We start from the raw sequence: 60948 nt of genomic DNA, 5'->3' as shown, positions 1-60948 counted from the left end.
TTCTTGAGGAGTGAATTTTATACCTATCTATAAGGTTAGTGTGCCTTGAAATACGGAGGATTTGTTGGGGAGTTATTACAGTAAGTCATTGTTGAACTCGGAGTAGAATTAAAGAATGATATTGTAGTAAATTATGTCAGAACACTGATATAAACCTTGGTGTTGACCTTCATTCCTTGCTTGAAGATGAAGGGAGGGATAACGTGACCCTCGTCGCTAACAACAACAAAAACCATAACTTTCTTTGGCTCCTTAGCCTTCATGATTCTGAAGACGTTATAAGGACTTTTTGTCAACAATCTATTGTTCCTCAAGTTATGCTTCTGGGGTTACTGAAGCTTTTCTTATCTGAGAAGAACCAAACAAAATCTTTCACGAGAGTCTTCGGTTTTAGCTTGATCAAAGCCTTGGTTACGGGTGACACTTTTCCTCCTGTTTGATGGGGTTAAATGTTTTCCCTTGTAACGTTCATAGTTGTGGTACAGTATGTTTTCATAAATGACACGATGGACAATTGAACGGAGTGCTACGTCGATGATGTCAGTGGTTGCATTCATCGATTGGTCGAGATTTATCTCATTTTATTGTTTATTTTCCTCAACAAAGAAATACTTCTTACGATTTTGGCCGCTTTCGGGTCACAAAGTTTCCGGTAAGTCATGTTCCGTGGGGTCTCACGATCCTTTTTGACACGCTTTTTGAATTTTAAACGGTACTATACTAAAACTAAATTAGAATCCGGTACTTGCAGCTGCACCACATCGTAAAAAAAATGCCTCGTCAATTACGCAAACTCTCCAATTTCTCATAATTTTCTTTTATAAAAAAGTTATATAATTTCTGAGGTAAACCTGCTACTTCCTCCCACCCACCCTCGCCAAAAATAAATATGCATACCTCCTGTGTAAGTGAATATCTACTGCATTTTTGTTTTATATTTTTATTTCCAAAAGTATTGAAAAGTACCAAAATATCGATACCTATATTGGTACTGGAACCGATACAAAAATATTGGCATGATGACAGCACTAGAACTTTTTTATATTATATTTATTTCATGACACGTCATAAGCTTTATTGTATCAAGAAACCTTTGTTACGAAAAGAAACTTAAAAAACAGGACAAAATCAGATGTCAGTTAGCCAATTCTTTCCCATTATGGGATTATAATTTAATAATTTTTCACAGCTTAACATGAGCTAATTTTAATTCAATCAATCAACGTTGTTCAGAACACTGATATAGGTAAAAGAAGGAGAAACATCGACAGCTGACAACAAATACTAAGAAATTTTTTGTGTTAGTGAAATAACACCATGATGAATGGCAATACAAAATTAGCTGTAGTTACAATGCTTAAACAATTCAACAATTTTTGAATTCCGTAATTAGGTTAACTTAACAAACACTAGTTACAAACAAGCTAGAATATTCAAAGATTGCAACTCTTTGCAAGGATTTTTGAATAAACAATGACTACATAATATTATTATTTCTTTTAGGTCATTACCCTATTTTCCTTCAAATACCGGTTGGTATTAGCCAGCTTCAAAAAGAGAAACAAAGACGAAAAAAACTTGGTTACCTTGCCACATTTGATAATAATAATATGTTCAAACTTTGTAAAGAAGGAAGAAATATCCGGAAATAAGCAAGAGAGAAACACGAATTTTTTGCGTAAGTTTGATAATATTTTTAACAATCACTTCGTCCAAAAACACTGCTTATCCTTGCAAATCAATGTAAAATTGGTTTCACAAGATTTGAGGTATCATATAGGTGTATGAAGCCATGTTATCCAACTTTTTTTTAAAAGAGTAACTTCTTAGGGACGCTCAGCTTTAAACGTATTATAATAAAGGAATGTTCCGAGCGCCCAATATATCCATAATATAAATTTAATTGTCTGCATTTTGAATTTAGTCATTTAATATCATACAACAATCTCTATAGGAATTTGAGAGAAACCATCGAATACGTAGATATTATTCATATTTTGTGAAGCGAAAGATAAACATTCGAATGATAAACAATCAAAACCGTATTTGGGACGCCAATGATTAGGATTTTAATCGATTAAAGTGAGTTTTGTTTCACGCAAGTAAAAATGCATCATAATATGTAGTTCAATTATTAATATTTAAAACATTAAACTAACTTTTGGTTGTATAATGTTTATATTAATAAATAAATATATCTGAAACTACGTTCAATTTTTTATAGTAGCCTTGTTTTCTATATTCCTACGTCAGGGGACATGACTCATTGATGTTGATTTACCATAGATAGCTTTTGATAAGTAAACACTTATTTTGTTCACATTTTCCTTCTTCTTTTTTGTTCAATTCTAATTTGAAATTGCTTTATTTATAAGATACTAGGATGTACCCGTATTATATTTATAAATACCGAGACAAACACTAATCATCTTCCTAATTCCCTTTTTTAATTCGTACGTTCTCCCTTTTTTTTTTTTTTTTTTTTTTTTTTTTGATTTTTAATTTTTTGGAACATTTTCGAAACTACAACCCAACCTTAAAAAAACTTTTTGAGACACGGGGAATCGATCTTGTTTTATGAAAAACCGTTTGTGAAACCTTGGTTATGCGTTTTATTGGTGGACGGACAAACATGTAGTGTTATATTATTTTATAGTAGACTAGGATCTACCCGTACTATATATTTTATTACGAATTATTTTATTATGCACATACTAAGAATACTAAGAGAAACTCGCTAATTCTCATCTTTCCCTCTATTACGAATTATTTTATTATACACATACTCATAAACTAAGAAAAACTTGCTACTCCGCAGACAAACATACAATTAATTATGAGTCGTAGTGGAGAGACATAATTGGGATAATTTGAGTGGAACTATTTCCATTGATTACTCAATTGGTCAAATTAAAGTGATGGTGTGGTTCTCCCGTTCAGTTATGGTTTTGATAACAATTTTTGAAGGTCTTGTCTAGGTCTCGAATCTTCAAATTATTGGTTTAATCTTGGACTTGCTGTCATAATGAAAACCAAATCACCAAGATTAAAATATAATTTTATTTTTCTTCGTCTTGTTTTGTATCCTTATTAGTCTTGGACAAATTGGTAATACCAACAAGACCATTGCTTGCTCAACTCACTAAATTCTTTAGAGTCTCCCCATGGAAAAGGTCTTTTATTATTGAAGGATTGTTAATTATCTCTAATTTTGTTTATAATTAATCTTTTCATTTATGGCATATTATTGGCAATAAAACAGTACTATTTTATGACCAGAGACAAAGGATATTTCCGTTGCATTTTTCACATAATATGATTAAAGGGGTTCAAGCTTTTTACATGGCGTACCACGTGAAAATGTATCAAGATCTTAAAGTACCACCATTATATAAATTTGAAACCTTTTTCAATAAATTAAAAAATCTCACTTGGCCCCTCCTCCACCTACAACCTTGAGGGAGTTGGCGTATCACAGTTTGAGAACCTGTGCAAGTGTACTCAATCCGAACCTTCTCAGTGTTGTAGCTGGATTCAAGGCTCCAGGAGGAGAAAATATAGTTAAATAATATTAATGTCCCTGGCAGCTGATTTTTGGGCCTGTTCATGCTTATCTAAATGAAACTTTAATTGGTCATAACCCAAGCTAACCTGTGCTGAAGCCCATAGTCCTGCAAGTTTAGGAGGGACTTGTGAACCGAAAATTTGTATTTTTTCACAATTGATCCCCTGGTAGGACATAAATATCTTTTCAGCCCCGGGGTCTATAACTAGGCTAATATTTCCCTGATCATAACAGTTGAGTAGCTCTCACTTAAAGGTACCACTATGAAGTATTGTATGTACCATTAGTTATCATATCTAAATAGAGGTATTCAAACATAATTTTCAGTCGCATTTTATATCCGTTAAAACAGGTTTTAGAATGCAGAAACATAGTACATATCTATAAAATTGGCCATGAAATAATAATAACAAGTAAATAATAAAGACCATTAGAAAATACATTTTGCATGAATTTATGTATGAAGAAGCAATATTTTCTCTTCTTAATCATCTTTGTGTATATTGAAAAAGCTTCATTCTGTAAAAAAAAGTAAATATTGCAAAAAAAAAAAACAAGATTTTTTTTTATTATCATGACAAAATGATAACAAAATATAACCAATCCGGGCCTATGTTTCAAAATAATTTCCTTTATCAAAAGAGAGATAAAAGGAAAACTTGGCGACTCCTTCTGCTGGTTGTACAACTTGCAATTTTTAAATGTATTATTATTTCATATTCGTTTCACTCTTCTTCCATGGTTGTAGTAGTACCATGGTTGGTTTATGCATACCATTTTTTATGCCTGATCATAGATACACTGTTTTCCTATACGTAAAAAAGAAGAAAAGAGGGAGGGGCATTTTTCCTTTACAATGTACTACTACATAAGTACTGCCATTTATATCAATATGAATTGACGTCATAGATTTAACCAACCATGTGTACAGTACATAGTATAACTAGTATATGTACATAAGTATAAAATCCCTTTTTTTATGTGTACACATTTTCTTTCCCAAATTATTTATTTATTTAAATATATTATGTACCTACAACCGATATTTAAAGAAATTTTAATGACTTAGGTATATATTATTAATTTAGTATTGTTTATGGATAGATATGTAATATCAAGGATAGACAAGAATCTAATTCATTGGCTGTTTTTACCCTGGTTCCATTTCAAGGGTTCAATACACTTATGCGTATGTATATATATCCAAGACACTTTTTACAAAAAGGTTGTTGACTCGTAGGTGAATAAAAGATGTGGAATATATTACTGTTATGATTGTTTATGTGTATTTCTAGGATGCCTAAATAAATTAGTTAAGTATAATTATTTTCTGTATAATAATTAAGGAAAAAGTTATTTTATTTTATACATAAATATATGTTGTTTTTATTACTTAAACCCCATGCCCAATATTATTTAACCTTAACTTTCAAACCTTTTTTTCTCCATTTTTTAACCTTGAAGTGATTTTGAATAAGCTTATTATTTTCATGTTTTTCCACATTCAAGGTTAATTGTATGATTGAAATTGTGGTAGTAAAGAAGTTCCTTGAATTTTTATTTTTTCATGATATCAGTCTCAAAATAAATACTTAATATTACTTAAAGACTAACTTCGTCTTTGTCAGTTATTTCCTCGGTTCTATGTACGTATAAGCCTATATTATCTAGATTGTCATAGACTTTGAATTTCCTCCTTACTTCTTTTTCCACAAATGAAGTATTTCAATAATATGTTTTGTAGTAATGTCCTTGAACTTGATTTGAATCTGGTGAACAACATTGATTTATAAACTATTATTTTTAATTTATTAGACCATATGCTGAAAAATGCAAAAAAAAGCAAAGAGAGAAACTTGATGATTATATATTTTTTTATTAGGGTAGTATCGATTTTCCTAAACGTTCTAAACTTACAAGTGATCCATACAGGGCATCATTTTCACTAATATTATTGTAAATTCCTCACACCAATACTTTTATTGTATCCTTTCAATAAAAAAATTAACTGAAAAAAGGACCCAAATGTGGGTATAGTTAGCCAATTCTTCCCACCTTTGGATTAACCAATAACTATTGAGAACTGTTCACATTCAAATTCAGGTTGAGAACTGTTCATATTCAAATTCAACCAATCAATGTTCAAACTCTGATAATAGGAAAATAAGCAGAAAATTCGAGAGTTGGCATCCAAATACAGTACAAATTTTTGTTTTAGTGGGTTAACACCGTTACCTATATCTGTTTACCCATTGAATTCGTTTATTAAAAAAATATATTTCAAGCAGGCGAATAGTTTGTATTTACCCTTCATTTAGGCCTAATTAAAGTTTTATTATTGATGATGATGCAATTTGCTTATATCTATCAGCGACGTCATTTAGCAAAGATTGTTTTATGGCAATGATTGTTTTTGCGTCCGATTTGGAAGCTTCCTACATATTCAGAACGTCATAAATTTCGGTACCGACACATCCCTAATTATTAAATCAGATACATAAATAATACTATTACACGTATAGTATTAAGACTGTATTTCATGACCTCGTTTATTATGACATCATATTTTTTTATATGGTGTCATAAACTGTTGATACATCATTAGTTATAAGTCGTATTACTATAATTAGGAACTCTTCAGTGAGCCTTGAGCAAGATTATAATAAAAAGATATAAATAACGAATCATATAATTATTTTTTGAGATTATAAAAATGTTTCAAAACTCAAAAGCTCAAAAAATATATGTAAATAAATAAAACCACAAGTACTATGTAGTTTCTACATGGTAACAGATTGATTTGATGATGATGAAATTGTTTTTGTGACTGCACCGGATTTTCAACATCGTATTAGTTCATAGTTAGCTATTCCATATACATTTGACGATGTTATAAACTTTAACACAAAGACCAGTTATTTGAATATAGTATATATATCGTCATATCTATTAATATAATCAATGGATCATTTCATTTTGTGGGTTTTTTACATACAAATAATAAAAAAATCCGTTAGAGACCGTTTCGAAAAATATGATAGCCACTGAATGGATTTCTACCCTGCTTAATGTATAATAGGGTGGGGTTTTTTTTCTTCGAATTTTGATTACGGCCAGGGATGCAAGAAAAAATGTAAATTGGCATGTGGACAGAAAATGACCTATGCAAAATTTCATTTTTCTAAGATGTCATATGTCACCTTACTATCATTGAAATGTATACTGTATTTGTTGTTTGAAGTCGATGTTTCTGCGAAAAATCCCCCCCCCCTCCCCATAATCAGTGTTTTGAACGTGGATTGGTTGAATAGAAATAACTCATGGTATTCTCTGAACAATTCCTAACAAGTACATCATAATGATTCCATAGTTGTCAAAAATAGGCTAACTACCAACTGATTTAAGACCTTTCCAACGTTTCTTTTCGTAGGAAAGGTTACGAGATACAATACCGTGCTGTAGATTTCACATCTGAGTCGAAGTTTAAAAAAACACAATTTTTATTCATTTAGTTAATAAAGATATATATAAATACACTATTCTCCTTTTTTGCTCCATAGGGAGGGATCTTTAGAAAGTAATTTTATTAACATTCTTTGTAGGTTAAAAAAGTGTCTATCATAATAATTTTATACGAAAAAAAGAATAAAGCTTTATTTATTGACTTAATATGTGATATGTGACCTAAAGATGTCATCGTAGCAGAGGCGGGGACTTGGACGACTCGACTTGACCAAACAATCAAAAACTTGTGACTTTACTTGGACTTGAAAGTTATTTTAATTTTTTCACTGCATATAAAGCCTCTTTAAAGTATCTTTTATTTTCTGAGGACTTGAACTGGACTCCAGTGCAAATATTCTAGGACTTTGACTTGCGATCAAAGATCTACGACTCGACTTGTACTTGCAAACTTTTCCCCAGCTCTGCATCGTAGAATAATTAAATTTTGCAGGATAGGGCTATTTTCCCACAACATAAAAAATACTTTTCCGCACTAGCCGGAATCGAAATTCGAAAAAAGTTGAAAAAATACATTCGCCCCAATGTATATATCATTACTTTTTGAGCCTTTTTAACATATGAATAATGTATATTGCTCTACTTTAATATCTAGGGATGATAATAAAGAGAAGAAGTATATTTTGTTCTGAATGGGTACCCAATATTTATTTTTACAGTTGATTCCTTCCTCCTATTAATAATAGATAATGTTATTTTTAGCATGGATATTAATACATTTTATATTGCTTTAATTGAAACAATAAAGCTGTATTTGGATTTAAAAAAATAATAATAAGTAATTTTTTTTAATACAAAGTGCAGGCTTGTGAGGCACACTCGCGATCCGCGGACCACCACTACAAATGAAAAAATAAGAATAAAAAAAAGAAAAACAACCACGGTCTCTTAGCCGTACTATTTAGTTGTATTTTAGAAGGCAACGGAGGCTAAGGGGGAGACTCGCGAACATAAAATAAATACTAGAAAAAAATTAAAAAAATATCTCTTTTGCTTCTTTTTGCGCCTGGGTGAAAGTTCTCGGGCATCATCATCGTAACTAACTATTAAATCCTGAAAAAGGTTGTGATTTCAAATGTGCATCAAGTTGTGTGTATTATAATTATAGTTTAAGACGCTCATGTGAAAAACAAAACCAACGAAAGATCTCTCCTTAATAAGAGTATCCGTCACAGAACCTCCTTTTAAAATTCACCCAGTTGCATAACTAATTACATCTGACATTATCAAGGTATTTAATTCTTGTGGCTGTAAAGGCTGATTTCTTTTTTTTCTTCTTCTTTTTCTTTCTTTCTCCCTTTTTCCTTTTTCCTTTTTATTGAATGGACACTAAAAAGCGACATCTATGTGGAAACATCATCTTTAAATTAAGTGTATTAATAATATAATAATTAATAATAATCACCAAATCATTAATTATGGAATGGTAGTTATTATTATTCAAATATACACTTGTTGACTTAAAGGGAAAGGTAAATTTTCATAATATATCAATGAGTTTATTTCGTCTTGTTGAAAACATTCATGGACTTTTAATTGACTATTTCTTATAATAATATATGCTTCACAGATCAAGTAAAATTAATATAACAGTAAATTCCACGATATATTAGGCCACCCTTGTATATAATATATTCCATGTACATATATTTTCCCGATTGACAACAACAAGTGTTTAGAATTCCAAATCTTTTTAAACCGGTTTTTTGTCTCTAACAGATAAAATTATTTTATTCTTAATGTTTTATACGAAAAAATTGATGTGCGTATAATTGGAAATAATATGATATGAATCCTACTTTTTGATATTATTTTACTTTTTTACAAATCTGTGTACACTAAACCTTTCTCGAGATTTTGTATACAAGTCATATGATAATAATTAACATCATATGTATGTACAAATATATGTTATGCCCTTCAGAAAAATGTACTAGTACATTTTTTAGATATGATTGAGTTAAAAAAAATTTACGAAATAATATTTTGGTATGTACATACACAAATAGATAGATTCAAGGTCAAGCAAAGAAACTCAGTTTTTACTTTCTTTTGGCGTTATTGATAAATTTAATGTATGTTTAGTACAAGGTTGTGGAGTGGGGAGTAACGGGTGTTCAAAGTGTGATTAAGTTCAAACTTTAAATAGTGAGCAATTTCCCTACTAATCCCATAGCACCGATGATGATTGTCATAAAGTATCCTCAAGTGTCAATATATTTTGTTTCTTTCCTTTGATTCTCTTTTACCATCATGTGATAAATTATAATTGATTAATTAAACCTTTTCTCTTTATAGAATGTACACAGTTACCGGCTCATTTTACGAGTTTGCCAAGGATGGAATACTTTCCCTCATTTGGTCTAATTTATTCAAGCCTGGACTTAAAAATTTGTCACAACGATCACGATTTGCACCCATGATCATAGATCCAGCTGCTCCCATTCAACGTCAACCTATGATGAGACAAAGAAATCGCTCTGAATCTCCACCCAGGCGACGAGCAGCTCTTCGAAGACATCGTGGATAATTTTTTTAATTAATTAATTGTACCTTGTACTCTTCATCGTCATCATTATCAACTTCTTTTTACTACTATCATCATCATTATCATGTTTACCAAAATGCATATATTTGATACACTATACATCATTTTTGTTTTGTTTTAATATTTATATACTGCTTTTTTTTTTGAGAAAAAAATCATTTATTCAATTATTAGAGATTTTGATTATTATAACTATTTTTATATTATTATCTATGTGCGTGTATGTACCATGGGAAAAATTAAGAAATCATTTTTTATAAAAACCCTCGTCTTTCTTTCATAACTTCCCAACAGTTCTCATTAATTATAATTATTATTATTATTATCATTATTTTTGTATTAATATGAGTGTGATATTGGAATTATAAATATTAGTATTTATATATTTAAATTTAAAAAAAAAATACGGAAATATACTGAAAAATAGCAAGTTACGAATCTTATCTCTATATACTCTTATTATTGTATTTATATCAGTGTTATAAAGTCCAATCTGCTCAAATTTCACAAATGCAGTTATCACTACTAAATTCAAGTTCAGCTTATTCTGAATAGTATGTAAAAAAATATCCTTTTACCAAATGTCCTAACTGTCAAATCAACAAGTTATTTAAAAATATTTTGCCTCTCCTGAGTCATTTTCAAATGTCAAGATAGGATATTTTTATTCCCAAGATGAATTATGAAGTATTACTTAAAATAAGTTTTTGGGAGCTTTAAAATGTGAAAACTTGGAACTTTAATTAATCCCCCCCCCCCCTATCCATTAATATTTATTTATAAACCGTTACGTTGAATCGATTTTTTTTATAGTGATTGACTTTGGGTTTATATCCTGGGTCCAGACTTAAAGTGCAATAGTATTGATTATTGTTTTGAGAAGGTTCGATACTAAAGTTTTCATTAGATATTCTTGACTATGTATGTTATATAAATTATAAAGTATTATTGAATATTTCCTTAGATTTATAATTTGCCCAATATGGAAAATATTGGGCAAATTACTATTGAAAATATTATCACTCTATAATTAAGTTAAAAAAATCTCCATTTGACTAAAAATGACTTGATACACTTTAGCTTCGAGCTCTATATAACATTCCCTAAATGAGTTTATAAATATCTTTTTTAGATGATCATTTGACATCTAAAAGACTGAATAAATTATTAATATAGGTTTGACAACTATTTTAGTCACTCGACATTTTCTTGAAAGATGATAAAGACCTCCAATTCGCTAAATATGTAACCAATTGGATACACAAAATAAATTTAATAGATCTAATTACTGCATAATACACACATACCACTTCAGATTATTGAAGATTTAAATATTTCCTTTTGACAAAAAGTAACTTTGCTCCGAACTATAATTCCCTCGATTGTTGTGTATTTGAAAATACATGCATTAGTAATTAAACTGCGGACTCGTCGCCGAAATTGTCGAGATACCAGGAACACGGAGACAACTGTGGAAGAACAACAAGAGATAAAATAATTACATGTTTACTTACAAACAGTTAGGTAAGAACTATAAGTATATATTTTTGAAGATACTGATACGCAACATAATAACCAACTACTTTCAATAGATTTACTTGCATCTACAACATCGATGAGTTTGTAATTTTTTTTTCTTCTGATGATTCACTCCCAGATTGAATAAATTCTTAATTGACTTGGTAAATATTTATGCTACATAAGTTAAGTAGTTACTATTCAAGATACTCCAGTTACTCGATATACTCTTCAAGAATTTGAAAGGCCTTCTCTCCACTAAATATGTTGCCTTTTTGAATAATTAAACTGGATAAAAATTATGAATTTAATAGTTCAAATTAAATTCCATGATACTCAAGTACCACTTCCGATTATTTTTCTCTTAATAAAGGCTGTTGCAAATAGCTAGTTTTTCTCATAAAATCCCTTTTTAACTGAAGGAGATGTACGTGGATAAAATAATTGTATTGTCTCGTAGTTTATTAAGTTCAAAGTCGTAATTTCATCTTTAATATGACATTATATTCTTAACATTGTTACTCACATAATTGGTACATATTTTCGACTTAAATTTGATATGATCTATCATAATTCATTATTACAAAATTATACCACATCAGTCTGTCTAAATAACATGAAGTTTGCATAGAGACAAAGGAATGTTGAAAGAAAGGGAGAAGAAAAAGACTAAGAGAGGCTGTTGTTGAAACGTGGTGTACTTGACGCCTGTGCTGTTTCAGTCTTGTAGTTTAGAATACTCTCAAATCTTGTCTTTCTCACGAAAATGACGGGGACCGTAAGCTCCGACACAATGGAGTTACAAGAACATCATCGATGCGAAAACTGTCTCAATTTAGCTCTGAGAAAATGTTCTTCTTGTAGAGTTGTTTATTATTGTTCCAAGGAATGTCAAAAAAAAGATTGGAGAGCTGGGGGACATCGGGAAGTTTGCCGTCCTTTAGATAATAAGAAAGACAGTTCAACGAAGATAGTTCGACCCATTCCTTCAAAACCTCCATCCGTTAAGGTTCATACTAGTCCAGTTCATGGAAAAGGGATCATTGCTACTTCTAAAATAGCTCCTGGCACTCCCATTTGTTTCTTCGAAGGAGAACCTACTAGTAATGTTATTATTCGAAAAATATATCTTAATTGGGGTCATCAAGAGTTGGTTATATTTATGCAAATTATTATGAGATTAGAGTGATAATTATTTTTGCTTTCTTGTAATTGTCTTTACTTTTTTTAGAGGGGAACTTTCAAGTGTTAGTTAAATAGTATCTATATCATAAACCTAATATTTCTATAATAACATTACTTGTAAAACGTTTAGAGCAAAAAATACAAGTGTCTATGAGGAAGTGTTCAAAGACTGGCCTTTTTTCAATAGTGAATGCAACAAAAACATTTGAATCAGTCCTAGAAATATCTAAAGACATTAATCACCTATTGTACCTGAAGGATTTTTCATTTTTAATCGGAGATCAAACGTCTACCAGCGGATATGGCATTGGACAGTTTGTGAACGATTCAAGTTGTCCAAAATTCGCTAATTTGAATTTCAAAGACTCGATATTTTCATTAGAAGAATATCAAAAATGTAGTTACGGAAATGCTAACGTGGAGTTGTCCCCAAGTGATAGCTGGTATGTATCCACAAGGAATATTCCAGAAGGAAGTGAGATTTTTACTCATTATGGTTCTGGATTTTGGTTACAAAAAATGATGTTCGAGTCATCATCTTCTCTCCAACGATTTTTGTGTTACTCTCTTCAAGATCAAGGCACTCTTCCCTTTGATTTGCGAAAATTTGTAAGCTACGATGATGAAACTTGCCGTTGCTTTCTGGAAACAATAGTGAAATACGATATTTCTGAAGAAATGAATCCTAAAGATATAATTTTTGAACTTAGTGACAAGATTAATATGATTCCGTCTTCTTAAACAAAACGAATATTACTTATAAAGTATATTTTTACACACATAGTCACTATATGATACTGCTTAATCATATACAAACACCTTTTTTTTCTTCTTATGAAGGCCTTGGAATTCAATACTGCCATTTTTAGTGCTTGACAATTTTCAATGTTTTTGAAATATGTTAAATCGACATATTTAATAGAAGTAATCATATATACAATATTCTTAATTGTATTAATAATTATGTTATAATCAGTACTGTATCGAATGAGCGAAGATTGACTTAGTTTAGTACTTTTTGGCTTTCCTAATACAAGGTAAATAATTCTATTCCAATGAAAACAAAAAAAATGTTGTTTTTATGCTATCCTTGTAGTTACATCAAAATGTGTGTATACAGTTTCTCAATTAGCTGCAAGCATTTGTTAAATAAACATACAATGTAATTTAAAAAATAAAAAATGTTTTAATGTGTTCAATATTTTGAACTTTTCCTTATTATTTTATAGTTTATGGCAGTTTCTTGTTAATGGAGGATATCGATGTATATAAACACTTCTTAAAAATGGTGAAATTGTAGGTCTGAAAAGAGATCTTCATGCTCAGTTGATTGAACTTTAAAATTACTTTTGCCTATAACTCCTTTTCCACTAGACTGCCCAGTTTTCGGACAGAAACACCTTTTCTGCTGAGGACAATCGAAAAACTTTCTTTGGCAAAGTTTAAGACCTCTCTGCCATTTTTGCTGAGGTACAATCCATTTTAATGAGAAAAATTGAATTTTTCAGTCAAAATTTGCCATTTTTAGGCCTCTTGCCGTCCCAAATATAATGTTATGAGTAAAACAATTTGTATTTGGTTGATTAGTAAAAAATATTGATATGCTCAATGATTTGCAGTTTCCCTGTCTTATATATCAAATGGGATATAATTGTGGATTATTAAAGACAACTTAAATGGTCGTAATGTGGAAGGTCCTGAGTATGGGGAATAATAATTTCTTGCTTAAACTATCTTATTGACTATCAAAATGTTGCATATTGGAAGAAATCAATGAACATATATTTTAGATATGTAAATACATTTATACATATATTGTTAAAAGTGGGACAATACCTGATCATGCTTAATGATAATACAAATTATCTTATTTTGTGAGCATGTATGTATTTCCCAATTTAATATATAACTTTATTAAATAAGATAAAAATTTGTCTTAGGTTACTGCTTGATATAATGAAAGATCATGTGACATTTTGTTTCCACTCCACATAACCTTCCCTCAAACAATTACTTTATTTCATACAAACAATTGCATATGTTGTGTGTCCCTAACAAACTTACTGATTTATATTTCAGGAATCAATACTAAATCTATATATTATATGTGCACAATTAAAAGGAAAATAAATGATTTACTCATAACCTACTTACCTGCTTTCTAACTAATATTGATGTGGCTTATGTTTTTAACATTAAATAAATTGCTACAGGTAAAGGGATAAATATATTGTAACGCGATGGAATTGGATCTAATTAAGGAGCGGAGTGAAAAAGATTTACTAACGTACAGTAAGAATTCTATTTCAATTATAGAAAAAGAGAAAAAAAGTCCGACTGAGATAGCTCCGATCGAATCGAAACCCAAAAAAAGGAAAAAGAAAAAAAAAGAATCAATTTCTTCAGATTTAAGAATCCAGAATAAATTAGGAGAATCATCCAAAAAGAATAAAAATACGAATGGAGAAGGAAGTGAAGAGCATGAAATGAAGATACTTTCCGATAAAGATAAAAGAGACACTAACCCAGAACAAAATACGAAGGTTTTGGGGGTTGTAATACATCATACTGAATGTTTAAAGATGGATTTTTTGATTCTCCATCCGGTTGTGAAAGTTTATGTTGTGGATCTTTCAACAGGAAAATTAATTAAAAAATCTGATACAAAAAGAAAAGTGACATCCTATTACGAAGGTGAGCACGTTCAATCCATTGTTCCTTGTATGACTCAACCATTTGAGTTCAGAAAAAGAAATTCCTTGGTTCCGCGTTGGGAAGAAGTGATTTTATTCAATGAGAGTTACAACCATTTAAAAAGTTATGGTCCAAATATAGTATTATTTTTCATGATTCAGGACTTTGTCAGTATGACGACTGCAAATAACAAATCCAGTGGGTGGCACCATATAGCCTGGGCATTTTTAAAACTATTTCCTTCAAATGATCGTTGTAATATTGGGAATAAAGTGAGGCTTCAACTATACAAACCGCCAAAGAAGAAAAAAAGCAATTCAAACTATGATGACAGTTCCTCATCTGATGGTATTCAAACCATATGGAAATGGTGGAATAAGATACCTCGTATGCCATATTCGTCTTCTCTTTTTGTAACAGTACAATCTGTAGAACCACCAATTCAGGAAGAAAACTCTTCCGTTTTGAGGAGTTTAGCACCGCATCAAAAAGAAATAGGACTTAGTAGAATAGAATCAAATCCTGAAATTAGGACCAAAGAATTTAGTTGGACCCGTTTACCTGGACAGTCTTGTAAAATTCCAAAAAATATTGTGAAAGAACTAATGGAAATAAGTGCGTGCCTATGCTTAGATATAAGTGCTGATGGTCATTGGCTTGCTATGGCTTCTGTTTCTTCTAATGTTTATGTAATAAATATCTATGACACGATTTCTTTTGAATTACAATGGACTGTTAAAGGGCACTTAGGCTATATATATCAACTACATTGGAATGGAAGCTCAACGAGGATTCTTTCGGCATCAGGTGACGGTACTGTTCGGATTTGGAGTGATTCTGTTGAAAAACATTGCTTAGAACATCCGGCGTATGTTTATTCTGCAAGATATCATCCTTCTTTGGATTTAGTTGCTACAGGAGGTTTTGATCAGGTTGTAAGAATTTGGTCTGAATTAAAGGAAACAGGGTATATTGTTATCAAAGAGCTACTTGGGCATACCGACTTCATCACTGCTTTAGAATTCGACATTGATGGCCAGGTTCTCTTCTCTGGTGATAACGTTGGATATATTAGAGTATGGGAAAGCGTTGAGGGAAACGAAAAATGGAATAAAAAGAAATTTTTTGAACTTCCCGATTTAAAAGACTGTCCAATCAATGATTTAAAAATTCATCCTGGTGGGAGACGCTTATTAATTCATTCAAGATCTATAAGTAATGCATTGATTATGATTGATATCAAATTAGGTAGTATCATGCAAAAATATATTGGAAGTCAAAGTTTTCAAGGTAGTAGCCGGACTAGATCCCATGTAACACCCTGTGGAACGTACATTTTTGCTGGTAGTCAAGACGGAGCAACTTATGTCTGGAATACGGATACTGGTCAAAGAGTTTTTGTTTATACCCAACCATTTCCATCCATTAAAGTATCTGTACCTGTTGGTGCTATTTCTTACCATCCGCACGATCATATAATGGTAATATCATCACCAAAAGCCGGAGTACCGGTAGTTATATATAAGGATGATTCAAGTGAAGATTGTAAAAGTCGTCAGATAACTAATCATCCAAAGAACGAAGAATTTGATAGCATTCTGCAAAAACTTGATGGCTATCTGCAAATAAAAGAGTAAAATGAACACACATGTATAAAGGAAATAAATAAAATTTATTGGCTCAAATAAGAATGTATACTGAATTGCACTTGGCATGAAAATACAAATAAATTTAGGGGCACTGACAATCTTATTATGTAATTCTTCAAAATTGAGTTCTTTTCACTCTTTAATTTATTGATAAAATGAGGTTTTGAGGAAAAAATAATTTGTGTAAGCATTCAACATATGCAAAAACAGTCTGGAGTGAAATATCACAGCCATTTGGACCTTTAGTTTAATAACACATAACTCATAAAAAATACAACTATGAATTCTTCTTATTTGAAGTAATATAGGATATTTGATATAGCAAATAGGAATAATTTAGCATTTGGAGTTTACTCACCATTATTAGATCTATGCCAAAAAGAACACACACACACATACGAAAAAACAAAACAACTACATAGCTATACAAATTAAATCATGAAATTCAATTAGGCTCTTGATTTTCTACATATTCAAAAGAAACTATATGTATCGGCAGTATTGAAGAAATGTATGATGTATACTAATTATTGTGTTGAAAAAAATTAGCATGCAAAAAATACATAAGCAATAGTAAACAATTTCATATAAATTTTCTTTCCTGTTCGGGGTTGATATTCACAGAAGACTTTCAATAGTTTAAAAAAATATAATAAAATATCGCTTTATGTATAAAATAATATTAATAAGATGTTGCGTCTCTATATTCAGAGTCCGAGATGGTAAAAAAGTCATCAAGCTTCCATTGTAACGTTTCGAATGTGGGCCTCTTCATGGGATCCTTGTGCCAACATTCTAGCATAATATCATATAATTGAGAGGGGCAAGTTTGAGGACATTGCATTCTATAGCCATGCTCAACTTGGTGAAGAACTTCAGCGTTAGTCATACCTAAAAATGAAGGATTGTAATTGTTATTTTGAATATGAAATCAGGAGACAACAAAATTATTTACCTGGATATGGAATCCTACCATATGTGACTAGTTCTGTTAAAAGAATTCCAAAACTCCAAACATCGGACTTGATAGAAAATTTTGAATAGTTGGCAGCTTCTGGAGCTGTCCATTTGATAGGAAACCTTGCACCTACTCTAGCTTCATACTCATCTTCTTTTATTAGTCGAGCTAGTCCAAAATCTGCGATTTTAACTACGTTGTTATCGCCAACTAATACATTTCTAGCAGCTAAGTCTCTATGAATGTAATTTTGTGACTCAAGATACGCCATTCCAGAGGCAATTTGAGCGGCCATATCAATCAACTGAGGTAGTTTTAGAGTTCTACCTTTACCTTGCAAATATTCTAATAAGCTGCCCCATTTCATGAGCTCCGTTATAATATAAATAGGTTCTTCAAGTGTGCAAACAGCGTAGAGTTGAATGAGCTTAGGATGTCTGAGTTTCTTCATTATTTGTGCCTCCGTGAGGAAATCTCTGGGATCCATTGTACCTAAAGGAGAGTAACAGAAAATAAATAAAAAACTAAGGCAAAAATTCTTATTCAAGTAGGTTTCAATTCAAAATAAATATAGTTATATTTTTTATATTAAAAGTGCATAACAACGTACCTTGTTTTAAGCTTTTAATTGCAACTGGTGTGGTATTATTCCATAGACCTTCCCAAACTTCACCAAATTGTCCATGTCCAAGTTTGCGAATGAATTTTAAACTATTCCGATCAATTTCCCATTGATCCCGAGTATTATGAGCAAGATCTGCTGTAACAGGTTTTTCGATCTAAAAATAGAAACAGTGTTACATTTAAAATGACGGATTCTTCGGTGAGCATATTTTTATTTGTTTGTTACTTGAACACATGGTTGACGAAGATTAACACAAAGCCCATCCGCATCAGAGGCATAGTGTTCCACTAATTCTTGCAAAGTTCTAAAAGTTGTTTTTCGAGCAATAAAAAATCCGCCTTCATCCAGCTGACGAAGTCGATAATGTTTTACTGTATCACCGTCTCTAACAGAAAGTGAATAATCGTTTCTTCGGGATTCAGAGTCTCTAATAAGAAATGCACCATGTTCATTAGGAGAAATTAATAGTTTTTTCTCTGCTTCGATTCTTTTGATTTTTCCAAAATACCACCTGTAAATCAATGAAAAAGGGACTAATTAGGAATAACTTTTTTAATTAATCTATTAAACTAAAATCATATACGAATATAACAATTAAGTAATTTAAAATCAAACAAGTTATTAAATAATTGAATATTATTATTTATCTTAATGGAATAATTAAGTTAACAAAATAATATAAAAACCATTGCTTTATTATACTGACATAAAAGCAATTTCCAATTAACAATTTATATTCTGCAAAAATGGAAGTTTTCCAAATTGAACTTACGGTTCTGCCTCAATTGACTTGAGCTTAGCAACATAATTTGAAGGAATATATCCCTCTAATTTAGTAGTTCTACTTCTTGCAAACCACCAATCACCTTGCGTGTCATTGATAATTTCAAGGTGCTCTCCTTTTTTGAAGCTGAGATCTTCATTTGTCCGCACTTCATAGTCATAGAGTGCGACAAAAATTTTAATAGGCCCGGAAGAGGATCCGTTGTTATTGTTGTTGAGATTACTGTTGTTGTTATTATGAGTTGTAATCTCAATATGATTTTCAGGAAGAGAGTCAACAACAGTAGGATGATCAGGAAGAGGTCGTACGGCCTCCAGGGATTGAATGAGATGAGGTGTCACTTCTGTTGGTGGAATAGTTGTGATGAGTGGAGGGACTTTGGATGGTCCAGAGGAAGGAGAAAGTATCCCTCCTCGGCTTAAGCAATTACCGCCCATCACTTCCCTCACTCATTAAATACTTTCCCATTGAGGATGCAGACAAATATTTGAGGTTAATAAGTGAATAAGGAGTAATAAGAAATCCACGGACATGCAACAACAAAGAAAAAAACAATTCTGTTATCCCTTAGATTCAACCCCCTTTTTGAGTTGGATATTATATTTTGTGTTAGTGTATGTAGATGGGATCCCAATAATATTCAACTCTCTTTTTCTATGTCACTAATAGTAATTGTCTGTCTCAGCTCAGCTTCCCCCTCTTTCCTCCTCACTCACTCCAATCCAATCCACACACACACTCCCTCCTCATTCACTTCATGTGAATATGTTGTAGAATAGAACCCCCTATAGAATAATAACAGACCAGGTAAGAAAGTATGCAACTAATGCTAGTAACTCAACCAATTGGACACTCCACTCCACTACTACAAGCCCTCAAAACAACTACAATTCAACAACACCACTGAATACACTACCAAACCATCAATTCATACTCATGCAGTTCTTTCATTCCCTCCTCGTTATTTCCAAGGGTTCTTTTCTCACTCTGGTTGATCATAAATTTAGAATAACTATTATTAATTATATTACATCCTTATATATAATATAAACCCTATAAATTGAGCTGACGAAAATATCAGAATCAAATCCCCTTAAGTAGTCACGACGCCCTTGACCTTATCACTTTTATTTATTTTTTTAAAAGTGAAATCCATTTGTGAAACAAAGTCTCAATAATTATTTAACAAATAATTATGTGTCCAATTTTGATATTTCATTTGAATACGCCTAAATTATTATAGTTCTTAATGCATTCATGTAATATCCTTTTAAAAAGGTGGTTTAATTGTTGAACACGTCATTTGATAAGGTCTTACACAATAATAATATTTTTTAAATTGTGTATTACAAATCGTGCAGCTAGTGGGATTAACTTTGTTTACTATTATAATATATTATGGCGACGAATGTTGCTAAAAGGGAGTTGTAAATCCGTCATTTTATGAAAACGGGCCACAACATAGATATTATCTATTATAATCATAACTTTGTGGAATAACATATAATGAAGATTGAACAATTTATGACTCTCGCTCCCATACATATTAAAATAGCCGGAAGAGCAGCAACATTGTGTTTGGCTAAAAAATAAATATAATATGATAATAAAAGTAGGCGAGGTATTACAATTCATAATAAAAAAAAAATAAAGAGAGGGAGAGAGATACTTTATTCTATTTTATATACAGAATACTGCTGATATTCATTTTTATCCACAACTAATAGTTGTAGTATGTATTTGTATTATTATTTTATTAAATCAAAAAAGAAGAAGAGAAAAAGGAAGGGGAATCCTATTTTTATTAATTGTATGGCAAAGAGAACAAGAAAAAGAAAGAGAGAGCTAGCTAGCTAGAATATTAAAAAAAGAGAACATTTAGCTAGCTCAGTGAACACATACGGAACACGCTCTTTTTTGTGCTTGACGGGAGTGCAAAATAATTTCGTTATATTAATTAAGTAAATGTTGTAAATTGAAACTTTAAAAATCAGCATATCTTACCCATTTCAAAAAATAATTAATTATGGAAATTTTAACCTTTAAAAAATTATAATTTAGAATATGTATTTTTAATTAATCCAATGTTATTATGAAACACATACATTATGTACAATTACACAATATATATCCAAGCCAATTTCTGCAAAAGAAAGAGAGCAAATACATTTCTTATATTACTAATATGGTTTCAAAAATCATCAAGCAGTAATAATCACTTACTCAGCACTTTTTTCAATCAAATTGCACCAAAATTCTTCGATATCTTAGTAAAAAAATTTGTTGCGAAAGCAAACAGCCAACTTCACGCAAATTATGCATATATAAATGTATATATGGATATAATACATATTCTATGTCTTTGAAATAATAATTGTTAAACTTTCTATGAAATAAATTTAATTATTTTTTGCTATGGGAAGATAACTTCCCAACAAATCCTTCGTGTTACTCTCCGTTTTTCATGAACACACTCGCAGTTAGCTACACACTCAATACTTAGACCGTAGTTGTTCTCTCCTCAAGAAAGAAAAAATAAAAACAGCTCGAAAAAAATTTAAAAAAAATGATGAGTACTTCAGATTGTTGCTAAACCACATCTAAAGTCACATTCGTTTTTTTAAATTTTACACAAATACTTATATTTTTATATTTAATGTATTTTATACATTGCTCCCTTTATATTATATTCCCTTTTATAATATACTGTATGGATATATGATATACATTAAGGAGCACTATATACACCTTGTGACTTTTTCTGACATTCATACATACATACATATCCACTTTGCTTAATTAATATTAATATGGATATGAGAAAATTATTTTGCACTTTTGTCAAGTACAAAAAAAGAGAGCGCGACCTATATAAATTCTAGTGTTAACTGGCTAGCTATAGCAGCGATAGTATTTAAAAAAAGGGAATATTTAGCTAGCTGCTGGAGTTTGATTGAAAAAAAGAGAAAGAAGGAAAGAAAGAAAAAGAAGAGAAAAGAGCGAGAGAGAGAGAGAGAGAGAGAGAGAAGGAAAAGAATTGGATTGGCCTGTAGTATAGGCCGTAGTAGTGGAGTGGATTGGAGTAAAAAAGTTAAAGTTGTCTCTGTAGCAGTGTTCTGTGTTTGGAGTGAAGTGTGGGCTCTGGAAAGATTGCGATTGTGTGGCTCTTATCTATGGGATTCTTGATGAAAAGGAGGAGAAGAAGGGGGACGAGTGTGTGAGTGAGAAAGATGTGCCGTAGCCTTTAAGATGGGGAATTGCTTTAGTACGGATCGTTTCCCAGTGTACCTCCCTAACAAGGGCAAGGAGTTAAATGGTGTTCATGGAGCTCCAGGAGCCGTAGGAGGAGCCTCTGCTGTGAGTCCAGGCGTGGTTCTTCAATCTGTAGTCCAAGGAGAGGATCCCAATCCGGAAGTGTTGCTCCCTTCCGTGAATTCCAACGCCTCTCGACCTCTCCCGGAGCCCGTCTCCAATGGGAATCCCGTCCTCCCGCCCATCACTCCTCTCAAAACTTTTGTGGCTCTCTATGACTACGATGCCCGCACGGATGAGGACCTGACTTTTAAAAAGGGAGAGCATTTAGAAATCATCAATGACGGACAAGGGGATTGGTGGTACGCGAGGAGTCGCTCCACCAAGTTGGAAGGATACATTCCCTCCAACTACGTTGCCAAACTCAAGTCTATTGAAGCTGAACCGTAAGTCCAACACTTGTTCCTTCTTCTACTACCATCAACCAACTATTCTCATTCATTCGCCAGAATCACATTATTCTATTTCAGTGCTCAGTTCAGAGCCAAATTAAGTATCTCAACTCAAAGTGTTGTGTCTGTCCTTGTTTAGTCAGTCCAGTCTTAAGGAAGGGTCCTATCGGTCTTTATGGCGTGTCGGTACTAAAACCGAGCTTTAAACTATTTAGGATTCATATGCAGGACTCAACTTGAGACTGAACTGGAAGGGACCGCAATCTTCATTCCTAAATAAGCACGGACACAACGCCATCAAACTATTCCAGAAATTGAAGTAGTAGGTCCATAATGGACCCAAATATGTCTGTGGAACAAGGGCAGCTCATCTACCTAAAGTAGTAATAATAAGAATTTTGTGTTGATTTTAGTTCAAGGTTGCTTTTTTGTTGATGTACCACATTTAGTATATAATAAAACTTTCATTAGAACCGTGTATTCACGTTTTTATAAAGTTATCTCTTAGAAAATGAAATTCCCCTTCTGTGATGAATATATTTATATCAAATTAGTCCCATTGTGACGCTTTATTCTATTTATAGAAGGCAATAAATATTGTAGAAATAGAATAGACTATTATTACACTTTTTGTGGTCATTTATATTCATTTTCATGCTTATTCTTATTAATTTAATGACTTCTCGTCTTTTTTTATTCATTTATTGATGACTCGCTTCATTTTCTATTGTATGATGATATATATATATTTTTTTAAATAATACATTAAAGGAAATTGCTGATGGCTCTATAATTTTGAAGCAATTGTTAGTTACATGGGCTGCAAACTACCTTTATAAATGACTCATTTATTATTTGCTTTGCTATTTTAAATATTTAGAAATCGTCGAAAGTTTCTAGTCATTTATTTATGGAATCATTTCGGATCTAAAATTACTTGTATGAATAAATATTTGGGAGTTGAGTTTCATAAGAAGGTATTTTGTTTTAATCAAAATACACTTAAAATCTTTCAAAAATTACTATAATTCCTTTGAATTAAATAATTTTTCAAAATAAGTTCTTAATTTGGTTATAAAAATACAAAACTTGTTAAATGAATAATTGTTGAGAATTAATTGTGTCGTTTAAATAGCTAGTTATCTTAAGCAGTTTCAATATTTAAGAATCAATATTCTTCTTTTATATACATCTTGCATAATTATCAAAATGTATAATTATAATAATGCATATTTAATAACTAACCAATTTGATATTCATTAACTCAATTTTATTAAATTGTAAGATGAAGACTCTTAAAGAATGTATGAAATGTCGCCATGATGCAATTTTCATTTATAAGTGAAAGTTCATTTCCTTGAATTTTAATTCATTTCATAAAAAATAATGTATGAATATAAGGAATCAGTGAACAAAACATGAATTTATAAACAGTAGGCTGTACTTTTCAGGCATTATTTGTATGGCAATAATAGAAAACATCCCTACCCAATTTTAGTGATTAACTTTTGACCTAGTATTGATGTTGTGTTCGGTCTGAAAACTTAAGACCATATAATTTTTGTGAGACAGAACTAATTCGGTGTAAGTTTGGCCTGGACCGGTCTCGTATTAAAAATACGTCTATTCAAAAAAAGTTGGTCTTTATCGGTACCGCCAAACATAACGTTTTTTACAAAGATATTTGATTAAAAAATAAGTTGGAATATATAAAATAATTTTGGTCTACAATTTAATTTTTAGTACACGGTCTGGATCGAAATATAGGTTCAGATTGGTCTAGAATAAATCCCTTACGACCGAACCAAAATAAAAACAAAAAAAACATTCGCTCTGTTATTGCTTCTTATAAATACATCTACTGTTAAATCCGGATATAATAAAAATACCCTTATAGTCAACGTTCTCTCAAAAACCAATTTTCTACTACATAAAATACTTCGTTTAGAAGAAAAATGAAGTAAAAAATCCGTATAAAGTCAACTTTTCCCACTTTTTTATACTAAATTCATAGGAATTTATGAGTCTGATGGAAAAAATTAGAATGAAGAATTCCCATGAGAATTTTTCTTGTATTATATTAAGGTGCAAATCTTAAGATGGCACCAACTTTTTTTTCTTTATGTTTATTTTTAAGCTTATTTCATATTGCTTTTCAATCAAATCGCAAACATATCATAAGTGTCCCCAAAAACACTTTCGCTTAAGAATTAGATAAAAATCCTAAAGCACTTGTCAAGCACAGAATCTAATCAGACACTGGTTTCCTCGAAATAGGTAGTTTCAAAGTTTATTATTTATTAAGTGTCCAAACATTGTGGCTTTTTATATACTTCGGATATATGAAAATCCGGATATAGTCAACTTTTCATCTGAAAAATAGCAGTGTCCTTTATCTGAATTTGGCTGTATGCATTTTGGTTTATTAAGAAAATAAAACTTCATTACAGTGTCCGTATCTGATAAAAGTTTGATTTAATCAACTTATACTTGCCACTTGATCTGTTTTCATGACACAAAAACAAACTACCAATTAATTGTGTAGTATTTTGTCTTTTTACTATTTAGTTAAATTCTTGATCTTCAATAAAAAATAGTAAAAAATTGTGGCTCCCTACTAGATATAATGAAACGGATTTATTTTCCCATTTAAAATGTATAAATATTATGATTGTGTTATTAGTTGGAAATTGTACTCATTTGCACCAATATATTTGAAGTCACTTCGTGAGGTATTATTATGGTGGATGTAGTCTGTTGGTAGAATTTTGATTAGCGTAAGAGAATAGTACATATATTATGTACCTATGTATGTGTGGTTTAATTCTATTCTACATACAATTAAACATGGTAGAGGTAGAATGCGCGTATATCGTCATAGAAATAAGGGAGAACACGCTTCTCTCCGCTCTGATGGTTCTTCAGTAACATTTTATGAACCGGATCCTCTGGATGTCATTTAGTTTAAGATGTGAAAATTAAATAAGTGAAGTGTAAAACTTTGTTATGTACTTAGTATACATATTATGTTAGTATATGTATATCTGATGGTGTCTTTTTGTGTTTTCTTTCCAAATGATATGATATCTTACTTTAAATCAACAATTGAAATATCCAATTAAGTGACACTCTAGCAGCACTATGCCTGCTGCTTTATGTCGATTGTGTGAAACCCAAGGCTGTGCTCCTCAACTCACCAATAATGATAGGTGTACTAAAATTTATACTTTAGATATGGCTTCTCCTCGTCGTCCTCTCAGTAGGAGGTCGACATCAACCGTTCGTCGATCTCGTGGAATGTCAGTAAATCCTTCCAGTTTTAGACAACCCTCTCTTCATTCGCCGTCTTTCTCTGATTATTATTGTTGCCCCTATTGTCAACCTCGATACTCTCTTTCACCTGAAAAGATAGGCATACGTCCTCCAGATAGTGAAAACTATCCAAACTTTCGTCGTATCCCAGCTTATCCCGTTGCCTATGTTCCTCTTCAGCAGCATCAACAACCCCAACCACAACCAAAATCTTCATTCTCGGAACGTCTTTCACGCTCTCGTCGTAGAGCTAAATCGGAAGTACGACGAAATGATAGTCATCAGGAAAAAGCCGATAATAAGAATTTTTACGCAGAAGTGATATTTAATCGAAGGCGTTTGAGTCGCTCTAAATCTAAATCTAGATCCAAAAATGGGTTAATGACCATTTGGCCAGGGAAAATGGGCATCTGGCTACCCATGTAAGTGACAGTTGTTATAAGTATTGCTTTCATAATATAATACATTTTTTCTATAACGATTAACAGCCCTTATGATTAAATTTTGAATGTAAATGTTAGATAATTCTGGGTAAACAGATAATAAGACTCTCAAACATCATTACTATTTTTATTTTTTATACGTAGGATTGTTGGATAAGCGAATATATAACTATAAGCAATGCCAATCCATGTAAATTTTTGTTTCTTCAAATAACATAATTTCCAATTTTGGTTTTAAATACATATTTTTTTATAACATTTCAGAGCTTCAAGAAATCAAACTATTAACTTTGGGCTCCTTATGTTATATACTGTCAATTAGTAATCTTTTAACCAGAACATTTGATTACTTGCTTGTAAATTACATTAACACTTAATCTTACAGTCAAAAATAAACAATAAGTATTTAAATTATAAGTTTAAAAAGTTAAAAGTTTTATTAAGCTTATACGTCATATACATATATTCATTCATTTAAATATTAATGACTACTGTCAAACATGGTCTAATGGCCACCTGTTTCAAGCTATAAGTACAACTTTCCATATCTCTTATTTAAAAGATATATTTTCTATGATTGTTCTCTGTAAAAATGTTATGGATTAATATTGAATTTAGCCCTATAACGTTGTACATATAATATTTGGAATCCTCGATTTGAGCCGTTTGACATGTTTTTGTCTCAAAAACTGCATGGATGCATTTGCAAATATATTTTAACCAATGGATCATATAATAAAAAAATAAGCGAAGTTCTTACTTATGATCTTCCATTGTTATTGCAAACGTATTATCTCATCGAAGAAGTGCTCAAACCACGTTTTTTATTTTGTTTTTGAAGTTACAAATATAATTTTTGAGGTGTTAAAATATGGAGAATATCATTCAATTTTTTTTTTAAATAACTATCAGGAAAAAAGTCGGTTAGTTTCTTTGAATATTAAAAAAATTGCAATTTCTAACTAAAAACTAAAAATTATCGATTAAAAAATAACTGTTTTTCTTATTAGGAACGGACAATAATTCTAATTTCAAAAAGTTCTGACCAAGCATGAATCCAGTAGGCGTTGTAGGGTTAAACTAGTAATAACAATTACTTTTTCACTCATATCTTGATTTTAAAATGATTAACATTGATTTATCAGTTGAAGTACGAATAAATATTTAAATTTTCCTTCTCTTCTAATAAATTTGCTTTAAAGGAAATGGTGTCCTTTTTGTATTATTCTTTATTTATTTACAAGGACCATTAATGCAATTTATCGAAATAGATCATAATGATCCTTCCTAAAATGCTCTTAAATCATTACCAAATTGTATGTCAATATTTTTTTATATTCTAATCAGGGCCGTAATTACTTGTGGGGGGTCTTCCCCATTAATTTTTTTTCAGTATAAGTATTTATCAGTCTATTAATAATGAATCGGTTATAGTCACTTCGACAGCCCCCCAAAAAAAAGAGACAAAAAAAAAAAAAAAAAAAAAAACAACTGTGATTATTAGTTTTTTATTAAACATTTTTGAGCTAGTTAAAATTTGATTTGTATTATTTACAAAATCTATTATGGAATATCTATATGAAGGATTCATCTGACATTAATACTAATGATGCACTATTGTACTAAATTGATTTTAATTACAAATTCTATTTTAAATTTTTAAGGTGGTACTTTGGAAAGATTAAACGTATGGAGGCAGAAAAAAAATTGTTACTTCCACAAAATGAACATGGATCTTACCTAATACGTGACTCAGAATCCCGTAGAAATGATTATTCCCTATCTTTGCGGGATGGTGACACTGTAAAACATTATCGTATACGTCAACTCGATGAAGGAGGTTTTTTCATTGCTCGAAGAACAACTTTTAGATCATTACAAGAATTAGTGGAACATTATGGACGGGAAGCAGACGGTCTTTGTGTTAATTTGAGAAAACCTTGCATTCAGGTAAGATATCTCATTGTTTTTATATACATTTGTGTTGTAATATATCAAGCTTTTTCCCCCTTTTAACTCACATTTTCTTTCTTTTAAAAAAAAAATCTTGGAATTATAGGAGGTATGTATAAGATATTGAATTATTTTAATTAACATTTCCATCTTTTCATCTAACTTCTATCTATTTAACCACAAAAACACTTTATTCTCTTATAATAAACCTACTTATGTGAGGACAAACATTTACAAATTAAAAGAAAAAGGGGACAAAATCATTTTTATTATAGTTTTTACCCTATAAAAAATAATCCGAGGAATACTAAAATACAAAAGTTCAATACTCTATTTAATATAATTATTAAAATGTACTTAGTATATGATAAATAGATTACAGTAACGCTTAATTTGGATATTCGTTTATAGTGGACATTTATTAAAGGCCCGAATGAGTTATTTATTATACTTTATAATTATTTCGAAAAGGCTGATTTCTTTTATAGTGAACATACTTTGTCACTACCCTTAGATCTGGGTTAAGCAGGTATTTACTAGTGTTGGGGTTCGGTCTGGAAATCCTAGGCCGTTTTGAGACCCTTATTATTTTTCTAAGGTAGAAATAATTAGATTTGGACTGATCTCGTATTAAATTTCGGTGTACAAAAAATGAGGTTGTTTTAGGAAAATAAATTTAATAAGATTACATTTATTTATTTATAAAAGAGTAGAAATTTGTTGTGTATGATCTTTTTTGAAAAATATATCGGTCTACGTTTTAAATTTTGATTCACGATTTGAGGCCACGTTAAATATCGATCTAGATCACTATAGAAAAATTAAAAAAGACTGAATTTAAACAAAATCCGTCTCAAATCGAGTCTCACCACTAGTAATTACTAGTAATATTGAATTCCTTAGTTACTAATTTAATGTGCAATTTGGCTTTAAATGTGACGATGAATACATTTATTTATTTTAATTTATATATTGGGATATTTTCATATGATCATTCATTTTTCTGATCGTCAGAGTTTAAAATATATTGCTGATTGAAAATATGTATCTAATAGTAATTTTAGAGCAATCGTTGAAGAAGAGTAAGGATCAGCTTAGTTTATGTTTGTTTTCATATATGTTTCTGTCTTAAACTTCCACTGTTTATATTTTTATATTTCATTATTTATTTGCTATGAATTTAATCTATTGATTTTCATAGCCGGACTATATATAGTTACATTCCATTAATAATGTTTCTTTTTATATTATACCACGTACGTAGTACATCAATGCTAAACTAATATCAGTTACTCTACTTTCACTTGCTCAGCATGAAAGCTTACTATAAGATAACTAAGCATGGATTGTTATTTAATGATGCATCATCCATAAATCCTTAGTTATTTTGCATATTCCTTTAATTTTAATATATATAGTAATGTATGTATAAAATGATAGATTCTATATTAATTTAAGTAGCACAGTTCTACTAAAAAGAAAAATATATATAAGTCTTTATTTAATATTTAAAAAACATTTCTATATAGATCGAGAAACCAGTGACAGCTGATTTATCGCATACCACAAGAGATCAATGGGAAATCGAAAGAAGTAGTTTAAAATTTAATAGAAAACTTGGTCATGGTCAATTTGGTGAGGTTTGGGAAGGATTGTGGAACAATACAACTCCAGTTGCCATAAAAACTCTAAAACCTGGTACGGTCTTTATACATCTATATTTTAGAAAATAATAATAAATATTATTATCTCACTATTTTAAATCTCCAGGCACAATGGATCCAAAGGACTTTTTAGCTGAAGCACAAATCATGAAAAAACTTAGACATCCTAAACTAATACAACTGTATGCTGTTTGCACATTAGAAGAACCCATTTACATAATTACAGAGTTGATGAAACATGGCAGTCTTCTGGAATATTTACAAGGAAAGGGAAGAACGCTAAAGCTCCCACAACTAATTGATATGTCTGCACAGATTGCCGCTGGCATGGCCTATTTGGAGTCACAAAATTACATCCATAGAGATTTGGCTGCTCGCAATGTTCTAGTTGGTGATAGTAATGTTGTAAAAATTGCTGATTTTGGTTTGGCTCGGCTTATAAAAGAAGATGAATATGAAGCCCGTGTTGGTGCTCGATTCCCCATTAAATGGACCGCTCCTGAAGCTGCTAACTACTCAAAGTTTTCTATCAAATCAGATGTTTGGAGTTTTGGAATTCTATTAACAGAATTAGTAACCTATGGAAGAATACCGTATCCAGGTATACATTATATTATACTCGATATTTTATTTCTATTAAATATATTATTTTTGTTTTGCTTAAGGAATGACCAATGCCGAAGTTTTGCACCAAGTAGAACATGGTTATAGGATGCAGAGTCCACAGGGTTGTCCTCCTGCCCTCTATGAGATTATGCTGGAATGTTGGCATAAAGATCCCATGAAAAGGCCTACCTTTGAAACCTTGCAATGGCAGTTAGAAGACTTTTTCACACTCACGGACTCTGAATACAAAGAAGCCGCTGGTTACTAAAAAAATGACGCATAATTCATTGTTTACATACTTATTTTTACGTTACTCCAACGCTTGGATGTTAGACCAAACATTCCTTGTGATGAATTTGATGGTTATCTGCGGATTCCTTGTTATTTATATATGTACTGATTATTCAGTATTATATGCATATATATCTCTATATATATTTAAAGAAATAAGTTTTTATTTTTAAAATAATCAAATTTGTCATTCGTTATAACTTTTACGGACTCCTAACAAATATGAAAGAACCAACTTTATCCCTTCTTTATTCTTCCATATCTGCCAATTTATACTCCTATCCCCTATAAGTGGCTTTAAATCAAATTGATATAACAGGCTCATGTTTTTTATATATATATATTTTGTTGCAACAGTTGCTTGTGACACGTTTTTATATGTTTTACATTATGAAAATTATAATTATTTATTATTTCTGTCTCAATATTGATAGACGAACGCGTAATGAGTAATAATTATACCTACTATTAATGAAAGTAACACATAAAAGTTTATAATACTCAACGATCTCTTGTATTTATTTATTTATTAGTTTAGTTCTTATATATGAAACATGAATCTCTTCTTCTTTTCACCCTTACTTGCTCTAACTAAGGGCGATTTTTCGGAGTAAAAGGAATTGAATTGTGACAATTATTTTTTAATTTAATTTAAAAAAAAAAATCGCCCTTAGTTTGTCAAAATAAAAAGAAAGGAGAAAAAGAGTGCACGTTTCATGTATAAGAGTATTCTTGGATTTATATTAGGGAATAACCCTTTAAAGATGCTCTTCTTCTAGTTTGGTAAGTTGAATTATTATTTATAATTATCAATAGAAATATGGCCTCTTAAATACTCGATTTTTATATGTATGTTTGGAAACGTGTATTTGGCATAAATTTGTATAACTGCTGACGCCCTTTGAGTTTTTGAAACGTATGAGGAAATGACATTTTTAAGTGATAGATAATACGATTGTAAATTAAGTTTATTTCTTATGGTTTTAGTGTTAGGGAGGAGATAATGTAGATGATTGAAATTTAAGATCTACGATTGCAGATTATAATTATTGTTCTACATACCTACATTGGAAGCAGTTAATATTATTAATTTTAATTTTATTCAATATTTCATATTGCACTCAACGTTGAACGCGTCTTAGGAAGTAGATGAAAAATAATAAATATGGTTGCGCTCCCTCCCCCAATATTATGTCGTTATTATTGTACCTAAATGACAACATTAGCGTAATTTGATGGAGCTTTTCTTCACAGATGTCAATCATGTCAGTGAATAATGCTCAATTTTGGCACTGCACTATACATATGGGGTTTCAATCGTTGTTATACGTAATATTCATGGTAAATATATGTTTTTGTTTGGGGAGGGGGGGAGAGATGTAAAGGCGTAGTCGGTTTTAGAGGAGGTACTTACCCCAGACCCCTCTTTTGACTGAGGGCTCTGTGCAAGCAATGATTATTAAATTGAAATACATTGATGGATAATAAATATTTTAGAGAAGGCCATTAAAAAATGTCAATTTTAAATCAATATATAAAAATTTTTAAAAAGGGGTAAAAAAATTTATCTACCTATTCCAAAAAAAAAACATTTATAAAATATTGTTGACTTAAAAAAAGTCATCTGATGATTTTCCATACCAAATATTAAAAAAAGAATAAAGAAAGAAAAGAAATCTTTGCCCCAGGTTCTGTTACCTCTAAAGTCGGACCTGGAAAAGGGAAAATATAATAAAATTAGTGAAAAAGTGGTAGGAGAGGCCATTTGTAAATTTTACCTACAGATTTAAAAAGTCCATTATTAAAAAAATGTAATTTTGGATCTTTTTTTTTTTTTTGAGAAAAAAAACTAACAATGGGGCTCTTCTTTTGATTAGGTAACCATTAAATTATGGCTTGTTCAGAATATATTTTACCGCCCTATGAGACTTAATTTATTGAAAGGATAATTTAGTTTAAAATCTTTTACTATCGATGATAAGAAATTTCCATCTTGTTTTGTTGTTTTATTTTTGATTTAAAAAAAAAAAAAATAGCTCCTATTTTTGATAATTTGGCTCTTTTAGAATATCCATCGTATATAGGGGCATAGACGCAAGGCCAGTTTTAGAGGTGCAGATGAGTAATGGTCATTAGTAATATTATTTCGAAAATGTTTTCCTTGAAATAAAGTAAACATAAAAAGGGCTCCGTACATATATCTCTGCTCTAGGCAGGACCGGCCTGAATTATTACGGGACCTTATGTGAAATGCACAAATCACAATCTGGGTAGGGATAGCCAGAAATTTAGTTTTTAATCTTTCTTTTTTTTTGGAAAATAAAATGTGGGGCCCTTTTTGAGAGAAAACATTTCAAATGACATTTTAGGAAATATTTTTTTTTTCAAAAAAGACTTGTCACATTTTCATTTACTGATTTTAGAGAATACTTTTTTTATAATCTGTAGCCTTTTCTACACATGTACTGGGCCTATTTGAAAGAATGCCCACTCCTACGGTCAAAGTGTCAGGCCCTGATAACAGTAAAATCGGCTTTGCATTGGTACGCCAATTATTTGAGCCGTTGTACTTTCAATATTGGGGGCTTGCAGGCCATATGTCATTGATTATGCATATTGTTGGCCTTGGATTGAGTAAAATCCGAGGAGAAATAATATAATTTATTAATGCGTCGGATGTTAGTTCTTTTTTTAAAGTAAATATTACCAAATAAAATAATGGACTATAGTTACCTTGCATAGCTCCAGTTCGTACACAAACACGTCATGTAAATTAATTTATTGCAATTGAAAATAAATGTGTTGCACCTGGCAATGTGTCAAATGGACGATGGATACCTAATTATTATTATACATCATGTGCTAATTTGTCTGTCATGAAATCTATATTTACCAAGCATTTCAAATCTCCATATTAATCATCATGACTGATAAATAAAATAATTGCTCAGAAATCGTATTCTATTACTATACCGGGCCGTGCAGAATTATTTACCGATTTTTGTTCAGAACATATCGCAGACAATAATGACATTTCGATTGACTTGAGAAACAATTTATTCATACATTTTTAGAATAATAAAATAGTTTGTGATTAAATTTAATCAATGTAGCCACCATTTGACTCAATGACACTGGTCAGGCGACGTCTGAAGCTGCCACAGACTTGCTGGATGCAATCGGCGTCCATGGAGGCCCAGGCCTTGCTGACAGAAGCCTTTAAGGGATTTATTTTCTTGTGTCGTTTTTTGCAGGCCTTGGTCTCCACGTGCGCCTAGATAGAGAAGTCTAGTGGGTTCAGATCTGGGCTCTAAGGGGGGCAGTAGTCCTTGGGCCAAAAGTTCATGTTGTCCTTGAGCCACTCCTGAGCTTTTTTTGGAAGCGTGGGCGGGTGCTCCATCTTGTTGAAAAAACCAATGAGAGTTGCCGACTATGGATTTGATCCACGGAAGGACCTTGGACGCCAGAATCTTCAAATAATCCTCCGCTGTTAATCTGTTGCCAGTGGGGAACCATACTGGCTTCATGGCCTTCCCGTTGGAGGCCACGAGACCCAACATCCTCACCGAAGCAGGGTGCTTTGTGGTTGCCACATAGCGGTGCTTATCTTGCATATCTACAAAGCTCACAACACGGTCATTTTGCCTGTTGAAAACAGGATCGACCGTAAAAGTTTTCTCATCTGAAAAAATGATGATGCGTCCAGATGAGCTCTTGATATCATTCAATATTTTCTTGGCATGCTCAAGTCTGACTTCTCGCTGACGTTCAGTTAGCAGAGGGCGTTCAGTACGCCTCAGGGACTTTCCTCCAGCCCTTTTCAATGCCCCTGAAACAGTTGATCTCGACGTTCCCATCTTTCTGGCCATGTCGGCAATTGACCTGTTGGGAGTCCTCTTGAACACTGCCTTTACTTGCCTTGTTGAGACAGTGGGCTTCCTTCCAGCCCCAGGGGAATGCTTGAGATCACCCCCAGCCTCCAAGCGCTTGGAAACGTTGTAAATTGTCTTCAACGGGGCCCCAACCTGTTCCTTAATGTTGTTATGAGGTACTTTCGCTCGGAGGAGGGCTGCAATTTCGATCCTCTTTGTTTCCTGATTGGACATGGTCTCACGTGTGGATGTTGTTACGCTCTCACAGGAAGGATTTTTGTTTATTTTAACAATAAAAATACGAAATAATCAGATTGGTTGCCACAAAACCTCTTAAAAAGTATATTTACATCATCGGTAAATAATTTTGCACGGCCCGGTATACATTTTACTGGTTCTTAAATTCTTAATCATTATCAATTGTACTAGTAAAAATCGTGTAGAGCAAAAGAGCTACGAAGTGCATCATTGTCAAGTAGACCTGTCGCCGGATTGGTGTTTTTTTGCCCCAAGGCAGGTTGCAAGGTTAGGCATTCAGTTGGTGATGGTTATTATTAGGTATGTTAAAGGATTTCAAAAGTTTTAAATTTGAATGAGATAATTAACTTTATTGGACGAAGCTTTTTCTCTTGATTTCAGTGATGCCAGTATTTTAAATATTTATTCGATAGGAATGTAGGAATTAATATGCCCTTATCATTAAATAAGTTGAAAATTGTGTCAAAATGCTAATAAATATTATCGCTTACTGCAATTTATCGCACAGAAAAATGTGTTATCGTGACAGATCTATCGTCAAGGGCTCCGCGAGTTTATCAAGATCATAAAGAAATTTCTTTTCCAAAAAACGTCATAAAACTATAAAATTAGAAGCTCCCTAAAAAATGCCTAGTGGCTCGGCAGTGATGAAAAAGTTTGGAATTCCTGCTATACAAAAATGACAAAAAAGTCAACGCAATACACAGCACAGCAATACTTTGTTAATCATTTTTTTAAAAGAAATGACTAATTTCTAAGAAAAGGCCATTCAAGTAAAATGAGAAAATATTAATCATCATGACTGATAAATTAAATAATTTTTCACATTTTATCTACTATATACATTCAAAATTTGCCTCGGATCTCTTGTAGAATTATATATTTGCAGTTCCTTTGTGTTCTAAGAGAGCGTTAGAAGTACCTATGCTATCTATATACGTACATAGTACCTACAACACTTACGGTGTGTGTGTGAATTTGATCAATTGCTCCACTTCACTTTGCCATCTCATTTACAAGATACTACGACCAAGTTCATTTTATGTACAATCATTCAAGTTATTTTGATGGAAATTATGCTTTATCTTTGGCAGATATTGATTGCTATTAATTACACTATCCAACAATCCACACTGTTTTGTGTCTCAAGATCGAAATATGCTAAATTAAGTAGAATTTGATAACGTAATTCCAAATATGCCCTTATTTTTTTCTCTATCACCCTTAGTAACTTTTGAAATAAGCTATCAATTGTCTGGTATTTTTAAGAATCTAACTTTTTTTAGGCGCTAGGGTGTTGAAAAGATACAAATATATTTCAAGCCTAATGTTGAAAGACTACAAAACCATTTTTAAAATGTCTTTATGATGCTTACAGCTTGAGTTATCCTTGCTTAAAGTTAAAATGGATAATTATTAATTCGAATGGATTGAATCATGATTCTTTTTTCTATATAGATATTATTTCATCAGGATTTCAATAAATTATGTATGTACGTACCCATGTGTTAGTAGTAGTGTACATAATATCTGCGGTTAACACTCAACCGACAGAGCCGATAATAATACGTACCTACTAATTCATTATCTTATTACGTAATAGTGATGGTGTACTATCATGGCCATTAATGATGTATGTATATATATGAATCATATTATAAATGTATGGTTTTGTGTGTGGAGATTGGGCCGTTTGATATATTTTTTTTCTCTATTGAATAATAATTATTATCATATAATTGTCATCCACGTCAATTCCTCATCAGAGAGCCCTCTCAATATTTTATTAAAGACAGTAATGGTTCTGAAACTGTGATACGCAGACACCCATGGATATTTCAGTAAGAAACTAGAATGGGCACTCAGTAGAGCGTAAACCTCTATCTACGGTCATTTGTTCTAAATGAAAAATCCTTTCTTCTCTATGTGAAAGTCAAAAATGTACGATGTTGAATTTAATGAAATTTAATATCTATTTCATTCATACTTTAATATGTTGTATATATATGAGCCACAAATAAATCAATCATTAGTTTTCAACTACATGCATTTTATTCCAAACATACTTATACGAATATAAATTTAGTTTAGAGATTAGGTCATTATTCCATGGTGTTTGTGATGATGTCAGCCTGCAGAGTCAGCACTATTTCTGTGTGCAAGTGATAATTTCAGCTCTGTATCTCAATTTTTTCGAAAGTGATGATGATCCATTATGCGTTTTTGACTTTTTTGTGTGACTTTGATCTTTAATTTTTATTTTTTTGTTATATGAAGCATCTTTATTAAACCTACATAATGACACCAATTTCATCTCTGTACCTCAATATTTTCATAAATTATTGTCGATTATCTACCTATTTTTAACGTTTTGTCCTATCTTGAACTTCACTTTGATCTCTTAAAATTTGATGATCTCTTAATGTGACCATATATAATCTTCGTACTAAGTTTAGATAAAATTGAATCGTAACCCTTTTTGTAATCCTTGTGACCAACAAATAAAATAATAGAGGCAAAAACATTACCTTCGTTCATCTTCGTTGGCGTGTATAAAAAATGTATGTCCGTAGGAAAATTTGATGCTTGAAAAGTTTCAATTATCCAACACATGTCTTTAAAAATTTTTATTGAAAAAACATGTCTATTGTAAAAAAAGTATTGAAAAATCTGTATTTTCTTTAAAAAAAAGGTAAATCATAAATTTAATCATAGAAAGCGACCCTGAGTATATAATGTCAAAAGTTTGAGAATCACTGCTTATTAAGAGACGTATACAAAACTAATCCATCTGTTGAGGATTGACAACAATAACACCAAACAAAATACAAAGTCCTCAAAAACGATTTCTATTTATGACTATTTGTTTTTCTTTAGTTCTTTCAAGGACCGGAGTTGTTCAATGTCAATCATATTTTTGACTCGATTCTATTATTTTTTTCCTTACAATTTCCAAATAAAAGACAAAGACAAATAATATAAGACTCAACATCATTTCTTTTCTATATACGTACATAAATAGGGTGAGGCTGGTGCACAACAATTTCTTAAATTTTGACGAATAACACTTGCCCTTTTTTGGTACTGCATATGGACCTAATGAAAACTAGTGCAATTTCATTGAAGTATATTAATATATATTTTGAGGACAAACTCGATGAAACATATACATTTAAAAACCCTAATATAAAATTTATATATTTTTTTGTCACTATTTTCAATATTATCTCTTCATTTGCTAAATATTATTGATGGGACGATTAAAAAAAACAACAATGCCAATTCCAATTCTTTAATATTTTAAATAGAAGGTAAAAATACCATTTTGCAATCAAGGGCGTCCGCAGGATTATATTTTAGGTTTTTGGAATTTAAAAAAACAAATTCTAAAATTAAAATTTTAAATATTATATTTTAAGAAAAAAATTTCAAATAAACAATTTTTCACAAATCTGTAACTATTCACAAAAAAATTATTTTTTTTGGAAAAAAAAAGAAAAAAAATAAATTCAAAAACCTTTGACTATTCTCAAAAAAATAAATTTTTTGCAAAAACAAGCTTTTCAAAATTCATAATTGTTACCAAAAAACAAAAAAATTAGAAGAAAAATTTCAAATATTAATTTTTTGCGAATTTAATTCTTAAATTCCTCAGAAGTTCTCTAAAAAATAAATTTTGTCCAAAGAAATTTCAAATATTTCAAATATTTTTTAGAGAAAAAAAAAAAATCAAATATTGTTTTTTTTTTTTAAATTAATATTTTTTAGAGAAAAATTTGAAAAATTTAATTTACTTTCAAATATTAAATTTTTTTAAAATTTGATATATTAAATTTTTTATTAAAAATTTCAAATATTTAACTTTTTTTCAAATTTGAAATATTATAATTTCTAGTAAAAAGATTGCGTGATATAATAAAGGTAACGACGTGCATTAACTCCACACCCCTTCTTCTGTCTTCTTCCGGTCATCTTTGAGACCTCAGCATTGCTAATATTCAGATTCACAGAAATCCTCACTACAACTCACCTGTGTTCTATTTCTTTAAATGTAGTGGTTTTGAAATCTTCTTTTGTTGGCTCCATGGGGGTGTTTTGGGTACAAAGATAAATATTTATATCTATATTTCACCACAAAAAATACATTGCGCAATTACTTCATCATATATAGCGGAAATCTCGAGCGCCGTATTTCGTTATTACACCCTGTATTCTACATTAAAGTTCAATAATTAGAAAATATTATTATCATTTTTTCGAATTTTTTTATATCTATTACCAAAAAATGGATAAAAGTTTCTCAAAATGTCAATATTTATATATTTAATTGGATTGCGCAATGAATACTTAATATTATTTTCTTCCTCCTTATTTGATGATTGTACTGTTTTAAGGGCGGATTTTAAATTTTTATATTCAATAGATATCGTCTAAAAAATTATTATTTAAATTTAAAAACCTAGAAATGTGATATTGATAGTTTTTTTGTCACTTTTTCCACAATTTCATAGGCTTTTTTCTCATGGTAAATATTAATATAGGTATTCGTTACAACTATACAACAGTAGTACCAAAAAAAGTTTAATCTTTTTTGGACAAAGTTGGGGCAGAGGCTTCACCCTAATGTATATTTTACATAGATAGAAATGTGTTCCATCAATTTCCTCCAACATTCATATCCCTACTTATGTCTATTTATTTTTATGTATTTACAAATCCCCATAGTCTACATTGATATAACTGCGATCTTTAAATTAGAGAGAGGAAGTTAATGTGGTGTTTGTTTTACTAAGTCCATGTTGCGATTATTATGTAAGAGCCTGTGAAAATATCATCAGTAGATTTACATTATTACAATGAGTATACAAAATTGTTCCGTCTACTATCATAATCCACTAAATTTACGATAATTACTCATTCTTATAGCAACTTCAAGCTATGCAAATGTGCAAAAGATTTGAATAATTCGATTATATAGGAACTGTTTTAAATACTATATTCAATCAAAACCTCACAGGATCTCAATTATACATTTAGAGGAAGTCGAATATCTTTCATAAAATTTAAATTACTCAGTGGTATCATTTTCTTGTTTGAGCTTGGATTTTTTATTATTTCGTAATGTTTCAGTCATAATTATCGTATAAAACCCTGTTGAGTTTTGCCGAGATACTAGCGACGTGCATCTACCGACAAGTCGTCCCAGACGTTAGATAGTAACTGTATATGTGTGTGTGTATGTCCTTCAATTACGGTCAAACCAATGGATGGATTTTGCTGATTTTTTTATAAAGGTTGTTCAAGCTCCAGAAACGGTTCTGGTAACATTTTTTTTATAAATACCTTTTTCTAGCATTTTGCCGGTAAAACCTAAGGGCCGGGGTGTATTTTGGATATTAGACAGGTTATTTGATGCTCATAGAAGTGGAAGAATTTCACCTATCTCAGGGACCAGCAGTCCACAATCCGTGGGTAGGAGTGTATTTTAGGATATTATGAAGGTTTCTCGATACTAAGGAAAGCGGCGGCAGAGAAATTCAACTTGACTCTGAACTATCAGTTCACCTTCACAACCTAGGATGGGGGTGCATTATCAAATGTCAGAAGGGTTCCTTGGTGCCTAGAAATACCGCGACGGTAGAGTTTAAACTGTATTTCGACTCAGCACTTCATCTGTACAACCTGAGAGTTGGGGTGTATTTTTGAATATTAGGAGGGGTTCTTGATGCTCAGGGAAGCAACGACAGATAAATTTAACATGACTCAGACCCAGTACTTCCCTGTACAACCCTTGGGATGGGGTGTATTATAGCATATCCAAAAATATTGAATCATTTTTCTAGGAAATTTATTTTTGATTTCTTCTATTACTTCATAAACTGTTTCCCTTATGATCGGTTGTCGACTATGTGTACATTTGATTTTGATACTCCACATAACAGTCATTTCTATTACTTCAGCCACTTGCAGTAAAACTTAGAGCTGAGCTTTAATACTTATCTGATTCGATTTGGAGCTCAGTACAGTGTTTCTGATCGTTTAAGTATCCAAAGTACAAAGTTCGTTAGGTTACGATTTGTTTGTCTTCAAAATCAGGATTATATTATTCTGTATCACGGAAGAAAAGTAATTTTAATAAAACTTTTGAATTTCAGTAACATAACTTTTATTTGAAACCTGTGAATCCTTTAAACAAATAGAGAATGTTATAAAAGATGTCATTTTCATATGGCTATAGAGGTCAAAAAACTGCTTTTGACTTTTGGCTCCCAATTTAAATTTTTTTTACACTAAAATTCTTACCAAGATATATTGTGATTAGAAAAGTGGGGCTAAAATTGAATTTGCTCATTTTTTAAAAATTAACACCCCCCCCACTACTTAGATCTGACTATATAAGAAAATATTTTATGCAACAATTATGAATGATCTTTATGAGCAACAATGAACAAAAATAATTAGTCATATTTTTGACTCCATAAAAATCACGTTGTTCGTAATGTAACTGCAAGTTTTGGGTCATCACTATTAAATATTTTATATATTAAATTTTGAGGGTCAGAGCAGTCTACCTCCCTTGCAAGCTCTCTTTATAGCCTTGATACCAATTTAAAAAAAAAAAATCTTAGTCTCGTATCGGTCTCAATACCTTAAAGGCCTGAGTTCTTCCTGGTATTGTTGTCAAGACAAATTAACATTTTCCAAAAAAAGGACTAATTTTGTATTTGAGTCTCAATCCCTCAAAGTATTGGTCTTGACAACTGAGGTCCTCATTGACCACATTACTAATACAAAACTCCTCCTTCCAGAGTAACCAGATTACTAAGTTTAGGAAATGTAGTAATTTTATGCATCCTAATTAATATTCATTCTTATATTATTCAGGACTATCCCAAAGTTAATCAAATATATACTAATGACTTTCTAAGGATTGCTTTGCCTCCGGTAAAAATAAAATTAAAATACAAAAAAAAACAAAAAAAACAACAACAATACAATTCATAAATTAATTTTTTGTAGATTTACTCAATTACGTCTACGTGCAATTTTTTCGTTGCATAAAATCCTATGTACTTATAACACCAGTCATTTTTTTGAAATATCAACTATTCAGTGATCTAATTTAAACTTTATACATTAATTTTAAGGAACTATTATACACTATACAGGGTGGGGATTTTAAATCAGGAACAAGTTTAGAGCTCAATATCTTGGTAACTCTAAGATTTATGTTTATAAAAGTGTGCTCATCAGATTTACCTGGTCAAAACTGTAGAAGAAAAAGTACAACATCTTGTAGATGCTCTCTAAATACAAACGACGTCTGGTCATTAATGTGTGCCTCCGTGCTGGCTTCATGCCCAAGGAGATTTTGAGTTTATTTAGATGCCTAAATCAACTGTTCACGATTTTACCATAGCTTTCAAGGAGGCTGATAGGTCGGGATCACCTGCAAAGAAGACTCATGATCTTTTTAGGCTAACAACTGCTAATAAATTAATGCAATACACGATGGAAATATGCCCTCCCAGCTCTCCGGATCTGTACTCCTTGGTGTGAGGTTGTCATGGAGAGAGAAAGTCCAATAAACGTGCACATAACATTGTTTACTCCTTGCGGGCTTCCATTCTCAAGGTAGTCATCAATATGGACAAGGAGTTCTTCATCAATACCTGTGTACGGTTCAGGGCCAGGTTGGAAGCTGTGTGGGTTGGTTTAAATGATTGACCTCACTCACACCTCTACACGTAAGTGCAAAATATTTGTGAACTGCTGAATTAAAAATAAATTTTCCAGATTTGAAATCTCCACCCTTTATAAGTAGTGGAGGATTTGAGTCAAAATTTAGTCGAGTTCGTGTTAGGACAATATATCATTTTTTGGGTTTGAGTTTTTGAGAGTTTCTGCATATACAAAATGGGGTTTCTCTTTTTGAATTAAGCACACTGTACTAATATCATATTTCTTTAAGGCGTAGCAATATATTTAATAGGAAATGAGAGTGAACTGTGTGTTTACTGTCATATTGAGTAGTGATACTAATAGTTTGACCAAATTTGTTTTGATTATTTACGTTCAAGTCTAGTCAAATTTTCGAAAAAATGTATCGAGTGCGTTTGAGTAATTTTCAGAAAATTGAGTTAAGTCGAGTTTTTTTAAAATAGTTTGAGTAATACTCGAATCTACACCCTTGAAGATTCTGTCATGGAACGTACATTAAATTAGTAATTTTCATCAAAAAAGTCAATATATACTCCCTTGATAAAACGACTATCTTGAGATAATTCAATCATTGCATAACGAATACTGTATATTCTTCATCTAGTTTTTAGATTGTAACTTGTACTAAGTCCTAACATGTACTCAATATGTTCAACAGTACATCGTTTAATTCAGGTTTTGCTAAAATATGGTTTTTCATTTCATGGTCCTTTTAATAAAAACCATCATTTACATGTTAAAAAAATATTAGTAGTGAGAGTCTCAGATAGTACAAATTAAACAAATCAGGAATATCTACGCAACCCATTATCTGGACTGTTTGAAGTACATTATTATCTTGACATACGAGTTTAATACGTTCATCGACGGAGCTCGTAAGCTGAAAAGGCTGTTATCCCCTTCCCAAACGAATAAATTTTTTTTGGGTTAGTAGAAATTTTTAATTATACTCATCTTATTACTCAAATTTGTAATTTTTGGAAGGGATCATTTAATGGTTTTTTTTAATTTTGCCTATGTATTTACATATTATATGTATAAGTTCACTTACTTATGTACCTAGAACCTACCTACAATGTAAATGCATATATAGGTGTCGTAGGCATATCAAAGGCTTGCCAAACTCGAAATCCATCAAGGGACACATTGAAAAATGTAGGTTTTTATAAGGACCACTCTTCTTTTTAATGTACATAACTTGAATATCCACTAAATTATATACTAAAATAGACTCTAGAGGCGTCACAAAAAAAAAATCGACTAAATATCATGAATTATAAGTATTATTAACAGGCTGGGACACGTTCACACTTTTTCGTTCATCTCTCCTTTTCGGAAAAATGAACATTTAAGAGCTCATTCATTAATTTCTTATCGTTTATTTGTTCTTTTTTTAAACGAAACAACGAGTGTTCAATTTTTGACTCAAATTCAATTGGGTACAAAAAAACTTTTCCCTTAATTTCGTCCCTGTTAAAGTACGACAGAAGACATCATTTTATCGTTTTTCCTTGTAATGTATGGAATTTTGTCTTCCCCTAAAGGAATCTATGAGGTTGTATACTTAGTTATTGAGTAATATCCTCAGGGGCTCTTGCGGGGAAAAAAAGTATATTCGTAGCGAACTAAATTTAGACAATGATTGATCACCGGGGTTTAACTTCAATCATTGGGTAAAGTATATCTTCGAAGAACAATAAAAAAGGAACAAAGAAATAAAAAGCTATAGAAAAGCCGATCAAAGATTATTTATGTTTCATTTTTACTCTATCTCCGAGCTTAATACTTAGAGTTAACATTTTTGTAAGGAAAAAAAGTGTAGGAAGAGACATATGGTACTACTGAATTAGGACACCTGTTATTATCAGCTTTTTGTTATATCATTTTGGTGGAAGAAAATGAATTACTGTAATAAAAAGAAAAACCTTCTACATTTAAAATAGCAGTAGTACAGTGAACAAGTTGTAAATATATTTAAATTCATATTTATTTATTTCATCTTGCATTTTTAAAACAATTTACAATAAAGATAGGCCGGAATCCTTATTTTAAAGGGAAAAGTTAACACCCTGACGACCTATTATAAATAATGAACAAAAAAGAAGAAAGAACACATGCAAAAACCGTTTTTCCTTTCAAATTTTTCAAAGTAGTTTTTTCATTACAAATATGTCAACTGTACTAATAGTTAATCATTATGATATATATGTTAAAAACTTTTTTTTTGTACTCTACTTGATTTTTGAACTATTTGATATGTCTAATAGTGGGGACAAAGGAGTAAATATCTTCCTAATAAGTTTCTAGGCTAAATTCATAAATTTTGTCCCTTACTCAATTGAATTTAATACTTTACTCTTTTACCTTCCGCTCTCATTTAATTATTTGACTCTTTCAATCCAAATTTTATGAGTTAAAATAATTAATTTGAAATGTAACACATGAGCCATAACCAAAAAAGTAATTTTTTATCTAAAAAACTTATTCTGACACTTAAATATACATAGCCTTATTTCAGTTTGCGACCAACATTTATATCGGACTCATAACCTGAATTGATCCCAAAGAAATAATATGAGAACTTAGAACATAAAAATACATTCCTACGAATTTTCAGCAATTATAATTGCCGTCGATTGGATGCTTCTACATGATATATTTATGAACTTATGTTTGGAATTAGTATTACATTTTGCAGGGAACATGTTTATTATCATGGAGATTTATGATTTGACACAGAAATGAGCACAAACCAAGTGTTTACAAAGTGTAAAATATTCAAAAATATTTAGATGATCCAAAAACTGATTTGATACAAAAAACGAAGGGGTAATTGAATTTCAGATTAGGGTGGAACCAGGTATTTTAATTAGTAGTTATATAGCCTTAATTAAAAAGTACTTCTGAAGTACATAATAAGTCACAAATGCAACTATGACAGATTTATAATCAGTGCGTAAAAGGCTACTGGAATTGCTCATCAATTGTAGAGTACCTTAAAGATTTTTGAAAAAATTTCGTTGATAACTTGTGTTAGTAAGAAGCTGAATGATTCTTCCTAGTAATGGGGTACTTAAAACTAATTTTTGAATGTCTGGGTCTCCAACCTTAAAGTTTGGACCTTGCTCTAGTCTTCATCATAAGCGGAATTTGAAATTTATGCTAGGGGGCAAAAGTTTGAAATTTGCTCTAGGAGGGTATAATTTTTTTTAAATTACTATATATAATATATACATACGCGGTGGCATCGCTAGACCCCTTTTTTGGGGGGCTTGAACCTCCTAAAAGTTACTGAAGCCCCTCCCAAGTATATATATTTTAAATTATTTTTTTGGTGTTATCACACTTGGAATCCAGAAGGGTAAACCAGATCAGTATGAAATTTGGCAAATAGACGTATAAAATAACCAATCACTTTTTGATATTTTTTTGGGCCTTTGAGGTCTTTAATAGTATTTTGAACGAAATAAAGCCTCGTTTCCCTTCTCTTTTTCTATATATTATCTTTCATTTTCTTTGTCTGTTCCTTCTTCTTAAGATCTGTCTCTTTTCTTTTACCTTCATTCTTTGTTTCTATTCCCCTGTATTCAGATCTATCACATGTACATACACAACAAGGACCTTCTGCTAGTATATGTTTAAAATAAATCTATTTATATAATTAATTATATAACGGTATTGATAATTTTTGGGGCTAAGGCCACAGCATGATGAAAGCTAGCAACGCCCATGTATATTAGGGTATCCCGTTAATGTATTTTTTTTGAACTATGCAAACACAAGTGGTATCAAAATTTGCGTAGTTTTACACGAATTATGAAAATAGTAAAAAAAAAAATTGTACATCGTTTGGAGGGCTCTACCGCTCTTCAAAGTTTTGTAAAAATTTACGTCTTCACAGATTTAAAGCGTATGTCTAAAATAATACAAAAATGAATTTTGAGAGTTGTTTTATTATTAAAATAAGAATGGGCGTTTCGTAGAGTACAAAACCTCCACGTATGCTCATTTTTGGTGAAACCTTGACCTTTAAATTTGACCTTGATCTCTTAAAATATAATGGCCTCTTACTCTGACCATATATATTCTTAGTACAAAGTTTGATCAAAATCGATCGGTAACTTTTATTATTATATTTTATTTTATTATCAAAATCAATTATACTAAAATTTTGCGTTGTTCGAGTTTTGTAAAAATTTATGTTTTTTCATAATTAAACTAATTGCTGAATATAATACAAAAATCAATATTGATAAGTAATTTATTATTAAAATCAATTATTATCCAAAATATAGAAAAATAATATAAGTAAATTAGAGATTATAATCCACGACAGAACTCAGAATTTAAACTTATTTTTGTGTCAAAAATTTGGTATTTCTGCTCGAAATTGCAATTTATTTCTTATAAAACCATCTCTAGAACTAGCGATAGTTACACTTTGTGAAGCATCTGTTACCAGTTTAACACATCTTTCCACTGATTGCGTGTGAAAAGGAACATCAACAATTTCTTATTTCTTATTTTTGGCCATAATTTGAAGGTCCTAATTAGAAATATTTCGAAGAACCAGAGGTGCTGTAACTTGACATTCTTGCCACACAATAATTTCAGAGTAGTCTCTTTCATAAAAGTTTACTTTTGGTGGTTTAAATATTCTACTTTTAGTGTTAATTTCAGTTTCCCTACCTTTTATTATTCCTCGCAATGCCAACTCCCAAATGTCCTGCTCATCAAATAACATTACTGACAAGTAGGTTTTCTGGGTGCACAAAAAAAGTATTTCTTTCAATAACAGGGTCCACGACAGACCTAAGATTTTCTGGAAAAAACCTAGAGCAAACAAACGCTTCAAAGTCTATCCTTAAAAGACATTTTTTGCTTGATTAGGAACCACACTGGAGTGTAGACTTTAAGCACGTAGTTGACAGGGACTTGAAAGGTTTTTGATGGATTATGAATACTTGCGGAAATTATGCCATCTAAATTCCAACCTTGTCCCACTAATAATTTTGTGATCGAAGTAAAAATAGCCCTACTTATAACCCGACTTGTCGATGTGTGTCCCAAATAAAATAATCCAGGTTCTGATGAAACAGAGATGTGATCTTCTTCTTTGCGATGGTAACGGTCCCCTATTTTCCTATTTATCTGAGTTATGTATTTTTGTCTATCAAAGTAAATACTTCTAATACAAAACCCTTCGAAAAGCTTTTGAAGCTTCTACACGTGCTTTAGATACAGCTCTGTGAATCTTGTTTTTGAAAAAAGTTTGAAAATTTAAGAAAATTGTTATGTTATTATTTCTGAAGAGGTGTCAAATGGAGAAGAAATCGATTAAATGTTATTGATCCTCTTAACATCTATGTTTTATTGTGTTGGTTGAGCCAAGTACGTCTTCTTTAAAATCTTGTTTTTATCAACGACCAAATTGAATTTTGACAGAAACTGAGCCAAAATCTGACAAAACTGCAGAAGCAACAGCAGCAACAGATTATTATTTAATAAAATGATGTATAATAATAAAAGTTACGGATTGATTTTGATCAAACTTGGTACTAAGATAATATATGGTCACAGTAAAATACATTTTTGAGAGGTCAAGGTAAAAGTCCAAGGTCAAGGTCACACCAAAAATGACCATAGGTGGAGGTTTTGTGCTCTATCAAATGCACATTTACGTAAATTTTTATGCCCCTTATGTTTGCATAGTTCAAAAAAATACATTAATGGGACACCCTACTGTACATACGTATTTATATATTAAATTTTGAGGGCGAAGAGAGGGACTTGACACCCTAGAAACTCCACCTAACGCCTCGACACTTGAAGGATTCAGTTTTGTTTTCATGAATAGCAGGCTAATTGAGCAAAATTTCCCATAATAAAAAAACAAGATTAATTTCATTCGGTTGGTCTCAATTCCTCAAATTCTTGGCTTTATCTTGATCTCAGTCTTGGTTAAGGCGACTTTGAGCACAACATCAGTTATAGAAGGAATGTCTTCTTATGGATCGTATTTTTTCGATTGTATAAAGCACATACACTTGCTATCCATTCAAATGAAAATTTGGGGTTCCTATTCCTATCCGGATATATATATTTGACCTCGGAAATTTAAAACATTGATATTCACATCCACATCTGCATATTATACATTAAAACATATTCGACACAGCCAAAGACTTAATATAAAAAAAGTCCTTGAACATATTTTTTTTCCTTAAATAATAATAAAGAGTCTCGCCTTTCCATCGACGGATTATCCGCTTACGTAAATTTCAAATGTTGATATTTACAACGTCATATAACTGCATTTTATATATTCGATACATCACTAGTATGTACAATGTAGGGGAGACCGGGAAATGTTACAACACTTTTTGTTTTTGGCTGAATCACTCGGAGCTGGTCCAAATTTTAAGACAACAAACATAAATATGTTTACTATAGCTTAACCTAAGGTGATAGCTGTCTATACTTTTTCTCCATTTTTTCTTCCACTTAAATTCGACTCATAAAAATTTTATAACTGTCCGGGTAGCCAGGAACTGTTACAACAGCTAAAAAATCGATTTTGAGTTATAGGTTCAGAAAATTATACTTTTTTTTGAGGAATAAATGAGTAAACTTTTTATGATGTTGAATTATAAAATTTCAATGTATTATAGTAGATTAAAATGTTTATTATAGATCACCGATCTGTATTACAGCTCGAATAAATTTAATCTCAAAAACCTCTTCAAAATTCATTTCTAGCTAAAAGTATACTTGATGTGAAGTGTAATGGTATGAAATGCAGTTTAATCCTTATTTAAGGGATATTCCTGCCCGGATAAAAACACCCTTAAATCGAAACCAGAAAAAAATAGTGTCCAATATAAAAATAAATCATATAATCCTCACTATAATCCCTATATATCTTAATGTGGATAGCGCTACAATCTATTTTATATCTCGTTTAAACATAGTGACTAAACTTGTGTTATTATGGTAACAAACTAATAAATACTGTTCATAAATTTGTAGAGCTCATCAAAGTTTTATGTCGATTATACTAGAAATAGTAATGAACCTTGATAATTAACAAAACTTAGTGAGGGATGAATAAGCATTGTCATATGAAGTAAAAATTCGGTCAGTCTCATGGAATCCTTTGAATTGAATTTATCCCTTAAATTGAGATCCCTTACATCGAGATTCAACTATAATAAAGAAAAAAAAAAACCATTCGAGAAAATTACTGCCCTTTTTGAAACTGTCCCCCGTGTACTGAGTTTTACTATATCTAATTTTTTTTTTTGTCTAACTGAGTTTTGAATTTTTGTTAAATTTATTGTATATGATAGCAAAATAATAAAGAAAATTAAATGAGATTAGTTACAAGAAGAACAATAAAAACTGATTTCATTTAAAAAAAAGTCATAATAACTATGAAAAAACTCATATTATCCTTCAAAGACAGTTTTTATCCAATATCTCGAAAAAGCTTAGAAAAATTATTGATTTTTTTCACAATAATTCTTATTATATGTAAATTTTGTGGCTATAGCTTTTTTATTATTGGAGAAAAAGAGCTTGTTTCAACCATCGCATTTTGAAACTGTCTCTGATCTCCCCTACATATTGTTAATTCATGTGGCCACATATAAAACGCTGTTGTATTATGCAAGCAAAGCATACATAATTGGAACTTTATGTATGTTTGAAAGACAAATTAAAGGTTACTTTGACTACATATATTTTGCCGATTTCCTATAATAGTTATAAACTATTTACATGTGCAATTATAATAATCGATTCAAATGAGTTTGGGTTGAACTTAGTTTTTGTTTCCTTTTTGTTGTTGAGATGGGACTCTTCTTCCAATTATGGTTATTATTTTCATAACCTTACATATGTAGGTACACACAACCATCATTGTGACTGTACAATACATAAACATTAAACATATATCTACATAGAAGTTGTTTGTATAAGCAAATTGTACATGTATGTTGCAACAAAAAATGAGATAAACATTTTTAAATGAAGAATTTAGAGTAGTAATTAGGATGAGCAGTCCCATAATCGGAATCCATATCCAAGAAGGAGTAATCCAAATTATAGGAGAGACCATGTTCGTGAGCCATGGCTAGTTTTAGGGGCGAGCATTGACATGGTTGCCATAATATGATATGTTTGTAGTCTAAAAGACGAAAATTAACGTGGTCACCCTGAACAATTTGAAGAAAGTTTGAAAGAAAAGAAGCTTAGTTGTCATGACATTTTATTAAATTAGATGCAAGCAGCTTTTAGATGAATGAAATAAACACAAACCTCCACTCCCTATGTAGCAATGATTAACCCAGGAATTACATCAATGCCGACCCTCAATTATACTCCAAGTCTAACAAGGACTTACACATATAACTTCGCAATAAATTATCTGTATTACCTTTTGTCTTTCTCGTACTAGTGATGACTTTATACTTATTGTTCTCTCTTCAACAAATAAAGGAATAATTATTACAGCAATGGAATATTGTTTAAAAAAATTACTGTTCAGGAAGCAACTATAAAAAAGCTGTTCCTTCTCCATTATCATATTTTTTTCATCAATGCGCATTGGGATCATTTCCTCCGTCCGCATGCTTGAGTATAAAAAATAAAGTTTCATAAAGGGTAGATTTTTTCTTTAAGAAAGGTCATTTTGAAATAAAACAATGCCTGAACCACGCTCCCCACATAAATTAATATATATATTTATAATCCTCCAGATTCCCTTGCACTAGTTTGGTGTAAATTAATTTTACTACAAATTCTTTTGGGCAACACTAAAGAAGGTTACCCTACCTCTGATATAGAGGAAACACCAACGATTCAAGCAATCTATACTTATATTAGCCCAGGCTACAGAAAGTCACACCACCTTGCCACTTACCACTTATTCCATGGCAAAATATAAAGTTCAAAGAACCACATTTATTATATTACTCTTTTATGCTTTATAGGTAGACTATAAGACAAAGAAATTGCAACATGTGCAATTTGCTTATGCAAGTCACAACTTGTACACAACATATTACCTACTGAAATTACATTTTTATGAATTAATGCTTGTCTCTCTCAACAGTCATATATTACTGACTGCAAATTTACGAATGTATAATATTTACATCCGTAACATTTTAACCACATTTCAAACCTCAAAATATATGTTGAATATGAGGATAACATTTTAATGTATATGTAGTGTATCTTCTAGATATACCTAAGTTGCAATTTGTACGTCTCATAACGTCTTACTTAATTCTATATATCTATATATCAGCAGCCATATTAATTACCAAATATTTATAATTGATGAATTGTAATTCATTTTCATCTATTAACATGTATCATATATTTACAAATGATCCTGTTATGAGTACATTGTACTTAAGTTATATAAAATCCTACCAAATAGATTTTATCAATTTATTATGAAAAGGCTAAAATTACACTTTTTATATCAAATTTCTAATAGTATTTACTAGAGCTGGTACGATACGGGACTGTACCGCGGTTTGGTTCTGTATGTTTTTACCTTCGGTGCGGTACGATAGTATATATATATATTAGAATCATGTATTAAATATTTTGATGCTATAAAATTTTGGTTATAAATTTTTTTAAATAAATAGATAGTAAAATCAATAGATTCATAAGCATTCTATTGTATAAGAAATAATTTATTTATTTGTTTATACAAAAAAGATATAATGACTTGAAAAAATACATCACAGTTGACGAAAACCCAGTGTTATGGAGGAAGGATAATTTATACAATTTTTTCCATGTTTCCAAGTTAGCTTGTCCATACTACAGGTACATCAGTATCAAGCAAAAATAATTTTTCGACAGCTGACTATATCGTGACGGCAATACAGTCTTGTTTATTATCGGAAAATGTAGATTAGGACATCTTTTTGCAAACAAAAAAATAATAGGAATTCATAAATAATAGTATTATTTAACCCGTGTATATTTTAAAAAAAACATTTTTATTTCAGAAAAATGTTGAACAATAAACCACCCTAATGTACATAGTATAGATCACTGATGTTCTTGTTGGGTGTTTGATCGTAAACGGTGCTTGAGATAAAGAGAAAATGTAGGCTTTTTTATTTTCAATATGTATGCATTAGTGTATTTTGATAACCCGGTATCATGGAGGTACTAAGAATATTGATGCATTTAAAACAGTACCATACTAAATTCAAATTGGAACCCATATTTGCAAAATTATTACGTGATAACAATATTGATGGTGTAACGCCCAAATTTCTACACCAGGTGGTTCCAGAAAAACAACAACAACTAGTGGACTAGTGTTTACAATAAAACACAAGGCTTATGGCAAGTACAATCAATATCCTCTAAAACAGACACATTCAAAGGGTGGCACACGGTCGGTTTGAACATGAGTAGAGTCTGAGGTAATGACAAAATGCAAATTTTTTTATAATCAATATGTACTGATGTATAAAAGTTTCTCATTTACCGGAAATTTTTCCATCAACGATATCCTCGCAAACTCGTTCTAGGATGATATACGTATAGTCAAAAATAAATACTATAAAGTATAATTAATCGTTAGAATGGGAAATTATAATTAAATATTTTTTTGTATGTTCATATATTCATATACATTCATTGTATATACAAAAAGTACATCATAAATTGTAAAAACTTAATCTCAAATGAATTTTCAAAATGTTTTAAACCTTTATTAAATGAAAGCTAATATCATGGAGTAATTATGTACAAAATTTACGAGGAATTTCTCAACAAATCCTAGAAAAAGATAGTTCCGAAAGAGAAACATATTTATATTTATAATTTGGCGAGTCCTATTTTGTACGTTAGTGAGCAAGGATGAAAGAAAATGGACCCTAACGGCCGCCTTTATTTGCTTCTAGCCTTCAGATCTATCTCTTTACATTTTTGTCCAAATTTTAAACACAGGAAATACTCTGATTTTGTTTTTTGTTAAAAAACATATTTTTTTTGAATATGCTGCCCTTTCAAAATATTACATACAACATATCATATTAAGTGCAAACTTGATACATTCGGATTTCACTATTATAGTACCCCCCCCCCTGCTCTTATAGATAAGTATCTATTTCTTGAGATCGCTAGTGTCGCGTAATATCACACTAACTGTTGTATGTTCATATTCTTATATATTCTCTGAAAATTAAGGAAAAAAAGATATTTTTTTAATAGTTTATTATAGCACTAAAACCTCAACATCAGCTGACGTCATCTCGATTCGATAACAGATTATTCAATACAAACTTCACTGCTCTATATATTCTCCGTATCCTAACTTCCAATTCAGTAATAGTTAATACAATCCAGTATTTACATTCCAAAAGTATTACATAATGGTTCGTAGCACTCTGTGAGAGACGTATTTATGTTTTTAAAAACAGTCCAGTTTCAAACTTTCCGGTATAACCATTGAACCAACTACCTGGAATATTAAGAGTATTGCTGTAAAATAATTCTACGTACAATCAGAGATGGGAGGGTGATCCCCCATTGAGTATCTGAGCTGTAATTAATAGGAAGTCACTCGGAATTTTTGATTTATACTAACTAAAAAAATTTGAAATTAAAAAAACAAACTTCATTCCATCCAAAATGAACCAAAAAAGTATTTAATTATTTTTTTTAAAAGGATAATCTTATTTGGAAAAGAAAAAGTCTTTTGAAATCAAAGTTATAAAAAATGAAGTGTCATCCGGAAAATTTGAAAAAAAAATATTACTACCCTCCTAAAGAAAAATCCTTGCACTGGGCCTACAATACTTACTTATATGTAATAATTCCATATATTTAAGTATTTTGACAGAATATATAAGTATATTAATATCAATTGCCTCGTTGACTTACTATCTCCCCTCTCCGCCCTCAGCTCCACCTGTAAAGGCATACACTGATATAAGTTAAGTTATATACACACATTCATAGAAGAGGTGTTTTCATTTCCTCCATACTGATTATAGTAATAATAGGATTAGAGATTTAAATAAATCTAATTTTTATTTTTTTTCAACAGCATTTGAAGCTTTTATCTTTTTTGAATTGACATACAAAATGAATATAATAAACATTAAAAAAAACACATTCATGATTAATGGAAGCAATTGTCATGAATAATAAAATAAAGTCAAGTATGTTTTGATGTCTGCGTACTCTATTAAGCCATGTATCACTCAGCATACACTCTCCTTAGGTTCGTAAATATATTTGTATTAGTGTTGGGATTCGTGTCAAATAATTTCAAGATCATGTAAAGTCGAGTAGTGTTGTGTCGACTTCAATGATTATTGAATTGCTTTGACTGGACACTAATGATGAGTCGATTTTTAAATAAAAAAACTCCAAGTCGGCTTCATACTTTTATAGAGTATGTTTGATCACTAAACCTCATCAAATATTTTGAGTTTTATGACTCTTCTGTCCCTAATAAACTTCCTAATCAATTACAATTTATAATGAGGTTCTTTTAATCCCTGAGGAAACAAACTTGGCATATACCACGGTTTACGATCTTTTTTTATAATTTATAGACTCGACTCAATGTAATGAAGTCCACACAATACACTAAATGCGTGTTTTCCAAGAAAATATTACGGGCGAGGTTGAGTAATTTTCAGAACAATTTTCAGAGCTTCAGTAAAGTGAATTTTTTTTAACGAGTTCGAGCTAAAATCGAATCTAACACTAGTTATATGTATAATGCGAGTAATATATATTTAAAGTTGGGTCCTTTTATGCATGAAGGTACCTTCTATTGTTTGAATTTACGTATTGTGTCTTCATACATATTTGTATGTACTCGGTCTTATCAAAAACAAATACCTACATACATAATAAATCATTTGATTTTTATTGAACTTTTAAATATTAATAAAACAATTAATTATTATAGGTAGGTGCGACTTTTGTAGATAAAAATACATTTTTTTATGATAATGTCTTTTTTATTTTATTTATGATAATTTTTAGTAGATATGTCGGCCTGTCTCAGAGTTAATTTCATCAGCTAGGACAAGGACATATATATTCGTTAATTAATGTTTTTTTCAAAGACGATGAATTTTTTTGTTTTGTTTCGTATGACTATGACACCACTTTACTCTCATAACGAAATAAAGACGAAACTAAATGTAACGAAGACTGGACAAAATGTAATGAAATGTAACAAATTGAAAAATTGATGACGAAACAAAGACGAGAAGAAACAATACGATCGATAAATTGTAGACAACATTAACACTATATTGCTGGACTAGCTCAGGGGATTCACGAGTAAATATTACGCCCCCTATATCAAGGGCCCAAACTAATTTTTTGTACCAAGATCCGGTTTAATTGTGGAGTAGCATTCATTTTATCTGTCTTGGTAATTTATGACACAATAGTCAAATTTTGAATCTATGTGTGGAGTTGCCTTAGCAGTTGGCCATAAGTTTTTTTTCAGATAAGATATTTTTTAATGTTCATGTTGTATGTATATAATTATTTGATAAATTGAATAACATTCCCACCCACATATTTCCCCCATGTCAAACTATTGTTTCACCAGTCCTCAAAAGCAAACGTCAATTTACAAAATGACCTCATATTTTTGTTCAAAATTATCTATTTTAGAACAAATACTTATTAATAAGATATTTCCCTCTAAATATAATAAAAACCTGATTGAAGGGGCTGAAATTTATTTTTCTTTCATATTGATAATAAAAAAGGAAATTTAAACGTTCGGTACCTAAAGGCTCGTGACCCAGTGTTAAGGACCCCTGTCTAAGACTACAGATTTATAAAGTTTAACAAATTTTTGTTATACTTGGTCGTGCAAAACTTTTGAGACCATTTTTAAAACTTAATAATAACAATTTGATTCATTTTCCCTTTTACAAAGAGGCAGGAGTCTCGTCATTTTGTTTACGTTCAATTCAAAACATAAAAGTTTACAAGAACAATAAAGTGGAAACATTGCAACCTTACTTGCCCCCAGAGTGTCCCGAAGGAAGTTATTACGGCCAAATATGGCTTTCCCAGACCTTGGAGATCTCCAAGAGGTCTGGATTTGTCTTTCAACAGAAATCATCCCCGAAAACTTGCCCTAAATTGTCCCGGAATACTTGGAATACAATAATGAATTCTGGGACAAGAACTCTTCGCCTCCCCAATCACCAGATCTGAATCCCCTGGATTACAGTATATTATGACAATTAGAGTCCCAGGCCAGCAGAATCTGACACCCAACTCTGTCAATGATAATTTTGTAAAGTGCGATAAAATATTGTATATATTTTAATTTTTCTATACGAGGGATATAACTAACATTATCATAACAATTATTATTAATTTTAGAATGACTATACAAAAATTCGAATCCTATTAATGATTTACTTATGACGTAAATTAGAGCAGGAATTTGATTTGTCAATTCATGATCTATCTATGAATCATATTAGTTAACTCGGTAAGATATCCCAAAGACGTCGATGCTTATTTACATCAACGAACTAGGTATAATATATTGTATGTACAAAGTTTCACAAGATATTGGCAATCCCAATATTACTACAGACAAGAACAACTTTCATAAATGCAATAATTGAATGACATTGCATTTTACTAAACTATGCATTATGTATGTTATGTCAATGGTATATGCATAACACAGAGTTGTGATTGTGTCTTCAGGAACCACACAAATCCGCTTTGTTTCCTTATTAATGAACCAAATATGCATATGTAGAGAACATGAAGGACAAATGTCACAAGATATGATATTTATCTATCTCCAAACAGACATCCTTCTTTTAAGCAAAAAATACCTTCTCACACATCCAATTCCACTTCTTTTAAAGAGTATTGCCGTTCGTACTAGTAAAGTATCGAATATAAGTACATTTTTTAATTTAAAGATATGAAGATCGCAGATTTTAAATGTTAATTTTTGTATCCAGAATTATCTGCATTTAAAAAAATATTTACATCCACACAAGTAATACAACCCAAAAGAAAGAAGTAAAACTACATGACCTAGGCTGACCAACTCTCTTCTTTTTACTTCTTGTCCACTTCTTAATCCATCAGATTAAAATCCTTATTGCTGGGTGCTCATATTTTCTACCCAATGAAGTCATAGCAGTGCACACTCAGCCACTTCAGCAACCAAACTGTTCTTGTTACCAAACTGTTCTTGTTACCAAACCCAAGACTGGTCTCTAGCGATATGCTGATCGCAGGTAGCACAATTTCTATGTATTCGTGTACAAAAATTAACGCCACGGAACAACGCCATTCCTCCTCTGTAAATTAAATCTTCTTTATGTCTGTAGCAGCTGTTGTCATGATACCCAAAACATTACTAAAGTTTTTTGATACAACAACCTTTTTAGCCGGCAAAAATAGAAACGCTATCAGAGAGGCGAATCATAATAAATTCGCCGTCTCACGTAAGCACCAAATTAATCTTAACCCGCTGTATATCATACATATTATATGTACAAGTATATGTTTTGCAAATTCTGAAATTGCATAACAAGTAGATTATACCAGTTGAAACGTTTCGAATGAAGAATTTATATTGTATTTGTAGTAATTATAATACAATGATCGAAAATACATGGGATGTTTCATGTATTAACAATGCAATTTGACTTTTATGATAAAAATTACGAATTTATATAGAATTAAAATTGCTAATATTAAATATTGATATTCTTTTTTGCAAATTATCTGTAAATAATACGAGAGAGAGAAAAGTTAATAAAACATAACTTAGGGAGATGATTTACATCAGTTCGTCTCCGAACTTTTTTATATATTCATAAAATATCCAGATTTATATAGGAAAAATATATCAACTTGGAATTAAAGCAAAATTAAAAAAAAATATAAAATGTAATATTCAAAATATTTTATTTTAAAAATGAACAGGAATATAAATTTATTTGGTTCAAAAATATCCCATCTCCAGTCTTGATGCTTCCGTCTTTTTATGAAAAATAAAATCAAGACTTAAAGGAGTCGACAACGTGATGAAATCAAGAGAAACCACATTATTAAATACTTTGACTCGAATGTTAGGGATTTTTTGAGGCTTATACCAATTATTAAATGGTTAAAAACCGATAAGTGAAAAAAAAAAGGTTTATTTAATAAAAATATAATATAAGAAATAATTGGCTACTTCATCCGATTACCGGCTAATTTCAAAGTTTCTCACATCGGCCGAATTAATAAATTGTTTGGGCACATTTTTAGATGTTTGACTAATTACAAGTACAATATAATATATGTTTTGTATATTTTTTTGTACATCCTGCGATTTTGTAGAAAGTAAATAATACAAACTGAAAAAAAAAAAAATCCTCAAATGAAAAGTTTAAAGTACTTGTGATAAGTATAATGTAATGATTGAAACTCTATGGGACGTTCCATAAATCAATCATGTACCGTTCAACATTTTTCTTGAAAATTCTAATTGATAAGACATATTGTGTATCACATTATAAAGCTCAAATGCCCACTGTTATATTACTCGTAAATAGCTAAGTGAATTTAATGGATCCAAATAGTATTAATCTTTTTATGGTTTTGGTTATATGTATACTTTGCAGAATATGGTGCAGTATGACTACATACTACCTTCAGATCTATTTACTTGAAGTTTTTGTTTACTAAGCTTCTTCTCGAGAGTATCAGAAAGAACATTGGAGCATGTCCCCCTTTCGAAAAATATTTTGAGAGTCCAAAATTATGATTAATTTTTTTTTCTAAAAAATACAATACCGAAGTTTTTCCTAAAATACGTTTGCAAATCTTTAACATAGGGGACGCTAAAATTTAGAAATATCCTTCCCTATGAAATGTGTACAACTTAGTCACTAACCATGAGTACGGCAAATACAGTGTCTCATATGAGAGGTACTATTGACTTAAATGTGATCATTGATCAATGACGAAGTGACCCACATCAAGACAATTGAATTCAGAATTATTTTTATCATTTTCAACATGCTGAATAAAAAAGTCAGCATAATTATTGTTCCAAAGACCTTGGCTCGTTCAGTAAGCCTTATGATAACATGTGATTAATGTTTACTTTGAAGTGACGGATTTCCTTCCCGTTGACATCATTTTTATGTGGGTGGTAGCCATAGAGAAAGAAAAATATAGAAGTGATAAGGATTTTTACTTGGTTGCTCGGCTTAATAGAAACTAAAAATTCTGATTTTGAGAAGTTTAAATCATCTGTTGTTTATTATTAGACATTATGTTAAAATCCAGAAGAAAAAAATCAGTCTATTAAATTGATTCCTATTTTGGCAAAATACTATGCCTTTAGCATATCAAAGTTTCTCAGCTAATGGCAATATAAGTGTCTTTTGCATACCTTGCACCTCTATAGTGTCTTTTTCTATGGTGTTGGTATAGCAAAGTTGGATGTTCTTACAATTTACTCGCAAATTGGAGCAACGAGTCTAAGTAAGCATGATGGGAGGGGATTATCTGGTCGGTGGAGTAGCGACCTTTCTATATCTAATAACTTGGGAGTGCTGCATCGTTGAGGAGTCCAAGAGGAAATTATGGTATTATGAGTAATTAATAATTGGTAATTATAAGGGCTAGATTTAAAATTTGATAAATGACAATTTATAAATATAGTTGTATGTACAGGTTATAACTTGACTGTACAAAACATATTTGAAACAACCTCAGACTAATCATGAATTTAAATTCAACGACAATCAAAGCTTTATTGCATACATAGACCCTCCCTATCTTACTGTACATATTTAGACAGGTTATTTAAACAAAATTAATTACCAACAACGTATATAAATGTATTCTTTGTTATGTAAAACATATTATCAACATCCATTTAAATACTCTCTATACAGTCAAACACACACACAAAACAAGACTCTCTATAAATTAAACATATGGAACACATTTGTTCACAATTATTCATGACCATTAACCAAAACATGGGTTTATACATGGATTTACAAAAGA

General features: G+C 30.9%; 3 protein-coding genes and 1 long non-coding RNA gene across 6 annotated transcripts; 3 read left to right on the top strand and 1 right to left on the bottom strand.

The window, feature by feature from the left end:
• Positions 1 to 482: 482 nt before the first annotated feature.
• On the top strand, positions 483 to 10078 carry LOC121114971 (uncharacterized). Of its 2 annotated transcripts, XR_005863389.2 has the most exons (5): positions 483 to 652; positions 1504 to 1678; positions 1955 to 2082; positions 7887 to 8318; positions 9386 to 10078. It is a non-coding gene; the product is annotated as an uncharacterized lncRNA (long non-coding RNA). The 2 variants fall into 2 exon arrangements; XR_005863388.2 differs by lacking the exons at positions 483 to 652; positions 1504 to 1678 and having other exon boundaries at positions 1934 to 2082.
• A 1474-nt stretch (positions 10079 to 11552) lies between these two features.
• On the top strand, positions 11553 to 16717 carry LOC121114969 (jouberin). Its single transcript, XM_040709101.2, has 2 exons — positions 11553 to 12256; positions 12469 to 16717. The coding sequence occupies exon 2, from the start codon at positions 14579 to 14581 to the stop codon at positions 16667 to 16669; it is 2091 nt and encodes a 696-aa protein (XP_040565035.1). The 5' UTR covers positions 11553 to 12256; positions 12469 to 14578; the 3' UTR covers positions 16670 to 16717.
• Positions 16686 to 20770, bottom strand: LOC121114970 (tyrosine-protein kinase Src42A). Its single transcript, XM_040709102.2, has 5 exons — positions 19037 to 20770; positions 18490 to 18775; positions 18250 to 18418; positions 17637 to 18131; positions 16686 to 17572 (listed from the first exon to the last, which is right to left on the bottom strand). The coding sequence occupies exons 1-5, from the start codon at positions 19483 to 19485 to the stop codon at positions 17364 to 17366; spliced, it is 1608 nt and encodes a 535-aa protein (XP_040565036.1). The 5' UTR covers positions 19486 to 20770; the 3' UTR covers positions 16686 to 17363.
• A 1259-nt stretch (positions 20771 to 22029) lies between these two features.
• LOC121114968 (tyrosine-protein kinase Src42A) lies at positions 22030 to 31526 on the top strand. Of its 2 annotated transcripts, none has more exons than XM_040709100.2 (5): positions 22030 to 22746; positions 28172 to 28457; positions 29990 to 30158; positions 30231 to 30725; positions 30790 to 31526. In XM_040709100.2, exons 1-5 carry the CDS (start codon positions 22298 to 22300, stop codon positions 30996 to 30998), a joined length of 1608 nt encoding a protein of 535 aa, XP_040565034.1. In that variant the 5' UTR covers positions 22030 to 22297; the 3' UTR covers positions 30999 to 31526. The 2 variants fall into 2 exon arrangements, with proteins under 2 accessions (XP_040565034.1, XP_040565032.1); XM_040709098.2 differs by lacking the exon at positions 22030 to 22746 and adding an exon at positions 24219 to 26486.
• The last annotated feature ends 29422 nt before the right edge of the window (positions 31527 to 60948 follow it).

The sequence above is a fragment of the Lepeophtheirus salmonis genome, chromosome 3, assembly GCF_016086655.4.
Source record: "Lepeophtheirus salmonis chromosome 3, UVic_Lsal_1.4, whole genome shotgun sequence".
NCBI classification, from domain to species: Eukaryota; Metazoa; Arthropoda; class Copepoda; order Siphonostomatoida; family Caligidae; genus Lepeophtheirus; species Lepeophtheirus salmonis.
Note: the sequence above shows the minus strand (reverse complement) of the source record. Positions and strands in the feature narration are given on the sequence as shown.

Bases quoted from the DNA above. Each gene is read 5' to 3' on its own strand.
- LOC121114970 (XM_040709102.2), bottom strand. From the start codon at position 19,485: ATGGGCGGTAATTGCTTAAGCCGAGGAGGGATACTTTCTCCTTCCTCT. The intron at 18,776-19,036 runs GTAAGTTCAATT...ATTGATTTACAG, and splicing joins AAGTCAATTGAGGCAGAACC to GTGGTATTTTGGAAAAATCA. The intron at 18,132-18,249 runs GTACGTTGTTAT...ACTCTCCTTTAG, and splicing joins AATTAAAAGCTTAAAACAAG to GTACAATGGATCCCAGAGAT.
- LOC121114969 (XM_040709101.2), top strand. From the start codon at position 14,579: ATGGAATTGGATCTAATTAAGGAGCGGAGTGAAAAAGATTTACTAACG.
- LOC121114968 (XM_040709098.2), top strand. From the start codon at position 25,894: ATGCCTGCTGCTTTATGTCGATTGTGTGAAACCCAAGGCTGTGCTCCT. The intron at 30,159-30,230 runs GTACGGTCTTTA...TTAAATCTCCAG, and splicing joins CATAAAAACTCTAAAACCTG to GCACAATGGATCCAAAGGAC. The intron at 30,726-30,789 runs GTATACATTATA...GTTTTGCTTAAG, and splicing joins TGGAAGAATACCGTATCCAG to GAATGACCAATGCCGAAGTT.